This window comes from Callorhinchus milii, unplaced genomic scaffold (assembly GCF_018977255.1).
Source record: "Callorhinchus milii isolate IMCB2004 unplaced genomic scaffold, IMCB_Cmil_1.0 Scaffold2, whole genome shotgun sequence".
In the NCBI taxonomy this organism is placed as follows: Eukaryota; Metazoa; Chordata; class Chondrichthyes; order Chimaeriformes; family Callorhinchidae; genus Callorhinchus; species Callorhinchus milii.
The window spans coordinates 34,351,352-34,423,440 of NW_024704743.1; the positions used below are offsets into that span (position 1 = coordinate 34,351,352).

At 42.5% G+C, this 72,089-nt stretch overlaps 2 protein-coding genes across 4 annotated transcripts; one reads left to right on the forward strand and one right to left on the reverse strand.

Annotated features, from left to right (window-relative positions):
* Nucleotides 1-17,952: 17,952 nt before the first annotated feature.
* On the reverse strand, nt 17,953-40,290 carry cunh18orf21 (chromosome unknown C18orf21 homolog). Of its 3 annotated transcripts, none has more exons than XM_007902616.2 (6): nt 40,178-40,290; nt 35,992-36,081; nt 34,411-34,433; nt 34,133-34,332; nt 20,943-21,157; nt 17,953-19,072 (listed from the first exon to the last, which is right to left on the reverse strand). In XM_007902616.2, exons 2-6 carry the CDS (start codon nt 36,078-36,080, stop codon nt 18,916-18,918), a joined length of 684 nt encoding a protein of 227 aa, XP_007900807.1. In that variant the 5' UTR covers nt 36,081; nt 40,178-40,290; the 3' UTR covers nt 17,953-18,915. The 3 variants fall into 3 exon arrangements, with proteins under 3 accessions (XP_007900807.1, XP_007900808.1, XP_007900809.1); XM_007902617.2 differs by lacking the exon at nt 40,178-40,290 and adding an exon at nt 38,112-38,132; XM_007902618.2 differs by lacking the exons at nt 34,133-34,332; nt 34,411-34,433; nt 35,992-36,081; nt 40,178-40,290 and adding an exon at nt 23,959-24,211.
* A 27,927-nt stretch (nt 40,291-68,217) lies between these two features.
* LOC103184575 (E3 ubiquitin-protein ligase RNF182) lies at nt 68,218-69,098 on the forward strand. Its single transcript, XM_007902669.1, has one exon. It carries the CDS (start codon nt 68,218-68,220, stop codon nt 68,956-68,958), a length of 741 nt encoding a protein of 246 aa, XP_007900860.1. The 3' UTR covers nt 68,959-69,098.
* The last annotated feature ends 2,991 nt before the right edge of the window (nt 69,099-72,089 follow it).

The window sequence follows — 72,089 nt, forward strand, 5'->3', positions numbered from 1 at the left end:
CTGGGTCCCGAAGCCTTGGCCCTTATTAACTTAAGCCAAATGTGAATTAGATAAGCAGGGTGCATCCTTTCCCTGGAACATTCCTTCCAAACACAGATAAATCTCCATGTGTAGGTAGTATATACATATGTAGAACTCTTACACATGGTGTTGGGTTTCCACATATGCCAGCTTCATTTGGTTGTCAATTCAAAATTAAACATTCCATCAGAAAAGACATGCTGAAAGTTTTTGTTTCAGCAAAGTAATTTTTTTTTGTCAGCTGGGTGTCTGACACATGCAGAAACTCATCACCATGCTGAAGAGTATCTAAACCAAGCTTTAATTTCCATGCATCCCACCTACACATAGAAATTCCAGAGATAGATTGATGGAATGTGTACTCTCTTTGCAAATCCTGCTTATCTAATTCCAGAAAGTATTAGGCACAAGTTGGCAAGAGCCAAGGCTCGAGGACCCCAGAGTGTTTGTTAGGGGACTGCTGGAATCTAACCAGCTAAAACGACATAGCTTGCCATTGGTATCACTGTTAGGCAAGCGTTCCTGCTGCTTGTCCAGCAAGGACCACCTTATCTGTTGGTGCTTCGGCTTGTAGAGTTAACAGGAGCTGAGTGGGATGATTCCCTGCCCCTAGTGATAGATCCTTCTAAGGCCTGCCAATGAGCCAGGTTGGCTGTGCTGTGCTGTCATCAGCAGTGCCCTGAAATACTGCGGACCTGTCTGGCGGCTCGATTCCGACATTCCGTCACTTTAAAGCCATTCAACTCCAAGGTGATCCCACTTACCTCCCCCCCACCATGGAGAAGAGTCAGAGTAAAATATAATAATAATCCCTGACATCCTACCTATTCCATGAATTTCCATTTATATATAAAGTAATTTACTCCATTTTACATCCATTTTGCGGGACAAAAGAAGCTGTGGTCATTTACTCAGTATGCTGTTCTTCACTCAACTCTCTAGCATTGTAACTAATGGGAGAGAAAATTGTCGTTTCACTCTACGATTAGATAATAGACATGTAACCTTGATGCATAACATTGTCAAAGTGGTTTGTTTATGGCTCACGTAATGTATCTGTGCTCAGATTACAGCACATTCCCAGCAGCAAACAAATTGCCAAAGCACCACAGATGATATCAAGATATACAGAAATAGCTTTTAGCTCTGCTCCCCCTTACAGTAGCATGCTCAGTTATAGAAATCTCAAATGCGAATAGTATACAGTACACAACAACTCTATGAGATCTTCAAGGTATCAGCCCTATTCATTATTTATTTATTCAAAGTGAGAAGCAGTCTGCCTCTCTCATAAATGTATAAGATTCCATTATTATCACTGATCATACACTTCCCTTTTTGCACCATCTCCCCCTCGTTTAAACAGCGTAAACGCCACATGGCACATCATTTTAAGGCTCAATGGGTCAATGCATCATTTACTGTAGTATTTTGCTGCATTACTAGATGTTTTGAGATTAAAAAGGTGCTAAGGATTTTAATTCTCAATGTATGATTTAGCCATGTAGCTCAACCTATACACAGTATTTACAAATATAGTTCTGGGTGAGCTGTATGAGAATGGAATATCCCAAAAAGGACATTTTACCAGTACTAATACTGTAGAAGCTACTACAAAAATCAAAATAAGTATCATATGATGGGGAGGAGCACTGTACTGTGAAATAGCACTTCATATATTTTTTATTCAGACACTTTCAGCATTCACTTGGGATTTACAATCTAATCCAGTAAAGTTCTTTGGGCCATCCTCCAAAAGTGAAAGGCCCAATATAAATGTACATTTGTATTGTATTGTGTTGTGTTGTACTTGTAGTTTTGTATTTCCCCACCATAGTCTGCTGTATAGTTTGCTTTAGATCACTCTGAAACAGTGTTGCGCATCACAAATGCAGCAATGGTGTACTGTATGATCAGTGCAGTACAATTGGTGCAGTCTTATATTTCCCTCACTGCAGAATCAACCACTAATACTATGAAATGTTGTAATGATGACTTGCTCAGCATGGTAGAAATAAGTCATGTATTATTAATGTATAAAAACAAATAAAATCAGACTTGAATTCAGTCTCTTTGAATCCAGGTTAAAAATATAAATTGTGATTTAAAGTCACCCTTTCCATCAGATAAAACAACAGCCCCTCTGCATATGTGTGGCACCCTTTGAATGTTCCACTAATTTTTGCACATGTAAATGTGCCAACTCCACATACACACACACACACACACATCTGAGTTGGGTAGCACACAGATTACCCTAACTTTCTGGCCAACAACAAAATAATAATAATAATAATCTTTGCATTTGATATAGCGCCTTATCACGTCTTTGAGACGTCTCAAAGCGCTTCACAGAGTATACTGTATATTTTGTGGGCGAAATGACTAACCGATTGACTAACGACCAGGTTCCTATTTACTGCTAGGTGAACAGAGACAGCTGCAGACCACCATTAATCTTCTGAAATGTACCTGCTGTCCATTATAAAACATTGTAGCAAAACAAGTTTTATTTTGTAGCCTTTAGTCATTCATTTTAAGGCTTCCAACTATAAATGATGTCTCACTCGTTTGTTATTTTGTTATCTGCAGCCATTGGGAATAATTTAGTGAATCTTTTCTTCACATCTTTTATTGGAGCCATTCATTTCCAAACTTTTCTCCCATTTAGCTTGGACTTGTCAGAAGTAACTGCTGGTTCACAGACACTTTATACGACAATTTCTGAGAATCGTTACCTTTGAAATGTGATAAATGTTTAACTGAACAAAAATGACAACAGTATATGTTTTACAAAGCATTTCCATCAGCTGTATAGGATATTGTTTTGCTAAAGCTCAAGACTTTGGAGATTGATCATCTCAGACTCTTGAAAAAAGTCTGAAATATAAAAAAAACTTGGGTGAAAAATGTGAGATTTGTGGTAAGTATCATGAGTGATAATTAGGTCAGTCTGACTCAGTGTTGTCTATGAGTCAGAAGGTTTGAGGTTCAAAACCCATGTTATTTATTAAGACATTGAATGCCCATTTTTCACCCCAGTACATATTTTCAGAGCCTTGGCAAAGATAATTGCATTAACCGGGGATATGTAATAAAGTGACTCTGAGGTCCTGTAGCCGAATGAACAATAAAAATTGTTGCGTTTGATGTAGTGCCAAATCATGTTGTCGAAATGTCTCAAAGTGCTTTGCAGGATTTACTGTGAAGTGTCGTGACTGTGTATTTATGGACGCTGTGAAAGCCCCAGCCAATTTGCATTTAACCTGGGAAATGATTGGCCAGGATACCTGGCCGAAAAACAGAATTTTTGATAGGTCGACAAACATTACTATGCAGGAAACACCACGCTCACTGTTGCCATCAATTTTCTCTGTCCAGTGCACAATCTTGGTATTTTCTTTGACTCTCAGCTCTGTTAAGTTTTTAACTCCTGACCTTGCTCAAGTTTACCACCTCTGCAATATCACCTGCCTCATCTCTACCTCACCCTCAGTGATGCCTAAACCATTATTCACGCCTTTATTACCTCCAAACTGGATTTATCCAATACTCTCCTCACCAATCTTCCTAGCTCACAACCTTCTAGAAGATCCATCTTATCCAAACTGCCATAGCCGATATCTTTTCCTATACCAGGCTCTGAAAACCCATCCATTCTCACTAGGCTCCCTATTCCTCAGCAGATTGATTTCTAGACCCATGTTCTTACTTTCAAATGTTTCAGAGGATTTAGGAGGAGCTACTTCACACAGAGGGTGGTGAGATAGTGGAGCTTCCTGCCTGAAACAGTTAGTATAGATTCATTCAAGCGGAAGCTAGACCTTGACGCGAGGGAGAGGGGAATAGAAGGGTATGGGAGGGGGTAAAGAACAAGCGAAGATTCATGCAGAGTATAAACACCGGGACAGACTGATTGGCTGGATGGCCTGTTTCTATGCTGTTCATTCTTTGCAAATCATTGTTTCCATGCAATTCCACTTCCCTGCCCACTTCCTCCACTCAGCTAGCTCAGGCTTACTGCACATTCCCTTTCCACTTCCACCTCTACCCCACCACTGACAGATAGTCTTTCAGTGATTATGCCCTCACTCTCTGGATCTATTTCTCCAAATCCCTCTGTCTCTCTCTCTACTTTCAAAACCTTTCTAAAAAAAACATTTTGCTTTGACTGCACCTTCATTCATCTCCCTCCTTAATCCCCCTGGCTCCTACCTTCTCAGTCTCCCACTTGACCCCTGTAAAGCACCCTGAGATATTACCCTATGTGGAAGACAAGTAATTGTATTAAACGATATTATGTACATACTACAAGTAGGGTCAGAATTATAAATTGAAAGATCCTACCTCAAGCATTTAGTTTCAAGGTGCTCTATTTTGTGGTGAGGCAAAGTGAGGTTTGTATTAATGCTATTAGTGTAGTGATTCACTCGAATGAATAAGGGCCAACGTCATGAGGAAGTTGCCATGGTTGCAGCTCGCATTCGCTGAAAGTGAGTAAATGTGTAACTTTTGGATTTTTTTTCTTTAACTGCTGGTACATTGCCGGATCCATGAATTGTAGAATCATAGCCACTAGAGCACAAAAGGAGGCCATTCAGCCCACTGTGCATGTGCGTTCGTAACTCTGCATTCGAGCTGTGTACTCTAATCCCACTAGGTTTGACCAGATTGTTACCTGAAGTACATGGATTAAATTTCATATTGAATGTATGTGAGTAGGAAGTATGAGTCATATACGATTCAAACCCACATATATTTTGCAATGATAATTATTGTAAGTCATTTGAAATGAGCCAGCATTGTATTCTTATCTATTTTTGTAGTTACCATGGTTATGTCAAATGATTTGGGAGAAAATATCTTTGCAGGTAACAGTACTTCCCTTCCTGTTGTACTTCACCCTAGCAATCAGAATGGTAGCACACGGACTCCCATGTGGAAACTGCCAGACAATGAACCACTTAAAAGATTATTGAGAACTTGTATTTTCTCTCCTGAAGGTGCTGACTCTTAATGAAGGAACAATTTCACATCCCAACAACGCTTTGTGTAAACAAAAATCTCTTAAGCCATTTTCCTGTAGTTATTAAAAACGGCTCAGATATCATTTGGAACCAGCCTTTGGTTGTATTGCTATGTTGTAACTCCCCAGAAGAACTTGTTCGTACACGTGGTAATATTTGTAAGCTTCAAGTGTTACGCTGAAACTTTAATTGTAGCTGTGTATACAATAAAGCTGATCACATTTTTCAAAACAGGTAAGCAAATATAGTTTTATTCAATCTGATTTGTGCCTGCAACCCTGTACACACAAACTACAGTATTTAGAAACAATCAATTCCAAAATTGAAATGGGACAGGATCCGCTTTGATGTTAATCAGCAGCAACACAAATTCCAATGACAATCCTCCTTTGGGACAGCAGTGGAGGGTTTCCTTGGAGCTGAATTAGTTCCAAGGTGACGTATTTTGCAGGGGAATGTCAGAATCAAACCCACGATTCGAGTGGTGGTCTCAGTAGTCCAATTCCTGAGCCAACGCGGTCTGTAGTACTCCAGGACACTGCTGATGACAGACAGACCAGTCAGCAAGACTCGGAAGGGCAGACCAGTCACTTGGGGCAGGAATTCTTATCACTTGTCTCCTGTTAACCCTACAAGCCAAAGCCCTAAGTAGGTTGTTCCTAGCTGGACAAGCAGTGAGAAGCTTGCCAGACAGTGCTCTCAATGGCAGATTATGCAGTTTTAGCTACTTGAATCCCACCAGTGCCCGAACACATACAATGATGTCCCCAAGCCTTTCTCTCACCAACCTCCGCCTAATGCTCTCCAGAATTAGGCAAGCAGGGTGCATCCTTCAGGGAGAGAGTTCCATTCCAGCCACAGTGAATTGCAACATTGCAGTGTGTCAACCTGGGTCATATGGTAGTACTCTTGCCTCAAGGTTGGTGGCTTCAAGCCGCATGTTCGGGATTTTGAACTCATATAATAATCCTTCCAGTTGATATAGCCTTTTATCATAGAATCGTAGAATCATACAGCACAAAAAGAGGCCATTCGGGCCATCGAGTTTGTGCCGGCTCTTTGAATAGAGCAATTAATGTCAGTCCCACTCCGCATAACCCTATAACCCTGCAAACCCGTCCTCCTCAAATACCCGTCCACCGTGTTTTTAAAAGTAGTTATCAAATCGGCCTCGACCACCCTTTCAGGCAATGCGTTCCAGATTCGAACAACTCGCTGCTTGAAAAAAATTCTTCTCACCTCCCCTCTGCTTCTTTTAGAGACTATTTTGAATCTGTGACCTCGAGTCACCAACACACCCACCAGTGGAAACAGTTTTTCCCTTTCTAACCTATCAAATCCCCTCATGATTTTGAAGACCTCTATTAGGTCTCCTCATAACCTTCTCTGCTCCAATGAGAATAATCCCAGCCTCTCTAGCCTTTCCTCATAATCAAGGTCCCTCATTCCTGGTACCATCCTCGTAAATCTCCTCTGCACCCTTTCCAATGCCTTAACATCCTTCCTATAGTGTGGTGCCCAGAACTGGGCAGTATTCTAACTGAGGCCTAACCAGTATTTTATATAGGTTAATCATAACCTCCTGACTCTTGTACTCTATGCCCCTATTTATAAAGCCTAGTATCCCATATGCCCTTTTTACAGCTTTATCTACCTGTCCTACCACCTTCAAGGATTCATTTACCTGCACCCCAGGTCTCTCTGTTCTTTTACCCCCTTAAGATTGTATTACCAGCCTATATTGCCTCCTCTCATTCTTTCTACCAAAATGCATTACCTCGCATTTCTCCACATTGAAACTCATCTGCCATGTGTCTGCCCATTTTATCATTCTGTCTATGTCTTCCTGCAGTTGGCTACTATCCTTCTCACTGTTTACTACCCTACCTAACTTTGTGTCGTCCGCAAACTTGGAAATAGTACTTGCTATACCCAAGTCCAGATCATTTATGTATATTAAGAATTGCAGTGGTCCCAATACCGATCCCTGGGGGACGCCACTCCAGTCAGAAAAGCAGCTGTTCACCACAACTCTCTGCTTTCTGTCTCCCAGCCAGTTCTAGATCCACGCTGCCACTGTCCCTTTTTTACCATGGGCTTCTATCTTTCTTACAAGTCTTTCATGTGGCACTTTATCAAATACCTTTTGAAAGTCTATATAAACTACATCAACTGCACCACCTTTATCCACCCTCTCCGTTGCCTCATCGAAAAATTCTATTAGATTTGTTAGACAAGATTTGCCTTTAACAAATCCGTGCTACCCATATTCTTCTAAGTGAAGATTTGTTCTGTCCCGGATTATAGTCTCCAGGAGTTTCCCCACTACTGATGTTAGGCTGACTGGCCGTAGTTCCCAGGTTTGTCCTTCTGTCCCTTTTTGTACAGAGGAGTCACATTGGTCACTCTCCAGTCCTCTGTCACCACTCTTGTGTCCAACGAAGATTGAAAAATTGTAGCCAAAGCCTCCTCTATTTGTACCTGTGCTTCCCATAGTAATCTTGGTTGCATCCCGTCTGGACCGGGCAACTTATCTACCTTCAGCGCAGTCAACCTTTTCAGTACTTCCTCTCTGTTTATACTTATCTGTTTCCATTTCCTTTACCCTCTCCTCTGATAGTGCGGCATTTGGTGCATCCACTTCTTTTGTGAAGACAGATGTAAAGTACTCATTCAGCACATCAGCCATGCCCTCTGCCTCCACAATAAGATTTCCCCCTTGGTCCTTAATTGGCCCCACCCTACCTTTGACTAGCCTTTGTTTCTTGATATGTCATTGAGACGTCTCTAAGCACATCACAGGATAAATTGTAAAGTGGATTCACTGTGTATTTTCAAGGCAAAACTCATAGTCTTACATGGTCACTCCAGTGCAGGTGATGAGATGAGTCGGAAGAGATGATCCATCCATTAGATGAAACGTTAAACTAAGGTCTCATCTGCCTATTCACGTTACAGATCCTATGGCTCTAGAAAAAAAGAGAAGGGAATTTTTCCAAATGTCCTGGCCAACCTTCCCTATATAAAACTGATCATTCACTTCATTGCTATGGAGAAATGACCTACAAAACATACAATCACTGCATCTTACAGTATATCCCGTGAAGTGCTTTGAGAAGTCCTCCTGACGTGAAAGGCACTGTATCAAATGTAAATTTCCAGAAGTATATATCTGTGGGTAACATTTCAATTTGGATACTCTTAAGCCTATTGATGAGTTTCTGCATGTATCAGACACCCGGCTGACCCAAAAATCTAATGAATGTCTCACTTAGAATACTAATCCTGTGAAAAGGGAAGAAAATTAAAATCTTTACAGGAAAAAAAATAATTTTATATTGAAACAAAAAAAACAATTTAAATCCCTGATCTGGGTTGAGTTAACTGATCTTAAATGGGGAGGTGGTAGTCAATTGGCTACAATGTACCCAGGAAAAGGAGGGGAAAATACGGCCAGGCTTTCTGTTCATGATTTGCTGCAAGGTGCAGATGTTTGGATGCCAGGTAAGAATATGATGGAGCCTATAATCATTTCAAAAGCCTGCAAACAATTACTCACACATGGAGAATAGCTTCTTATGCCTGATGTGCAGTTGTCTATGGTGGCATTTTCGTGACTAACATTTATCTTTAATAATGTTTTTTTTCCAGTGGGACAATTCTCCTGGAATAGGTCAGGGTCTTCAGAGGAGGGAAGAAAATTTGAAAAATAATATTTATAACATATATTTAAAAAAAACAGATGTTAAATATTTTATTTTCCCAAATATTAAATGCCTTTGCCCTCTAGCCATCACTTGACACCCTCACTAACTAATCCTGGGGAAAATTCGCTTCCAAATTCAGACTGAATTCAAGAATTTACCAAAATGGAACAGAAAGAGAAATAAGTCAAAACCAAACCTAATAGTTTAACTATCTTTTGACACATCTTAACTATTTGTTAGCACACCTAAACCAAAATAGTTGTCGGGTTATGAGTCTGCATCATATACAAGTACTTTCAAAACAGGCTGGTCTTTTAGTATCACATTATGATTATTCAGAAAAAATATGAGTCATAGGAGCAATCCAGAAAACCCAACTACTATATTTCTAGCACTTCCACCTCACTGTAAACACTCTAAATGTGTGTAATTTACATTTTTTATTAACAGGATACTTTAATAATGAAACTCATACGAATTCCAGACAATTTATGGGACCTCTACTCTAGAAGCAGATCACATTGGAGTGGAGTTCCCATGCGGCAACACAAACACATCTGAAGAACTCCTATTCATAAGAAATATTGCAAATTACACCTCACTCTGCAACCAATGGAGGTGCACATCCCTGCTTATTGTGGAGATGTTTCATCCATTCATGATCATGATTTCAAAATGTTTTCTTTAATCTAACCTCTGCTGCAGCATGAGCCTACAAATGCCTTCAACTTTCATCTATAAATCTTTACTGTAAAATCATGCAAAGCACTTTGAGATGTTTTGATGATGTGGACAGGCTCTATATCAAATGGAAGGATTATTATTGTTGTTATTATTTCAATATTGATTGGTTTTGGCATCAAGAGGACTGCCTCAGGCCTTCAGAGAATTGTCCTAGATTTAGAATCTTGTTCAAGCAGAAACCAGGACTGGGCAAGGCTGTTCAGGCTGGAGTTTGGCTGATTTGTTTATTTCTCCTAAATGCTCAAGGGGCCGTTTAAAAACAACACAATTTGGGTGTGGAATAAAATGTAACCATGTACAGGCAATGCTTTAGTGAGTGCACAACTGCACTTCAGAAAACATTGTGAAATCTAAGTGCAATATTTCTTCACACAGTAAAAATCAATAGCTGGAATAGGAAATTAAATCAAATTCACCATAGAAGTTCAAATTATTTAGCCTTTCATGATATTTCTGTTTAGGGTGTTGCTAGAATAAATGAGTTGCCATGATTGAAGGACGTTGGTTTGTGTTGACCCGTGGGAACTCCACTTTAATGTAATAATAATAATTATTATTACTATTAGCTATCTATAGAGCAGAGGTCCGATAAGTTGTCTGAAATTTGTATGAGTTTCATTACTAAAGAATCCTGTTAATCTGCACAATGAAGCCTCATTATTACAATTGGGAACCACAAGATCCAAACTGTTTCATGCCTCGGAGGTCTTGACCTAGATGAACAGGGGTGATCCCCCGGCCCAGCCCCATTTGACTATTTACTGTGGTTGACACTGTTCATTTTTCGTCCGCTCAGAGCATAAATGCTCTAGCAGAGGTTTTGTTTGCTTACATTTGTCTTCTCCTCCTTCGACTCTCTTGAGTCCGCTGAGTCTGTCTTAGAAACTGTTGAATTTCATCTCTTTAAGTCTCTTGAATTTATCTTTCCATTGAATCTACTTAATATACTTGTTGGTTATTAGGAATTGGGGTCCTCCCTTTGTCGACAGAAATGGGCTGAGATGATTAGAGCGAAACTCCAATAAGATGCCATCTTCCTGATTTTCTTCTCAATCATTGTTTCCTTACTTCACACGCCTCAGTTAACCTAGCAGTAAGTAGGAACCCGATTGTTAGTCGATTGGTGGATCACTTTTTTGGGGGTAATAATTCCTCCGAAATAAATTTAAAAAATACCCAATCCACGACTGTTTGTGGGACACTGCTGTGAGCAATTGGCTGCTGCGGTTCGCCCACAAATGTACAGTCAATTCACTTTACAGTATATTCTGTGAAGCGCTTTGAGACGTCTAGAAGATGTGATAAAGCGCTATATCAAATGCAAGGATTATTATTATTATTATTGTGAGCCATCCATCCTTGGGATGGGTAACTCCTTTGACTAGGAATTTGGAGATCTGGCCTCCGATGTTTACTTTCCCAGCTCCAAGTATCTGTGTTAGAAAGTCCTCTTCACAAAGTCCTCTGTGTTAGAAAGTCTGCTTGCACCAAAAGAGGCAATAAATTACACTCGTTATGTAGTTTCAAGAATCCCTACCCCTCCAAGTCCTGTCGACAAGTCAAGCTGGCTGCTCTGTCATCTGTCATCAGCAGTGTTCTGGAGTATTGTGGACTCCCCCCAATTTTCTCTTCAACCGTGCCTTCAGCTCCCCTCTCGACTCTCTACCCCCTCCTTGCTCCCTCCCTTCCCACCCCTCCTCGCTCCCTCCTTCCCTCCCCTCACGCTGACCATCTCCCCCCTGCTCGGGTCCCGACCCAACTGTCCAGCGCCTTGGGACGTCCTCCCGACGTGAAAGGCGCTCTATAAATGCAATCTTGTTGTTGTTGTTGGTACTGTTTGTTAACGTAGACATCTTTTGACAGGTTTCTTGCCTCTTCATCAGGCACAGTGGGATTATGCTCCTTATGCCAGTACATTTAAAGCACATTAAAGGCACTTACTGATAATTGGATTTGCTTGTGGATCATCTACGCTAAGTGTAGATTTTAACTGATAAAACAATATTGAATGCAGTCAACTGTACCCATGGAAAAGGTGCACACCCACACCCACACATACAGAGTGGGTGCAAAGCGCTTGTGGGAAAGGGTTGGAATTTGAACCTTTGACGTGGCTGTGGCTTCTTTGTTGGCTGGAGAGCAATGGGTACTAATTGGGTGGGCTGTGGCCCTGGCCCATTCAGGCCCACTTGTGGCTACGCCCTGCCACATACAGTTATAACATACTTCACTTCGTGGCTGGTTGCAGGAGAATGCTATGCACAAATTGGTTCACCATGTTTTTGCCTGCACATTAAACTTCACTTTATATGAAATTCTGTGAAGTGCTTTCCTCCCAATATAAGTGATCCTATATCAAATATAAGGATTATTTCATTATTTATTATTACAGTACTAAAAACTAAGGCATCATTAGCGTAGAATGAAACCCACAAAAAGGAATTTAAATAAATAGAGAAAAACAGTGAGATCCAAATAGCAGAATACCTTCTCACCAGCCCAGAGGGCAGAGAGATAGTCAAAAAAACGATAATGTTTTTAATGTGCATCTCGGTGGCACATACCACATACCTGGGTGGATGATCAGACAACAGATACGCTTCATGCTGCAGGAGAGAAGTAGATGATGCACTGTGCAAGCGAACACCTGTTTGGCACAGTCCAGAAAAGAAATACTGTAATGAGCTTCACAGCCAACAAAACAAAACTGAAAGTTAAACTACATCAAAGCTCATGATTCTTTAAGGCCTTCATTGTTATATAAAAGGATACGTTACGGTGCAGTTGATGTTGCTAAAATTACTGGAGTATTCGTATTTTACAAAATGGATCTGAGTAATCCTGCGTAGAATTTTCAATGTGAAATGTTTTTCTAAGTGCAGTTCGAGAAAACGATTGAAAGAAATAATCCTAAATCACAGGGTTTTGCGCTTGTTTAGAAATCCTCGCATTAGGTGTCTGTCTCTTTTGTTTTGAACCTCACAGTTTTAGTCCGGTGCAGTCACCTTAGCTAACCTCCCAATGTTGGAAAAATATTTGATTTCAGTGTTATCAAAAACATTGTAAAGGCATTGATCAAACGCAGATTATTTAATTCCTTAACGTGTATTAATTCATCACTCATCTTTCTATGTCCTGGTGAAGTATTTGGAGACAAAAGGTGGGATGAGGAAAGGCCATCAGTTCCATCAACTCTGCTCCTTCTGTTGACCTCACAAAACCTACCCCATGGTGAACATTACACAGGGAGGCAAATACTTAGAGCGGTCCAGTGTATTTTGCGATGGGGTAGTAGAAAAAGGGTTCATACACACACACACAACTCATCCTAGTGAGTTTGCAATCTCATATCACCTCAGAGAAGGCGCTGAGCCAGACTAAATGCAAGTTGTGTGTTCACTCACTACATGGGACAGAGTTAAGTTCAATGGTCAGTTCTGCTGTCTGCTCTTTTGCACCCTCTCCTGGATCGTTTCAGAATTACAAGGGTAGAGACTTGACTGCTGGATGTTTCCCATCCCTCTAAATCTGCAAATGTTAAGGAAAATGAGTAAGGGTGGAGGTAGAAGATAGAACAAGAGGGGGAGTGGGTTTACAAAATGTATTGTGCTTTAAAAAAAGTTTCTGAGCATACAAATTCCCTCTCGCCTCTGTTTAGCTCGATTGTGCCACACATTAGCTGCAGTGCAGTAGCCAGGTGGATGCCAAGAAGCCTAAAGATAACTCTCCTTGTTTGGGAGGGTAACATTTGGGTTAAAACCTGCATAAAACCTTTGTTTGGTGCTTTCCCATAGCAGAGAGACCAGGAATTCAACAGCTTAGGGAATTTGTCTCCCCCCCACCACCCCCCAACCACCATCCATTGCCATGGCACAGCTCCAGCATGTCAACAAAAAATGAAAACATGGAACAAAACTAAAGATAAATCACAGGCTGCCTTGTGGAGTCAGAATTCAACTCGAGTTAAGTAAAGAGCTACCAACTAGGACCAGCTAATGATCGCTGGAGTGTGTATGTGGTGTGTGTGTAGAGGGCAGAAACAGATTCAGCTCTGATGCTCAAAACCGTCAATTGCCCCATCCACACTCACACATGAAGAATTATTTGTATGAAGCCTGTTGTTCCTCAGCATGAATCAATACCTCCAAGAGAGTGCAGAGAAATGGTGATGTGGTGAGCAGTAGAGTGTCCAGGATCACATTTTGCAGACTCTGTAGGGATGTTCTGTAAAGCAGACAGTTCCCGATCACTGAACAGATCAATTTCAAGATCCTCAAACCTTTCTTCAAATCCATTCATGCCCTAACAACTCCCTATCTCTCCAACCCACTTACTCCCCAACCCATCATGCGCTGTCTCTGCTCGGCTTGCTCTGGCCTATTGTTTGTTCCTCACGCCCTCCGTTCCACCATCGGTGGCCACATTTTCAGCCACTACACCCTGAAACTCTGGAACACTTTCCCCCAGTCCCTCTGCTTTGTCCCTTCCATCCCCATCTTCAGGTAGCACCTGAAGACCTTCCACATTGATCTTGCCTCCCCCCTGGCTCGGTAATGTGCTCCACCACGGTCAAGTGCTCTGGAACGCTATCCTGCATGAGGAGCACTATATAAATACAAGTTGTTGTTGACTGCAATTGGTGTCTCTTTATTGATGCAGTACAACCTGCAGGTAGGGCTGATGTTCAGTATGGAAATCCTGTGATAAACTGATCTGTTTAAAGTGTACAAAACCCACTCCAGTGCACAGAGGCCAATATGAACTTCATTTGTTCAATTTGCAGGCAAAAAACAGTTCCAATTTGCGAGTTGTGTAAAGCACATGCAAAAACATTCGTACAGAAAGAATTACATAAATAACAAATGTAAAGGATGACAGAATAAGATGGAATCATTTTCATCAGTTGTTAATTCCCACAATGCATGCTCTTACACACAGTTTACATAACTCGTGCGTCAGCCTAGCTCAGTGGTAGCACTGTTGCTTCTCAGTCAGAATAGTGTGACTCAGAGCCCTGTCGGGACTTGGAATCACATTATCTAAGGTTACATTCCAATGAAGTGCTGAGGGGTTGTTGCATTGTCGAAGATGCTGTCCTTCGGATGAGATGTTAGACTAAGGTCCCCTCTGCCTGTTCAAGATCCCATGGCACTATTCGAAAAGAGAAGGGTGTTTCTCCTGGTGGCCTGGCCAACATCCCCCAAATAAAATTGTTCACTCACTCCCACGGCTGTTTGTGGAACATTGATGTGCGCAACTGGCTGCCACGTTTCACCTACAAAATACAGTCAAACCACTTTGCAGTACATCCTGTGAAATGCTTTGAGACGTCTCAATGATGCGAAAAACAACAACAACATTACATTTGTAAAGCGCCTTTCATGTCGGTAGGACGTTCCAAGGCGCTGAGCAGTCAGGGATCGGGACCCGAGCGTGGGGGGCGGGGTTGGGATGAGGCAGGGCAGAGAGGCAGGAGGGCAGCTGAAGGCACGGTCAAAAAGGAGGGTCGTGCCTTGAAGGAGGCAAATACCAAATACCAATAAGGCGCTATACCAAATGCAACAACAACATGCATTTACATAGCACCCTTCACGCGGGGTATGCCTCCCGCAAGTATTGCAAAGATTATTATTGCTATTACTCACAAAACAACTGCAACTCCAATATGACTTTGCATTATTTTCAGGCTGAAAGTAAACATGGGGAAGAAAGTCTGGCTTGTAGACACAGAATGAAAGTCAAGTATAGAGCTGCCAGCTAGGAACAGCTAATGCTCACTGGAGTGTGTGTGTGCATGGTGTGGGCATACAGACATACGGTGAGGGCAACAGATTCAGCTCTGATGCTCGTAACCTTCAAATGGCCTGTTGGCACTCAGGGTCTAAACTCACACATGAAGAATTATTTGTGTGAAGGCAACTGTTCCCCAGCATGAATCAATGCCTTCAAGAGAGTGCAGAGAAGTGGTGATGTGGTTAGCAATAGGGAGTCCAGAATCACTGTTCCAAACAGTGTTCGGTGATTCCACAAGACAGCCTTACTTCTGCACATTTTACATTCATTTTTGTTTGATGTTTTCATTCACAGGTTGAAACTTCAAATATTCTACAGTGAAGCCAGTTGAGCTCCAAGGATATCTTGCTTACCTCCCCCCAGGAGGATAGTCACTAGTTGGTCACTTAACAGCTGACAAGCATGAGGTTTCTGCTCTAGCTAGGAATGTAGACCATTCAGCCCATCAAGCCTGTTCCTCCATTCTATTAGATCAGGGTGGTCCAACCTTTTGGCTGCTGAGGGCCAGATGCCCTGTGGTGTCCTATAGCTCAGTCGTTACAGCACTCACCTCGCAAGCGAGGGACCTGGGTTCGATTCCCAGGCAGGGCAAAAAGTTGGGCAAGTTTCCTTACTCTGTTAACCTATCAGTAAGTAGAAACCCAGTTGCTAGTGGATTAGCGGATCACTTCTCTGGGGGTAATAAATTCTTCAAAAAAAAAAATTGGTCACTCAATCCACGACTGTTTGTGGGACACTACTGTGTGACCTGCCCATTGGCTGCTACGTTTCGCCCACAAAGTAGTCAATTCACTTACAATATATTCTGTGAAGTGCTTTGAGGGGTCTCGAAGATAAGGCACTATGTCAAATGCAAGGATTATTATTATTATTTGAGAAACATCAACAGGCCACAAAAGCAATATTTTTCGGAAACATGACATAACATTGACGGGTTATGGAGGGAGCGGGTGGGCCAGATGAAACGGAGGTAGGTGAGGAGGATGAAATTGGCCTGCGGGGAGCCAGTTGAACCAACCTGTATTAAATCATTGCCATCTGTACCTCAATTGCAAATATCCGTTTTTGCTCCATTATTATCCCGCAGCATGAATCAATACCTTCAAGATATGGGTGGATCACTAGGTGCATGGTAGGTAACAGGAACTCCCTGTGAGCTTCCTTGTGGGCAACACAGCTCAGCATGAAATATGTGAGAGCATTGCCAGTATTTTTCTGTCTGCAGCTCAGACACACTTTCCCATTGAGTGACAGTTCTACTCAAACTAAATAAAGGGATTGTCTGATAATTCAGTTTCCCTGACGTCAAGTCTAAGAGTAAAATGTCTCCCAGACATCAGCTGAAAATGGTTATCACAGCCTGCAAGTGTTACATGGCTGCAAGTCAGGTATGTCAGTGAATAATTCCACTTGCCCCGTGACCTGTCCATTCTGTTGTGAGAGTATGGATTAAAAAATACTTATGTATGTAAAGTAGCAACTGCTGCTTTAGAGTCTGAGGCTAAAGTTTATCAAGATCACAGAAAAAAATAAACAAAGGTAACTTTCGCTCCGCAGTAACAGATCCTAGGATTGGTGCAACTTGGCTGTGACGTGCTGCCAGTTACTGAGCTGCAGGAGCTCCCACTATAGACTCTGAGTTACTATTCGTGAGTTAATTTATGATCTGCCGTTTTTCCAACTGTGTTCCTTTCCCCTCCTCACCTTGATGAGCACAACAAATTACATTTGTATAATGCCTTTTGCATCAGGAGGATGTCCCAAGGCGCTGGATTTGGACCTGACCAAGGGGCTGGGATTAGAAGGGGTGGAGGGCAGGGAGACTAGGGATAGAAGGGTGACCAAAAGTGTGGTTGAAAAGGGTCTTAAGACGTGCCTTGAAGGAGGCAAGGGACAATGCAAGGCGAAGGGACTACTGGATGGAGTTCCAAAGGGTGGGGGCAGAGAAGCTGAAGACCTGACTGCCAACAGTGGGATGGGCTGGGTGGGGGCTGGAGCCTGCTGAGCGGAGGGAGCGGCCAGGTCAATGTGGAGTTAGCAGATCACAGAGGTAGGGAGGAGCAAGACAGTGGTGGGCTTTGAAGGCGAGGACAAGGATTTTGAACTCTATTTGGGGGAAGAGAAGCCGGTGGAGCCGGGTGAGGGTGATAGGGTCACGGTGCCCAGTCCGAGAGAGGACACGAGCTGCAGAGTTCTGAATTTAGAACATATGATACCAAAGAAAAAAAAATCACAATAGAATCGTGCCCCCCAAGTATTTTAATATTTTCACAAATTACATTTTCAATCACAATCGTTACAGTACAAACAAATTACATTTTGAGTTTATAAAAAGTTGACTTATGAAATACAAAATCACCTTTTTAGTATAACATAAGAAATTTTCTCTGCTTCCCCCCTCTGTCTTTGCTTGTGCCCCTGTGTGCAATCACAGTTGGCTAAGAGGTCGGCTGACCAATTTGTTCCCAAACCAACACCAATTTGCCAATAGCAGGTGATGGATAACAGCCTGGCTGACTTCACATACACCTGTCAGATAGCTGCAACTTGCCACAGCAGAGATTGAGAACCCAGTATAAGGAAGATCACATGTACTAATCTAAACCTTTTATAACAATGTGGCATGCTACACTAAAGGCTCCAAACCTCCACCTCTTTTATTCTTTAAAAAAGTGAGGGGAGAGAGAGAGAGAAGAAAAACACAAGACACCTAGCCCCCTGAACATTTAGAATTATACACATGGCTGAAAGCACGAGCACTGCATTGCTGCCTGGTGTAAATTTATCCAGCTGCAACAGCAATTTGTTAGAGCAGCCTTGTAGCAACACATTACGTTTACTGCAGCCAAAGGGCACCTTACCACTCTGTGGCACACCATGCTGGTGCTCCGAAGCACTGTGCTGTTTTCAAAAAAAGGGTGAGGGGAAGACAGGGGATCAAAACACGACACAGTTTTAGCCCTCTTAACATTTAGAATTATAAACATGGCTGAAAGCTTTAGCATTGCATTGCTTTCCGATTTACATTTTAGCAGTAACACAAATGACTCGAGCAGCCTTTTTTTTTGGCAACACAGCAAACACGTTTACTACAGCCATGGCTTTGTGACCTGGCGGTGGATGATACTCCAGCCTAGCCACAGTACAAATTGTTCTGAGACTGCCAGAAAATGCACTCGTTCTTTGTCCCTCTCTTCTGGCTGCCAATGTGTACTGTATTCTCATCCTCAGGCAGAAAGCTGGCTGGCGGCAGCCTTATTTTTCCCATTGAAGAGAAAGACAGATGGGAAGCTACCCTAACACTTAGTAGGCAGTGCACATGCCTCCCATTAGCCCACAATACGGCAGATGCAAACGTAGAAGCCGCAAGACACTTCCTACTTGCGTTTCTCTTGCAAGAATCCCAGCAACACATTTCCAATTTGGCAGTAAATTAAAAGCTTGTTTCATGGCAACATCACAAAGCTCCATTCGCACAAAGCCATAAATATATAGTGCACGGTCCATCTTGCATCCAACTGACTGGCCATCTCATCTTCAATTTCAATTCACTGTCCCCATCCCCCCTGCCCACTCGTGCATACATCTAGTTAAAACATTACAAAATCTCAACAAACACCGTTTTACACTGAAGACAAAAAATCCTTAAGAGTTCCTTTCTTGCTCGGCTGTTTCTGCTCACAGTTCAAGAGCATCTTTAGCCGGGAACAGTGCAGTTTCTTTGCTTTAACTGACTTCAGCAAGGGGGCAGATGAGGTAGAAGGTGTAGAAGTGAATGTTCTGAAAATATAAATGCAATATGTATAAACAGACAAATAACTAAAGCTCAAGAATAAAATAGGGTTTGGCAGCATCTATGTTACCTCGTGGCAACTTAGCTCAATTCATTCTATTCTTGCCTCTAGGTCAGAAGGTTATGGATTCAAGCCGCTACGGAACTATAGCTCGTTGGAGCAGAATGACACTTCAGTGCAATACTGAGATAAGTGCAGCATTAAAGGGATGCCCTTGTGCTTCATATGAAACGTTAAACCACTTTACAGTACATCCTGTGAAATTAAACACTGTAAAGATGTCCTCCTGACGTGAAAGTCACTATGGCTAACGTAAAGAATATTATTATTCATTCATCGACAATGTAGCTGGGCCAACTCCAATGTCCTATATGTTTCAATAATCTATTTCAATTAAAAAAANTCATTTTTAAGTCCCATTGTATTTGCTGTTTGAGCCCATAACCTTCTGATTCAGAGATGAAAGTGCTGAGCCAGGCCGACACACAAAATAAGAGGATATGAAAAGAAGCTTACATTACATTAATCACAATAAAGAACACCAAAGTAGGCATACAACGGCAGCAATTGGCTCACCACTTGGCTTTACCTCATGTCAAAATGGTTACTGATACCTGCACGATGTGTAGCGATCAATATCACATTGTTCATGTTGAGGCAGATAATAATTCCATTTGATATAGCTCCTTATTTTGTCGAACTATCTCACAGGGAATTGCTATCCCCCACTTTATTGACTGTGTTTATTGACTCAGCAAACCCAGCATCCAACTTGCACAGAACAAGGTCCCACAAACAGTCACAGGGTGAAAGACCAATTTATCTGGAGAACTGTTTACTTAATATTTCATTCAATGGACAGCGCCTCCAACAATACACCATTCCTCCAGCACTGCAGTGGCAGAGCCGGCCGATGTTGTGGAGGTGGGGGAAGGCAGAGCGGGTCATGGCACGGATGTGGGATACAAAGGATAGTTGAGGGTCAAACAAGATGCCAAGGTTCCAGACTGACTCAGTGAGGTGGAGTGTGATCCAGAGGTAAAAATGCCAGCAACTGAGCTAAGTCGGCACTTGATGTGTTATTTTGTTTTGCATGCTATTTTGTGGCTGTTCATCTCAGCTGTTTTAACCTCTTCAACAACAATACTCTACAGTACATTTGTTGTAAATGCCTATTAAGGGCCATTAACCTACTTTTCCGTGTACATCCCTACTTTCTGAATTTTGTGCAGTCACGCTTCACACCAGTGCAACATTCTTTGAATGGAGTGCACATACAACAAATGAAACTCCATATGAGAGATGTCACAGAAATATAAATTGGATTATGTATCCAATACAGTACTGGGAGTACATTGCACTACATTGCCAGAGATGCATTCCGTCAAATGACACATTAACTTCTACTTACATCTACTTGCTCTGGTGGTTCAGGTAGATGTTAAAGATCCCTTAAGGCACTATTTTGAAGACTGACGGATAATTTCACTTCTGTTCTGGCCAATATTCTCCCTATATTGAATTAACTAAACACTAATCATGAAATCAATTTGTCATTCATCTTTTTGCTGTTTCTGGAACTATTGCTGATACATATTAGATATCATATTTGGTTGTGTAACAAGTCACTACACTTAATAAAGTGCCCCACTGATGAGTAATTTCAGTATAATTAAACCAAATGCACGTATTACTTTTATTACAAACAAGGTTGGGTAAAACAGATTTTTAGAAACAAACAATGCTTCTGCCTCATCACAACTGGGTTTGCTGAAAAGGTTGATACAAATTGCAGATGGACCTACATAGACATCTCTAAGAAACTAAGCGATAAAAAATAAACACATTACAATTACCTTGGAGCTGTAGTTGGATTCTTGCCTTTTGATCCTGGCTTGTTCAGATGCTGGGAATAACCCATCGCCAGGCCTGGGGTCTGTTGGTGTCTTTGGACTTCGGGTGCCTTTGCGCCCAGTTTTGACCTGGCTAATCTACCCGACGCTGCAATCAGGGCGGCTCTATTTGCTCCATAGCATCTTGAGGTTTCATTACATGTGTAGCAGGTAACCAGCTAGAACAGAAAAAAAGATAAGCTGATCTGTACAAGAATGCACTGTTTTAAAACGTGATTTATGTAAAAGAATCTTTGCCTACAAAATACACAAAAATTCTAAACTTTAGAGTTTAGTGAAGCACTTTCAGATGTCCTCCTGATGTGAAAGGCGCTATAACAAATGTAAGGATTATCATTACAATAATTATGGATTCAGTACCTCAGTGCAGATCACCAGGTTCATTGCATTAAAAATGGAAAAGATTAGTAATCCCCACTTCATAGTACATTACAATAATCACTTTGCATCACAAATACTTACATAATAGCTACAGAAGCAGAACATCCATAAATTACTGCAAAGTACTATGGAATGGTCATTATCCTGCGAAAGCAACCCAATGCTTTAAAATAATTGTGTACGCTGAACAATTGAGTCAATATTAGAAATGAAGTTGTTTTTTGAGTCTCATTCCTGCATTGTCGATAATTGACTTCACTACAATCTCTTCAGCTGCCTTGCGTTCTGCATATTCTTTGAACTAAGGTGAGTCTCCCACCTACGGCTCCAAGCACCCCAAAAATGACTCAATTCCCCCCACGGATAAGAACTGTATGCATACTGGGGAGAAGGGTGGGGGTGGGGGAAGAGATTTATATTAATTCCTATCTGATTGTCAACTCACTCAGAGTTGCACCAGAATTAACTGAGCACAAGACAAGGATTTCATGTGGTGAGAATCCATAGCGAGATAGCTTATGTTGCTATTAAATTCATATAGTCTATACTGACACTCCAATACAGCGCTGGGGGTGTGCTGGATTGTTCGAGGTACTGTCCTCCTGATGAGATGTTTAACCGAGGTCCCATCTGCCTGTTCAGGTGGATATTAACGATCCAATTCACTATTCAAAAAGAGAAGGAAGTTTCTCCGGTGTCTTGGCCAACAACTCCCCAAATAAAATTGGTCAATCACTCCATGGCTGTTTGTGGGATATTGCTGGGTGTAAATTGGCTGTTGTGTTAGCCTACAAAATACATTTACTACACTTTACAGTAAATCCTGTGAAGTGCTTTGTGAAATTTCAATGATAAAGCGCTCTGAGACGCTGCCCCGTGTGAAGGATGCTATATAAAATGCAAGTTGTTTTGTTGACATTATAAGGCACTACATCAAAATGCAAGGATTATCATTATTATATTTACATATTTTAATTCAGATCATTAAAACAACACAATTTAAAACAATCATATTTGTGTTGGTAAAAAGTTCAATGTAAATGGGGTTATTGAATGATCCCTCAACATTTAATAATAATAATAATCTTTATATGTGATATAGTGCCTTTCATCTCGGGAGGACGTCTCAAAAGTGTTTTGCAGAATTTACTGTAAAGATAGTGACTGTGTACTTTTTTGTATACACTTGAATGTTATGTTTAAATGAGGGCATCTGTGGATTGCAGAGAAAATGCGAGCTTATCGCTTTAATGTAAACATGATTTTTCTTTTGTGAATTCATTCTTCTTGAGCTAAGTTAATATTCACCCACAAAATATAGTCAATTCACTTTACAGTATTTTCTGTGAAGCGCTTTGAGATATCTCGAAGATGTGATAAGGCGCTATATTAAATTCAAGGATTATTATTCAACGCGCATGAAATGAGTTGCTTTCAAGCTTACAGTCCATTTCATGGTTAATAAACCCATGTGCAGTTCCAACCGTAGCCGATGCGATTTGTTATGTAACCAAATATAGCAATTACTCTACAATGAAGTAGGAGCGATGCAGCGAGCTAGGACAAAGCAAATTAAAGCAATTCTGTATAACATTGTTAGGAATTGTAACAGATGTGCAACTACAATACCTGCACAGCAGCAGTTACTAGTACTGTACTGTTATGCATCTCTTACATTTGCCCTACTTTCAGTTTATTTATAGTCTTAGCATTCTTCCATTCCCACCCGAAAAGGGAGTAAATCAGATACCTTGATGTTGAGAAATAATGACTACTGTATCAGCGTCAGGGCCATGCAGCATGCTTACTGAACAGTGGAAACGCACAATTGTCAAACTACGCAATAAATCAGATACCAGTTATCTACGTTTTTTGAAGAAAAAAACTCAAGGCAGATACAAAACTCCTTCGAGTCTGACAACACCACATTTGCTTATCTCAATAATTTTAATTAAAACTACAATATTCTCGGGATAATATAAATTAAAATTATAAGATCACAGGATTAAGTAAATTTAAATAAGATCCAAAGCATAATGCAAATGAAAACTATAAGCCAGTAACTGACATTGTACAGTCTGTTTTGGTAATTAAACACAAATCTGCAATAAAATAATCAACGTCCCTACATAACTGATACACAAGCTCTTACACATTTTTGTGGACAGATTCCTTGCGGCAAAATCTTTCTATAAAAAATGAAATATAGCACCCACCTAACTGCTGGTCAAGGTTTTATTTTTTTCTGCTCTTCTCCATGCCTAACACCCGTCTCAATTTTACAAAACTCAAAGGGTGTCTCAGAATTGCTTCGGATAAATGAGCAACATATTGCACACTTATATTTGAAGGTCATTGCAATTTAAAAAAAAATCATTTCAATAGTAGAATAGCAACACTTCAAGCAAAATTCTGTACTGACCTCTTTTATGGTGCATAAAAGAGATTTATCTATAAAGTATTGGTTTCAATTCGGCTTTCTGCGTGAGGAACTAGCTCATATAAATACCAAGCCTTGGCTGCACCTAACTAAAAAACTAAACACACTGCCCAGATAAAGATACAATTCTGCACTTACCGATATGAAAGTGGCCATGTTTAAGATTTGTAACCTGTACGGATGGAAAGCTGAACTGAATGGTGGCTCTAAGGAAAGCAGATGAACCCAAAGCGTCTGGATAGACAGGATTGCAGAGTGAGGCGGGGCTAAACGTAGCCACTGTTGGACATTGATGGAATTCTGAACCAATCCCCTACCGCAAGGCAAGGTCTTTAGTTCATTTAATTCTGCATTCATTTTAAGAACAAGATGTTGTGCATCCTAATTAGCCAGGAGATACGCAGAGTGATCTGCAGTACAGTACATCAGTTTGAAGCACATTGATGTATCTGACAAATTCATGCAGCCATGCTAATGATTCGGACAGATACCAATAAGAGCAAGTCCAATCAGGGCAAGTGCTTGTGTGCCAAAAGATTTAACTCAAATGTATTTGACGGAATTAAATCCGTGAGAGGCAAAAAAAAACACGTCATCCTCTACGTTTGGTTGAAGTCTTTCCTGCCAGATATCCTCTGCCTGGTTTCTATTGATTTTTATTCCTTATTTGAATAGCTCGAAGTCAGGAAGATGAATTTGTATTCTAGGTTATCAAATCAGTTACAACTGCATATAAAATGCCCCAAATTCATTGACAATTCTGAGACGCACATAGAAATATCATTATATACACACTTTCTGTTATTTCAATATGCCCCCCAGCTCTATGTCAAACATAGAATTTACAGTTATTAAATAGAGCTGCAGCATTTATTTTATAGTATTTAAAGGACTGCCTTCAGGAGAAAATATTTTTTTCAAAATGTTACAGCCTCAGTTCTGAACACAACAACAACAAAATTACATTTGTATAACGCAGGGCTAAAACACAGCTTGCAGATTGCAGCGTGAACAGCTGTACCTGCAGTGTTTTGGAAAAAAAACGGTTTCAGCACAGCTCTATTGCCATATTACTGGAATATGAAAGAATTGTGTATCTTAGTGCCTAATGGCATTTGTGTCACCAAGTTAAGTTTTAATCCTCTGTGTGAAAGTAGAGCAGTTTTCCCTTAATTCATGCCAAGTCTACAGGTAATTCAGTAATTTGTGACTTATTCATTCATTCTGGACGACCCGAGTTATTCACAGCGCAGGGAGGAACAGATGGATGGACGTCGGGTAACATACTTTAGTGGCCTTGGCTCCATTGCTCGTGACGTCACTACATAATCCAAGAACAAGATAAGTAAAAACATATGGACACGCAGTAACCTGAGACGTGCACAACAGATAGCTGTCCGACTGATCCCTGCGCACAAATCTGGTATGCTCGACAAGGAACATAGCAATACACATCCCTCCACAAACTGAAGAGGATCATGTGAGATTGAAAGTAAAGGCTCAACTCACTGAGTCAAAACAAAACCATAAGGTATATTTGTCCTGAATGAGATGAAAACGATCTTCTAAGAAAATTCGGAGGCAAAAAATGTTGCTAATATGTCACAGACATAGACCCTGGGTTGACAACAACGGCAACTCTCTCAAAACATGATACCTTGGGTGACAGTATAGTGGTTTTCCTTTTACTGTTATAGCAAGACACCTGCTCAGATGCAAGCTAACTCTTTACTATGATCCTGGTGTGTGGATCCCCGTACTATCAAAGACATCTCAAAGAGCTTCACAGAATATAGTGTAAAGTGAATTGACTGTATATTTTGTGAGGAAAATGCAGTTTGTGATTGAAATAGCAGTTGCCGGAAAAACAGCAACATAAACAGTGCCTCAAGATGTAAAGTGCATCCCCGATAGGGAACCCCACGAATGTCACACCAATGTGCAACAACTTGGCTTCTACCCCAGATCTTGAACATCACGGGGTTCTCCCATTCTGATGCATTTTTCCAGTGGCAAGGCACCATTCAGTGGAGTCTTGTAGCGTAGTCGGCCTTCCCAACTCCTCCCTCCACAGGCTGCAGGTAATCCAGAACTCTGCAGCCCGTGTCCTCTCCCGCACCAGACTCCGCGACCCCATCTCCCCCATTCTCGCTCGACTCCATTGGCTCCCTATCTTTCAGAGGATCCAGTTCAAGATCCTGGTCCTCACCTACAAAGCCCTCCATGGCCTCGCCCCACCCTATCTCTGCGACCTCCTAACCCCCTACCAACCCGCCCGCTCCCTCCGCTCAGCCGGCTCTGGCCTGCTCCACGTCCCCGACCCACCCGCCCCACCACTGGCGGGAGAGCCTTCAGTCACTCTGCCCCCAACCTCTGGAACTCCATCCCCCAATCACTCCAACTCGCCCCCTCCTTAGCCTCTTTCAAGTCCTGCCTCAAGATCCTCCTCTTCGACCATGCCATCGGCCACCCCCCTTCCCCTCCCTTCCCCCCCCCCAACCCCAGCTCGGGTCTGAAATGCTGTACACTGTCCAGCGCCTTGAGACGTCCTCCCGACGTGAAAGTGGCTATACAAATGTAATCTTGTTGTTGTTGTTGTAGTGGTTAGCGTGCTTGCCTTGCAAGCGAGAGGACCCGAGTTCGATTTAATGGTGGGGCGAAACCTTAGGCAAGTGTCCTTACTCCACACGCCTCTGTTAACCAGCAGTAAGTAGGAAGTAACAATCGGTTGTTAGTTGTTCGATGGATCGCTTTCTAGAGGTAAGAATCCCTCCCTCCCCAAAAAATGTGATCACTCAATCTACGACTGTTTGTGGGTCACGGCTATGTGCAATTGGCTGCAGAGTGTCGCCAACAAAATTCAGTCTACATACACAAATAAAATACCCCAAATAACACTTAAAATATATTCTGTGAAGTGCTTTGAGACGTCTCAATGACATGATAAGCCCCTACATCAAATGCAAGGAATTATTATTTTTTATGCTATCATTTTACCTACAAGCCCAATATTTTTATGCATAAAAAGCGACAAACTCAGCCCGAGAGGAGAACCTAGGTAGAGTGTGAACCACTGCGTACTTCCATTCAGTTCAAGGTCCAAGGAGGCTAAGCAGCTTGAAAAATATATTAAAGATAACCTTCCTGAAAACACAAGCTTTCCTCCAGGCACAGCTGTTACTGAATGCTTAGGACTGGAAACAACAGGAGAAAGCAGAATAGCCCAATAATTAGGATTCATTAATATTGATTTTGAGCGGATAAATTGCTGTGCAACATGCTAGTTACAAGCTGTAGCCAATGTTTGTGTGACAATGTCTTAACTGTAAACTACTGTGCATAAAGACAACAAACTGAAATCTTTCTCAGCCAATACATTTCAGAAGTTGATATTGTGTCTGTTATTTGGTGGAGCCAAAGCTGACCCTTTCTCTCCTCCCCATTCGAGAAGGGAATTTCTCCCAGTGTCCTGGCTAACAATCCCGCAAATAGAATCGGTCCATCGTTTGTTTCATGGCTGTTTGTGGGACACTGCTGTGTGCAATAGGCCAATAGGCTGCCACATTCGCTCACAAATATACAGTCACTACACTTCACAGTAAAAAAATACAATAATTATTTTTTCATTTACCACCCAAAAAGGATACAGTTCAAGATCATAGGAGATGTAGTGCCTTATATGAATTTTGCGTGCCTCCATAAAAGAAAAGTTCATGAAAATCTTTTGATTTATAACAAATAGGTTACATGGGTGGAAGAACAACAACAACAACAACAACAAGATTCCATTTATAGAGCGCCTTTCACGTCAGGAGGACGTCCCAAGGCGCTGCACAGTTGGGTCATGACCCGAGCAGGGGGAATTGGTAGTGGAATTAGTAAGGAATGAGCAATAATCTTGCATCGACTATTGTCAACATGAAGTCAGAAGCATTATTGCCTCTTACATCTCATTTCGCCCATTAGAATTAAATATTTGATTACAGTCCCAGATGCAAACACCTACGATGTTAAAGGTAACAGTTCACTCTTGACTGGCATTTATGACTCATCAAGGTCAATGTCTGTGCGTAGGCAATAACTTGTGTTCCCTCTGTAGCAGAGAAGCTGAAATCAGAGCAGGGGAAGCTGTGGTGGTGATGGAGGAGTCAGTGTTTGATCACCTTAATGCTAAGAACCAAATAATAATAATAATAATAATCACGTCACACTCAGATACAGATCTTAAACCATACCATGTTGTTGGCTCTGGAAGCAATTATCATAATTTCCCAAGATTGGTCTCTTTTCATTTGGTAGACTGTAGAAAGCTGGGGTTACGCAGTGATTGTGACCTACAGAGCAACACAATGCCACTTTTTAACAGAGGTTTTGCCTCAATAATAACCTTCACTAAACATATGTGGATTTTCTCCAACACGTTCCTAAATGTAATACACATTTCAAAAATATTACTTCGGGCAGCTTTTTGAAACCTAAATATTACTTAAGAACTTTTAATCTGAATACAAATGTAAAGGGCTAAGTAGAATGTACACTGCGAACCACTGACTATTTACTGTATCACAAAGTTATAAACCTGCCAACATGTCACAAAGATTATGATCTTTCATTCAGTAAAACTGACCCTTTTGAAAATAGTTCCTATCCTCGGACCATGGAAAAACACAAAGCCCGCTACTTGAGGAGAAGATATTTAAAATGAACTGTTAAGAAGCCTCGGAACAAATTTCAACTGGAGAATAGTATTTTGTGCATGAGGTTCACAAGGTCTCAATTATGCAATGGGCTGTGCCTCAAGGTTTCATGTCCTTAGAAACAAACTGTCCTGATGCAAGATGTACAGTTAATTTGCAGCAAATGTGTGGCAGCTCAAGTTCTAATGGCATCGCCTGCATCAAAACAAATTGATCTCTGCAATGTGATTTGCACTGACCATTGAAAAATAAATCGACACACACAGATGATCCACTGGTTTAATGAATCAGTGTGTCCATGTCCTTGAATGCCCTCTTTCAAAAATGTAATTGAAAGCCATTGATTTACACTACTTTAGTTTCTCACATTAAAATAAAGCAAAGAACTTCAGATCAACTATTTAATTTATACACCCATAAGTTAAGGATTTGCTGACATATTAACTTAAGGGAAGAGTTCAGACTTGAACACCAATCTCTGAATGCAAGATTATATATATTTAGCAATGCCCTAAAGGAAAATGTCATAGTTGTTCATTTGCATCAATTAAACATTTCTGATTTATTTCTGCATTGTATAAATAATGATAATGCTCTTCATTACAACTCTGTTTTGCCTACAAGTTGTGTGTCCTATGGATCTACTGCCAACTTTCTGCATTGTGCGTTAGGCGTTCTAATGTCCTTGCGATAGGAGGTTTGGTTGTGGCAAACCACGATCTAATCTGTTCGCAGTAATAGGTTTGGTAGTGCAAACTGTGATGATATCAATACAATACAAATTTACATTTATATACTGCCTTTCACACTGGGAGGACGCCTCAAGGTGCTTGACAGTCCTGTATAGGTATTGATCACTCGATTGGTGATGTCATGACGCTGAAGTGCTGGCCAGCAACTGTGCCTCATTGTAGTGCTGGTTTAGCTTTTATACATCCCAATTTCCATGTTATAACAGTGCTGCCCTGTATTGTGACAGCTGCCTCAATCAACACCTCCTTGGCGCTGTGATGTTTTGCTGAGATATCCCAAGTCGGTGGTTATAGAACAAAGATTGAAAAATACTGTGGTAGTTCTTAATTTATTTACAGCTCCAATTCACAATACGAAAGGGTAGTGGGAAAGAGCAGGGAATTGGAATCAGGGTATGTAACTCCAGTGGCCAAACTAACAGCAGCAGAGGCTTGGTGAGCTGAATGGCTCCTTCTGTTCTGCAACTTTTATCTACCCTCAGTAAAATATTTTTTGCACAATGGTGTAATGCTGTTGAATGCACTGATCCAGAATCACAAAGGAATGGTGAGCCGTCTGCAAAAATACCACGAACAACAAGCAGCTTCAGCAAACAAGGTCACATAGATGGGAGAAACAATGAATTCCAATATCAGTCGCAAGGAACCTTTCCATACTTTGCTATTCACTACACACACACACACAGGACCTTGACGGCACATGGTTTCACTGTGGTTATGTCAAAACTCCTGCTTGTGAATAAGGCACAATGTTGGATGATAGAATATGAAACGTAGAAGGCATACAGATATTGGCAGGTTAACAACAACAACTGGAGTGCTTGAAGATTAATGGAACGTATAGGGCATGTCACTACCCTTAAGTATATGGATGAAAAATAACCACTATTTTTTAAACACATATCTGTAAGTTTTAAAATCTCATCACACGTAGGCATCAAAGTTAAACAGAAATGAATGACTGTTACTTGTTTTAGTTAAGTTACGTGTGCTTATGCTTGTTAGCTAGTCTTACCTGTAGAACTACAATCCTAATTAAATGAAGTTGAGTTGCAGAATCTCTAACTAACCGTGACAGATGTTACGGGCAATTGGTATATCTCTAGATAAAATGTTATGGGAAAATGCCAGTATCCCATGTGCTAGACAAAATGTTCTGTTAATTGTTGATGTACTAGTCCTGTATTGTCAGCCTAGGGCTCCAGTCCAGCCTGATTAAACTATTATCAGGTGGGTGAAGACTTGCGGATCTGCACATATTAGTCTAATGTAAAAAAGGGAACCTTTATAAAAAAGTATAGCTGAGCCACTTCAGTTCAGTCTTTGGTTCAGTCCAAGTTAGCGAGAGCCACTAGATTTTTTGCTCCTCCAAGAAGGCAGAACTTCTACCCAAGGTTTAGTGACTCGAGCCATTCATCTATCGAAGACTGGGAGTCACCAGCAATGTTTAATTCCACTGCTGCTTGACTCCCAGGCTTCAACGGAGTGGTTTGGCCCACTGCTGGCCACACCTTCGACCCCAACAAAGGACCAAATTCCTCATGATTTTATTCTTAAAACTTCTTACTTAAAATATAAGATCGTACAGAATTTTGGAAAGCAGTCCGACCCAGTCTTAATATGGAAGCTGGATTTTTCACAGGACTGATCTATACTTTATGGAAACCATCGCTTTCAGGACAAGAGGGGATAAAGGTTGAAGGCCACCATTGCTACAGAATTTCCTATGGTTGGTGCATAAGCTCCTCTACCTTTCTCTCTTCAGCACAAATGAGGGAAGGACTCTGAAAAGAAGCAGGACAAGTGCAGTACATTTTGATGACAAACATTGAAAGTCATCAGAACATAGCAACCTTTATTGGGGTTTAAAACTAAATATTGGCATGAATCTTTCCCATATCAGCAAGGTCAAGTGAGCACCAACTCAAAAACTGGCATTTAGCACCACTCCTTCAGATAGCTGATACCTTTTATACTACGCTTTTAGAGATGGTTCATTGCCATTTCCATGGTAATGTTGATTCAGTTTCCATGGTAATATTCTGGTTGGGTCGATTTGATTTCAAGCCCCGATTCTGAACCTGCATCCAATGGCTGGTTTCAGTAGTGCACTCATGTTGTCATTCATTGCATTAATCAGGCAAAACTTGCAACTGGTTTCAAAGGTTTAAGTTTAAAAGTTCCTGGATAATTCTTAAAAAGAACAATTTCCAGGTTCAGACTTAATTAAAGATTTTTTCCAAAGTTCAGCACAGTTTCCAATGGTCATTCACCTATAAACTACAATAACAACTTGCATTTATATAACCCTCTTCATGCAGGGTAAGCATCTCTGATGCTTAATCAGTCACAACAACAACAGCTCACATTTATTTAGTGTCTTGAGTGGAAGATAACTGTTAGCTGACACCTCCCCCTACAGTGCACAGCACAAATCTTCACATTCAGCACAGGAAACAGATGGGGGGATGGGGGTAGGATAATGTGCCAGGGACTTCTCTAGTGACCAGGGTACGTACTCTGCAGCAATCTGGAAATATGTATGTACTGTTATCTCCAGAATTGTGACTTTATTTTTCTCGTCACCGCCTTTGGTGTTGTGCGGGAAAGTCTACAGAGCACAACAATGCAAAATCAGAAAAGAACAGTGGTCACCATCACTGGAATCAGTGGGAGACGTGTACACCTTGCTCTCTCCGGCACAATGCTTTCAGAGGAGGGGAGGGAAAATCATCTCAAGTCTCTCTGGATAAAGAGCTGCCACATTCCCATTCCAATGTTACTGTCATTTACAACAGTGACTGTCCTCCAGGGGTGGGGGAGAGGTAAGCGGGGTCAAGGTGACATTTTTGGCAACAGAATTTCGGAATCCAGTCAGCCTGGTTCATTGACAGGATATGGGACATGGAAGGGCAGACCAGTTACTGGGGGCAGAGAATCACCCCCTTTAGCTCCTGTTAACCCTGCAAGGCAAAGCCCTAACAAATAGGTGGTCCTAACTGGACAAGCAGTGGGAAAGCTTACCAGATAGTGCTTTCAATGGCAAGCTTGGTGGTTTTAGCTGGTTAGACTCCAGCAGTACCGCAATACACACTCTGGGGTCCCCAAGCCTTGGCACTGGCCAACCTGCACCTAATACTTTCTGGAATTGGGTAAGCAGGATGCGTTCCTCAGGGAGAGAGTGCGCATTCCATTCCAACGATCTATCTCTGGGATTTCCATGTGAAGGTGGGATGTGTGGAAATTTTAGCTTTGTTTGGATACTCATAAACATGGTGATGGGTTTCAGCATATAGTCATACGGCTAACCAAAAACAATTGACAAGAGTGCTGTAATATAAGCTCGCCATGAAAGCAGAAGTGTCTGTGAGCGGACTGGTGTGTCTGTCGCACGTTTCTAACTCCACTATCCACCAATGTGTATGCCCTCTCTCTGCACTTCATAACTCAAGCTCCCGTCATACCTTCAGGGCACGACAAGTTTGCAGGGCTATGGGGAGACAGCGGAGGAGTGGGATTGAATTGGATAGCTCTTTTCAAAGAGACGGCACAGACACGACGGGCCGAATGGCCTCCTTTTGAGCTGTACAATTCTATGATTCTATGGATGTTAAAGATTCTGTGACACTGTTCAAACAGAGAAAGTGTCCAGTGTTCTCACTGACCATTTCCCATATTAATTATTCATGCACTTCATGGCTGCTTGTGGCACATTGCTGCCTGCAAAATTGCTGCTGCCTTTGCCTACTTGACAGCAATTACCCGGGGGATAATTTAAAATTTTTTGAATTTCTAGCTGCTATATTAATTGCAAGACTATGACTATGTATTACCATACATATCAAATTACAGTATTTTCATATCACCAAATGCTGATATCTGTACTGAACATGTATCCTCACAATTTACCCTAGGGATTATCCGGTCACAGCATACATATCCAGGTAATCTCTCGGGTAAATTGTTAAAGGCAAATCCAAATAAATATAACAGAAAGATGTGGAAGTTTTGATGAGGTACTTTCTGCTCTCTATCCTTGAGGCAAAAGCATGGATCTCAGTAGGTTTGGATGAAGGCCACCGTAGCATTTTTAATCTCAAATCAGAATTCCTACCCTATCGTGTGTCAGCCTGGCTCAGAGTTAGCATTCTCGCCTCCGAGTCCATAGGTTATGGATTCAAGCCCCATGTCGGGACTTGGAATCGCATAGTCTAAGATGCAGTGCTGGGGGAGTGTTGCATTGTTGCAAGTGCAGTCATTCAGATGAGACGTTTAAAAAAAAATGAGATACCGTCTGGCTGCTCAGTGGATGTTAAAGATCTCATGGTACTATTTGAAAAGAGAAGGGGGTTTCTCCCGGTGTCCTGGCTAACAGATTCCCCAAATAACTCAGTCTGTTTCGATGTTTGTGGGACACTGCTGTGCGCAAAACTGACCGCTTGGTTCTGCCCACAAATCAGTCAATCCACTTTACAGTATATTCTGTGAAAAGCTTTGAGACATCTCGACGACGTAATCAAATACAAGGATTTTTATTATTATTATTACCGTCTACTCATTGCAATATCAAGCTCTCTCTTAGACGAGTCCAGGAACTTGGCTAATACCACCTTTCCTAGTGATACTTTCAGCTGTTAATTTCTCTCTGCGTAAAGAAATATTTTCTAGTAAATATTTTCTAAAGTTGCCCTCCCCAACTCAGGACCTGCATCTTCTTGTCGGGCTGCTTTATCAGGCATGTCTGGAATGGTTATTTTCAATTTACTTTCTCCATCTCATTCCGCATCTTTAGCAGAATCCAGAATGAAATAGAACATTACAAAAATTCTTTAGAAATGCAACCAGGACTCGCTCATTTCTTACCAATGTGCTCCTCGCGCTTCTGTATTTCTTCAGTTGTCGGACATGCTTCAGCCTAAGTTTCCCGTTGGAGACTTCGTAACGGAGCAGCCTTTTTATCCGTTGAGTCATCTTCACTTTGGCTTTTATTCGTACTCTGTGGTTTCCAGGACGAAAGTACTGGTAACACTGACTGCATACACCTTCTGTTTTAACTTTTGAATCTGTAAGGAAACGTCTATAAATTAATCTGGCAGACTGCAATGTTGATTAAAATCAATAAAGGAGAATTTTATACTGACCTGCTGCAGAATAGTATTTCCATCTGAAAAGATAAAAATAAGATTACAATTCAAAAGTCAATTAATGTGTTTTTGGACAGAATTACTTGCATGGAGTGGCGTTTCCAGAATTTCATAAAATATTACAAAAAACATACTGTAGATCCAGATTTATTTTGATGCCCAATTCATTACACAAAAGGTTCACTGCCTTAAATGTTCATACAACTGCTAGGGATTGTACTCATCTATTGCATAATATTAAACATAGGTTTTATTTACTGCAAACCTTCTAAGCAAGACTGTAGCAAAAATACCAGTCATAAGGACATAAGAGACTCATGTATAATAATAATGTAATATGATGCTTAATGGGAGAGAAAGTAAACCAGCACAACACGTTAGACTTGCCAAGGCTGCAGGACAAGCACAGGTTCAAGAATGTGAAGGGGAATTTTAGGACCAACCAGACAGAATATCTTAACACATAAGGTAGCTAGCTAACAACCAGGACTGGTAAAACCAAGCCTTCAGCAGGAGAAGATTGCAGATTCAATACACATTCTGTGATGAGTCAGCTGATCTCAGCTGGGGCAGCAGTGAGGATGGGAGAGTAGTCAAAGCAACAATAAAATCAGTCAGCGTTCTCATTCCCTGCTGTTATCTGCTGCAAAGTGTTAGTGTTGGGCATCAGGTGCGGACTGTGATTTGGCTATATTGACAGGCTGCCTTGACCACCTCTTCCAGCCCACAGCTGAACAGTCTCTGGTGATCGAGGTGTACTCCAACAAAGGGAGTCACTCACAGCCTTCAAGAGGAAATTGGCAAAGAAAGAAAATTGCTGCAAGAAGCAAATCTTCCAGCTATTTCTATAACAGCCTTAGCTTTAAAACATTGCTCCCCAAAAGGAATATATTATGTGCAGGTACATATAGCAGAACAACAACAAATTGCATTTATATAGCGCCTCTTACAAAGGGTAGCATCCCAGAAAACCCCATTATAACATTGGTCGACTTATAAGGAGGTGAATCTCGGCTTTATAAAATGGGTCAGTGACAACAACAACAGGATTACATTTGTATAGCGCTGGACAGTGTACAGCATTTCAGACCCGAGCTGGAGTCAGGGGGAGAAGGGAGGGGAAGGGGGGTGACCAATGGCATTGTCGAAGAGGAGGGTTTAGAGGCGGGACTTGAAGGAGGCTAAGGAGGGGGCGAGGCGGAGTGATTGGGGGATGGAGTTCCAGAGGTTGGGGGCAAAGTGGCTAAAGGCTCTCCCGTCAACGGTGGGTTGGGGGACGTGGAGCAGGCAGAGCCGGCTGAGCGGAAGGAACGGGCGGGTTGGTAGGGGGTTAGGAGGTCGCAGAGGTAGGGTGGGGCGAGGCCATGGAGGGATTTGTATGTGAGGACCAGGATCTTGAACTGGATCCTCTGAAGGATAGGGAGCTAATGGAGCCGGGGAGAATGGGGGAGATTGGGTCACAGAGTTTGGTGTGGGAGAGGACATGCAGAGTTCTGGATTATCTGTAGCCTGTGGAGGGAGGAGTAATGTGTTGAGGTAGGAGGAATAGTCTGGAGTTGGCTAAAACTGTGCACTTACAAGAGGTAGCGAGCTTCTGCCGGGCACGTATCTTGCAGCTGAAGAGCTGAATTCAGAAGAAATTGCTGCTTTTTCTTTTCATCATTCATGCTGCAATATCAATCAATAGCAAGAGATTTAAAAAAAAGAAAAAAGATATTAATAAGCATCCAATCATTGGATGCCAGGGTATCAGAAGATTATTCACACAATAAGGATTGAGTATTAACATTAAAATGGAAACTTGGCCTGTGTGGTCCTGGTGTTGGCTTGTCATGAGGAGATGAGGGGAGTTCAAATTCCAGGCTTAGACTTGGAATTCTTCCAACTAAGTAGTGTTCTGCCAGATCCACCCGCACTGTGCGAAAAGGTGAACGACCACTCCCAAGCTGAATCCTGTTTATACGAATAGCTGGAATATTCACTTTTGACAGACCATATAACAACAAGTTGCATTTATATAGCGCCTTTCAAGTCGGGAGGACATGCCAAGATGATGGACAGTCGAAGGTTTGCAGCTGAGCTAGGGGTTGGATTCGGGATCGGTGGAAGCGAAGAGGAGGTGAGGGAAAGGGGCGAGGTGAAGAGACTCTGGAATGGAGTTCAAGAGAGTGGGGCAGATAGGCTGAAGGCCCAATACAAGGAGCGCATTGGAATCTGGAGGCTGAACTGTTTCATTCAGCTAATCAAGTCTGGAGGTGAAGCTAGAAATAAGCTTGGAAGCATGAACAAAAGACAAAAATGCACAAACATTTGAAAAAAATTATATTAAATCATATCCATAAAACAACAATAAAATTACATTTGTATAGTACCTTTCACATCGGGACGATGTCCCAAGGTGCTGGACAATCAGTGATTCAGAACCGAGACGGGGATCCGGGTTGGGGAGGGTGGAGGGCGGGGAGGGGGAGCTCGCTCCCTCCACTCAGCCGGCTCCGGCCTGCTCCACGTCCCCCGCCCCACCATTGGCGGAAAAGCCTTCAGCCACTCTGCCCCCAATCTCTGGCATTCCATCCCCCAATCACTCCGTCTCGCTCCCTCCTTAGCCTCCTTCAAGTCCCGCCTCAAGACCCTCCTCTTCGACCATGCCATTGGCCACCCCCCTTCCCCTCCCCCCCCTTGTCGGCCCTGACCCCAGCTTGTGTCTGAAATGCTGTGCACTGTCCAGCGCCTTGGGACGTCCTCCCGACGTGAAAGGCGCTATACAAATGTAATCTTGTTTTTGTTATTTCAGATTTTCAGTATCTGCACTTTTTCTTTTTAGGTTGTATGTCAGCCTGGCACAGTAGGTAGCATTCTCGCCTCTGAGTGAGAAGGTTGTGGGTTCAAGCTTCACATCAGGGCTTTTGAGTTCCTGACACTTCAATGTAATGATGTCAGAGGTACCATCCTTCAGATGAGGCATTAAACCAATGTCCCATCTCATCTGCCTGTTCAGGTAAGATCCAACAGTACTATTCGAAAACTGAAGGGAGTTTCACCCAATTGCCTAGCTAACAACCCACCTGATAAAATTGGTCATTCATTTCATTTTGGGGGGTCAGCTAGGTGTGAGACACATGCAGAAACCCATCACCACGCTTTAAGAGTATCCAAACCAAACTGAGAGTTCTAATGTAACCCACCTACACTTGGAAATTCCCAAGATATTTATTAGAATGGAACGTGTTCTCTCCCTGGAGGGACGTATCTTGCTTACCTAATTCCGAAAAGTATTGATAACAACAAAATTACACTTGTACAGAGCCTTTCACGTCGGGAGGGCGTCCCAAGGAGGTGCAGGTTGGCAAGAGCCAAGACTTGTGGACCCCCAGAGTTACGTTGAGGTACTGCTGGAGTCTAACCAGCTAGAACTACCCAGCTTGCCATTCAAAGCACCATCTGGCAAGCTTTCCTCTTTCCTGCTGCTTATCCAGCTAGGACCACCCTATCCATTAGGATTTTTTCTTGAACGAGTAAACAGGAACAACCCCTGCCCCTAGTGATCGGTCTGCCGATCCAAGTCTTGCCTATGAGCCAGAAGAGCGGACTACTGCAGACCTACCTCGCTCAGAATCTGGACTACTAAGACCACCACAGAGGGTTAGCCTGAATCTGACATTCTATTGGCAAACGTGTCACAACAACAACAAGATTACATTTGTATAGTGTCTTTCACATCCAGGAGGACATCCCAAGGCGCTGGACAGTCAAGGATTTGGACCCGAGCTGGTGGTTGGGATCAGAAGGATTGGAGGGGAGGGAGGGCAGGGCAAGGAAGATGACACAACAACAACAAAATTACATTTAATAAGAATAATCCTTGCATTTGATATAGCGCTTTTCACGTCGGGAGGACGTCCCAAAGCGCTTCACAAAACACACTGTAAAGTGAATTGACTGTATATTTGTGGGCGAACGCGGCAGCCAATTGCGCACAGCAATGTCCCACAAACAGTCGTAGATTGAAAATGACCAATTTATTATTGTTTTTGTTTTTTTGGAGGGATTATTATTAGGGCTGTGTGTGGAGTAAGGAAACTTGCCCAAGGTTTCGCACTGACCTGCCTGGAACTGAACTCGGGTCTCTCGCTTGCAAAGCGAGTGCTCTAACCACTGAGCTACAGGACTCCACTACATTATAGAGCGCCTTTCACGTCGGGAGGCACAGGAGGGAAGGGAGGGGGCGAGGCGAAGGGACTGTGGGATGGAGTTCCAAAGGCCAGGCCAGCGATGGTGGGTCGTGTGGGGGACACAGAGCAGCCCGGCTCCAAGTCTGTCCAGCTCTTAGACAATCCTGTTTACCTCCCACCAAGGAGCATAGTCACTTTATGACAGAGGGAGAGAGGGCAGGGGGAGGGGACAGCGAGTGGGGGGGGGGGGGGGGGGAGAGGGGGAGGGGACAGCGAGTAGGGGGGGGGGGGGGGGGGGAGAGGACAGTGAGTGGGGGGGGAGAGGGGGAGAGGACAGTGAGTGGGGGGGAGAGGGGCGGAGGGGGAGGTGGAGGGGACAGTGAGTGGGGGGGGAGGGGCGGAGGGAGAGGTGGAGGGACAGTGAGGGGAGGGGGAGAGGGCGGGGGAGGGGCAGTGAGTGGGGGGGAGAGAGGGAGGGGACAGTGAGTGGGGGGGAGAGGGGGAGGACAGTGAGTGGGGGGGAGAGGGGCGGAGGGGAGGTGGAGGGGACAGTGAGTGGGGGGGAGAGGGGCGGGGGAGGGGGAGGGGACAGTGAGTGGGGGGGAGAGGGGCGGGGAGAGGGGGAGGGGACAGTGAGTGGAGGGGAGAGGGGCGGGGAGAGGGGAGGGGACAGTGAGTGGGCAGGGGGAGAGGGGCGGGGGAGGGGCGGGGACAGTGAGTGGGGGGGAGAGGGGCGGAGGGGAGGTGGAGGGGACAGTGAGTGGGGGGAGAGGGGCGGAGGGGGAGGGGAGGGGACAGTGAGTGGGGGGGAGGAGGGGGGGGGGAGAGGGGGGGGACAGTGAGTGGGGGGGGAGAGAGGGAGGGGACAGTGAGTGGGGGGGGAAGAGGGGGACAGTGAGTGGGGGGGAGAGAGGGGGGACAGTGAGGGGGGAGAGAGGGGGGAAGGGGGACAGAGAGAGAGGGGGGACAGAGAGAGGGGACAGAGGGAGGGGGGGAGAGGGGGGACAGAGGGAGGGGGGAGAGGGGGACAGAGGAGGGGAGGGGGACAGAGGGAGGGAGAGGGGGACAGAGGGAGGGAGAGAGGGACAGAGGGAGGGGGGAGAGGGGGACAGAGGGAGGGGAGAGGGGGGGGACAGAGGGAGGGGGAGAGGGGACAGAGGGAGGGGAGAGGGGGACAGAGGGGGGGGAGAGGGGGGACAGAGGAGGGGGAGGGGGGACAGAGGGAGTGGGAGGGGGGACAGAGGAGGGGAGAGGGGAGGACAGAGGGAGGGGGAGGGGGGGACAGAGGGAGGGGAGAGGGGGACAGAGGAGGGGGGGAGGGGGACAGAGGGAGGGGGAGAGGGGGGACAGAGGGAGGGGGAGAGGGGGGGGACAGAGGGGGGAGAGAGGGGGGGACAGAGGGAGGGGGGAGAGGGGGGACAGAGGGAGGGGGGGACAGGGAGTGCGGAAGTGGCTGAAGGACCGGGGCCCCGCCCCCGCCCCGGGTGGCAGGAGGTGATGATGCGGCAGCACGTGGGCAGAGACTCAGCGCCGGGGCTGCGTGTGACACGCGCTCGGTCAGTTGGTCAGTTGGTGGTCGGTCGGTTGGTTACCTGCGGTGGGGGTGGAGATCGCTTTCCAGCCTCAGCCACGTGCGGGAGGTCACAGCGGGTGACACGGAGCTGCCCGTGTGCGCGCGCGCAGCTCCCGCCCCCGCTCTGTGTGTGCTGTAGGCCCCGCCTGCCCGGCCACACGGGGGCGCCCCCGAGCCGCCCCACCGACCGATGTGGTCGGATTGGGCGGGTTCACACGCCCAATTGGGCGGGTTGGTGTGGGGAAGAAAAAATAACAACTGATGTTGTCCCTCTGGTGCTGTGAGTGAAGCTCTGGTGCGAGAACATCAAGGTGGCTGTCACGCCACGAGTTGTCCCGCAAAGGTCCTCCCCTCCACGCTTGAGGCAGATGCTGGCCAGATAGCCGATGAGGAAGGCGCTACCTGGAGTCCGAGTTTGTGAACATGTACGGCCATCCGGTTGCCTGGAATAATAATAATAATAATAATAATAATAATCCTCGCATTTGATATAGCGCTTTGCACGTCGGGAGGACGTCCCAAAGCGCTTCACAGAACACACTGTAAAGTGAATTAACCGTATATTTGTGGGCGAACGCGGCAGCCAATCGCGCACAGCAGTGTCCCCACAAACAGTCGTGGACTGAAAATGACCAATTTATTATTGTTTTTGTTTTTTTGAAGGGATTACTATTAGGGCTGTGTGTGGAGTAAGGAAACTTGCCCAAGGTTTCGCCCTGACCTGCCCGGAATTGAACTCGGGTCTCTCGCTTGCAAAGCGAGTGCTCTAACCACTGAGCTACAGGACTCCACACTGAGCTCCAGGAATCCACCTTGTTTGGCTTGCAGAGAGGCAAGCAGCGGCTGCTGAAACTCCGCACCTCCAATTGGTGGAACCATCACTCAATAGGAAGGGACATTTCCCCGAGCTGCGGACAGGAAGGCGGTGGCAATGACCTCACACATTTCATGCTGAGATGCGTTGCCCACCGGGAAGCTCGCAGGGAGCCCCTTGTGCCCACCATCTGCCTAGTGGAGCCCTGTAGCTCAGTGGTTAGAGCACTCGCCTTGCAAGCGAGACACCTGGGTTCAGTTCCAGGCAGAGGGCGAAACCATGGGCAAGTTTCCTTACTCCACACGTCTAATAATAATCCCTCCAAAAAAAAAATAATAAATTGGTCATTTTCAATCTACGACTGTTTGTGGGACACTGCTGTGCAATTGGCTGCCGGGTTTCGCCCACAAATATATAGTCAATTCACTTTACAGTATATTCTGTAAAGTCTAAAAGACGTGAAAAGCGCTATGTCAAATGCAAGGATTATTATTATTATTATGTTCTGTGAAGTACTTTGAGACATCTCGAAGATGTGATAAGGAGCTATAATCAAAGGCAAGGATTATTATAAAATATTTAAAAATATTATTGAGTTTCCATCAGAAAAAAACAATTAGGACGTTTACATTGATTCATTCATTGAGCGCATTACATGTGTTAGACCTACTGTTTCAAAGTTGAAGATTGTGGCGGGAAGTTACAATGGTAAACAAGGGTAAGCGGTATTGGCTTACAGTGGTAAGAAGGGTAGTTATGTGTTATGTTCTCAACAAACGATGTGTAGAACACTCTTTTATTTCAGCTCACCAGTTACAAAATCAAACAGTCACACCAAAAGTCACACCAAAACCTTGAAGGCTTAGTTGAGGAAGGGCAGGAGGAGGCTCATGTGGAGCATAAACACCGGCATAGATCAGTTGGGCCAAATGGCCTGTTTCTGTGCTGTATATTCTAAGATATTCTTATGTAAAAACTCTCTCTCAGTGCTTCCTGCTTTCTGCTTTTTCTACCTCCTGATCCCCTTCTACTGGTCCTAGACAATTGGTCCTTATTTATTAGTTGCTATCCAACATCTTCTCCTTTTTGGTTTCTTATTATTTTTATTCTTTGCATCTCAGTCTTGTTCAATTAATCTCCTTGTTGGTTTTACTACTCTTCCTGACCTGGTGGTTCTCGATATTTCTGGCATTCTCAGATCTTCCTTCTGCTCTTCTTTTTCTTCCTCTGTCCTTCTTTGGCGTATTTCCCATGATGTCCTCCGATATATTTTTCCTTTATCACTTTTAAGCCAATATGATATTGGGTTTTTATCCTTTTTCCAAATTTCTCCTTTTGTCCAACCTTCTGTTTTTAGGTTTTTCTTCCTGAATCATATTCTCTCTCCTCTTGTAAAAGTTTTCACCTTTCCTGGCTCACTTTGTGGTTTCCCTTCATTTCTATTGTGTTGTACCTGTGGTCTCAATTTTTTATCTTCCAAGGTTAAAAAATCTCTTAACCATCTTGACATCAGTATTTGTGCTGGTGAATGTCCCTCATTGTCTTTCAGCATGTTTCTATAGGCCAGAATTGCCATGTGCTTATCTGCCTTTACGTTGTCTGTCTGCTTCCACATTTTCTTTATTGTCTGTATTTCTCGTTCCACCAGACCATTGCTTTGGTGAAGTTATTTTGTGGTTTATTTCCCACTGCTTGTGAATGTCTTGTACTCCTTGCTTGAAAATTGGGGCCCATTGTCACAAATTATCTCCTTTGGTATGCCTTGCCCGGCAAAGACTTCCTTGGTTTTTTTCCACTATAGTTTCTGATGTTGTTTCATTCAACTCTGTATACTTACTATATTTCAACGTATCGTCTATTATCATTAAGTTATTTTTGCTATTATATTAAAACAAATCAGTTCCTATTTTGGTCCAGACTTTACTTGGTTTCTCATGTCATATCATTGGTTTGTGTCTGCTGGTTTTGATATCTCGCACATTTTTCACATTTTCCAATATAGTCCTCTATCTGCTTAGTTCTGCCCATCCAAAACACTACTTCTCTCACTCTTCTTTTCATTTTTCTATTCCCCAATGTCCTTTGTGTATGTTTTTCAATACTTTATTCTTGAATTCTTTTGGTATACTTATTCTATCTCCTTGATATATGATGGCGTTTGCTGGTATATTTCATTTCTGTATTCCCAGTATGGCCGAACCTCGTCTGGTGCCTGTCTTCTGTTTTTAGACCATCCTCTTTTCAGCATTGTCTGAATTGTTTTACTGATCATATCTCTTTTGTTTGCTTCTCTAATCTCTTTCTCCTGTCTTGTTGCCTTTGCTATTTCCCATACCTGGAATTCCATTTCTTTTTCTCATCCTCTTCATTAACCTTTTGACTGGTAGCTCGACTTAGTGTTCCTGCCACATATAGTGTTTTCCCAGGTTTGTACTGAAATTCAATGCTATATCTCTGTAGCTGTATTCTCATTCTTTGTAGTCTTGGCGGTGTTTTATTAAGCCCTTTTCTCAGAACTCGATCCTCTGGGGGATGGAGAGCAAGTGGAGTCGGGCGAGGGTGGGAGTAATGGGGTCACGGAGCCTGGTGTGTGAGAGTACATGAGCTGCAGAGTTTTGGATGATCTGCAGCTTGTGAAGGGAAGAGTTGGGAAGGCCGATGAGGAGGGAGTTCCCGTAATCGAGCCTTGAGGTGATGAATGTGTGGGTGAGGGTTTTGGCAGCCTGAGGGGTGAGGCAGTGGCGGAGTCTGGCAACGTTGCGGAGGTGGTGGTAGGCAGTGCCGGTCATTGTGCAGATGTGGGGGAGAAAGGACAGTTCAGGGTCAAACAAGACACCCAGGTTCCTGACTGGCTTAGTGAGGTTGAGTGTGTAGCCGTGGAGGCTGATGCTGCCAGCGCCCGAGGTGCGGAGGTGCTGGTGCGAGCCAATCAGGAGCGCCTCGGTCTTGCTGATGTTGAGTTGGAGAAAGTTGGCCCTCATCCAGGACTTGATGTCAGACAGGCAGTCGGTCGGGACGCCAGTAGTCCTGGAGTTGAGGGTGGAGGCAGAGAGATAGAGTTGGGTGTCATCCACATACATGTAGAAATTTACCCCATGTCTGCGGATGATGTCACCAAGGGGGAGCATGTAGAGGGTGAAGAGGAAGAGACCGAGGACAGAGCCCTGAGGAATACTGCACAAGAAAGACGGTGCAGGGGCTGGAGGAGAAGTCGTTTGCTGCGACGAAGTGGAGGCGGTGTGAAAGGTAGCACCTGAGCCAGTCAAGGACAGAACCTTGAAGGTTGAGGTGGGAGGAGAGGTGGTGGAGGAGGACTGAGTGGTCCACGGTGTTAAAGGTGGCAGAGAGGTCGAGGAGGATGAGGAGGCAGAGGGAGCCCTGGTCACACATGGTCAGGATTTCGTGGGGTGTGGTGGGGAAGATAAAAGATAAGCAGGCTTTTCTGATGTTAAATTGATTCTGTGGTAACATGCTTGGCAAAGCCAGGCAGGTTCACAATTATACAAGACAAATTAGAGGTGATTAGGTGTATCTCCAACTCTCTCTAAAAAAAATCAATCTTTGACGAGTAAAAGAACCAGATTCGGAAAGATCTCTTCTTGTTTTGTACATTCAGTGCTCCTGCTCTCTGTTGAACTTAAATATTACTACAGCAATACCTTCTTCTTCCTCTCCACTTTAATTCTAGGTCTTTCCACAGTTCGTGAACGAAGCCAGAACTACAGATATTTAAAATAAAACAAAATAAAATAAAACAATCGTGTACATGAAAGTTGGATAAATGATTCTGTAAAGCGCTTTGAGACGTCTCGAAGACGTGAAAAGCACTATATCAAATGCAATGATTATTATAATATTATTATTACTCATGAGCAGGAGGTAGACAACTCACAGCAAATATTATCTCAGGCAATGGGTATGCCACCATAAACTCCTGAGGTAAGTGAGATACTGCTAAAGTAAGCATCAACCACCAGCACCAGACCGGCCACTGCACAAGCTCCTCATTGCACACTTGATCCAGTGAGTCTGCAATTTTCATACGTATTTAACAATCCCCCATTAATTCAATAATAACAATCTTATATGATACAATGTATCAATTTTCATATGCATCCAACAATCCCCCCACCAATTCACTTACTTCATGGCTGTTTGTAGGACATCGCTGTGCAAAAAACTGGCTGTTGTGTTTGCCTACAAATCCAGTCACTAGTAAAATCCTGTGAAGTGCTTTGAGACATTTCGACAATGTGATAAGATGCTATTAGCAAATGCAAGGATTATTATTATATCTCCAATTCTTGGAACTGCTACCGTTTAGTCTTTACAGCATACTGTAATTAACTTTATTTTAGACACAGATAACAATGACTGCAAGGTCAACATGTACATCAGTTCATTAAGTTGTGCAGCTGGGTCATTCACTTCATGGCCATTTGTGGGAGATTGCCATCTTCAAATTGCCTGCAGTGATTGTCCTACAAAATATACAGTCACTACGCTTTATGATGAAATCCTGTGACGTGCTTTGTGTTGGCACAGAAATGCCACTGAGGAAATGTCAATTAGAGGCACCGTCCTATTCCATGCTTAACATTACTGCAGGCTTCTCCTTAAGGTGCCACCTGATCTGTGTGAGGATAGAACAGTGAAGCATGTTCGTGGTTTGGGAATTCTTTGGTCATAGTTTTCCTTAATCGTTTTCCAAGACAATTAAATCTGGGGCCACAAGTGAATCTTGAAAGTTTTGATCCTCAACTCTACCACTGAGCAGTGGGAACATTCATAAGAGATACTCCACTCTGGCTGGCATCTAAAACAAGATATTCATAATGAGATTTTCACTTCATGGCTCCCAGTCATAAATAGCAACTGCTACTTCTGACCTCTGTCATGCTGACACCCCTCTCAGATAATGATAGAAGTACATTGTGTAACACACTTTGCAAAACATAGCACTATTTGAGACTCTGAATTACTATTTGAATCGCTGAGTTTGAGACTATCATGTTCAATGTCTTGTGTAAGTAGGTCTCCTGCAGATAACACTGGCAGTGTCATTTCCTCAATGATAGATCGCAGTGCAGATAATTTGTGCTCCAGCACATTACTCAACTGGGAGAGAGTTCAGCTAGTGGCGAATGTGTTTAAAGTGGTTTGCTTCTGCTGTCTCCCCTTGTGTGTTATGAACATATCCATACTGCGCAAGAGCATCTTCCAATGTCATCTGAGTGAAGGCATGATCTTTGCAAAATGTGGAGTGGGAAGGCCTTGGGCAAGGAAAACTAGCTAATTGAGTTTTGTGAGATTGGATAGCTTTATATTAGCTAACGTTTGAAAGACAAAAACATTTCAGGGTTTCCTAAGCGCTCTGATCTCTGCCTCCATCTTTCTAATTCATCACAAAAAGCCAGAGCACAGTTTCTCTTACAATTACAGACCATTTAAGTTCAGATTTTTAAATAATTACTGAATTATTGTAAGAAGATTGGGTTTTCTTTTTCTGACCTTTATTAAAATTCACACATCCGATATTATCAGATTATCAGATATTAGCTTGGCTCAGGTGGAGGCACTCTTGTCTCTGCATCACAAGGTTGTGAGTTCAAAGCCCGCGTTGAATTCATAGTTTTGGTTGACACTGCAATGCAACGCTGGGTGGCCATTGCAATGTGGGAGTTACTGTCCTTCAAATGAGATGTTAAAACAAGGGCCTGTCTGACTGTTTAGCTGGTCTTAAAAATCCCATGGCACTGTTCATGTAGCTCAGTGCTTAGAGCACTTGTCTCGCAGGCGAGAGTCCTGGGTTCCAATCCCGGCAGGGCGAAACGTTGGGCAAGTTTCCTTACTCTACACGCCTCTGTTTACCTAGCAGTAAGTAGGAACCCGGCTGTTATTCGAACAGTGATCGCTTTTCCGGGGGTAATTTAATTCCTTCCAAAATTTAAAAAAAGTATAATAATAAATTGGTGACCAATCCACGAATGTTTGTGGGACACTACTTGCGCAATTGGCTGCCGTGTTTCACCTGCAAAATCTACAGTCAATTCACTTTACGTTATATTCTATTGAAGCACTTTGAGAAGTTTCTAAGACGCAATAAGGCACTGTATCAAATGCAAGGATTATTATTATTATTAAATTCATCCCAGTTGACACATTTTTGGTCAAAAATTCCCCAGATAAAATCAGTCACTCAATCATGGACATTTGTGGGACATTGCTGAATGCAAATTGGCTGTCACAATCACCTACAAGCGACAGAGTTACCACCAACAACAACAACAACTTGCATCAAATGCAAGGATTATTATTGTTATTAAAATAGTTAATGACACAACATTGAATTGTTTTCAGCAGAATACACAGTATTTATAAATATAGTGATTTCCTACAGTGTTTTAAGGTTGATTTGGTGGGCGGAGTGGGGGGGGTGGTTACGTTCCTGCATTGCTGCATTAGTATTTGTTGGAATACTAATTGGGAATGAATGGAGACTGTATGTATTTTATTTTATCCCCTCTATGGTGAATAACATGCTTGCTGATAATTTCTTATATTGTTCCATATTTAAAGCTGTGTTAGGAACATAAAGACAGGGTTTTGCCCATTCAACCATTCGAGCCCGCTCTAGCACTAAATTCATGGTAACTCTATAATTCCATTTCCCCACCTTTTCTCCATATCCCTTAATAAGAATAATCCTTGCATTTGATATAGCACCTTATTATGTCTTCTAGACATCTCAAAGCATCTAGTAGCTTACTGAGCATCTATCTCTCTGGGGCATATTGAACTGGGTGTCAGCCTGACTCAGTTGGTAAGCACTCTTGCCTCTGAGTCAGAAGGTTGTGGACTCAAGTTGCACTTCAGGACTTGGAACTCATAGAGGATAAGAGGACACTCCAAAGCAGTGCTGGAGTGGGGCGGGGGTGGTGGTGGGGGGTTGCTACAATGCTAGAGGTGCTATCCTTTGGATGAGACATTAAACCAATGTCTGCCTGTTTAGGTGGATGTTAAAGATCTCATACTATTTGAAAAGAGAAGGGACTTTCTTCTGGTGCCCTGCCTAACAACGCCTCAAATAAAATTGGGCATTCATTTGTTACTGTTTATGTCACATTGCTATGTGCAAATTGGCTGTCGCATTCACCCACAAAACACAGTCACTGAACTTTATAGTATATCCTATGAAGTGCTTTGGGATGTCCTTCTTTATTGAAAGGTACTATAACAAATGTAAGGATTATCGTTATTATTATTTATTATATTCTCGCAGCCATTTGTGTTAAATGATTTTTCTGGACTGCCCTCTTATTAGAGGGGTTTGAGGGCTTAGAGTGCGCAAGGTCTGCTGGCACTGATGTAACTGCAGTAACCCAAAGCAACTTTGATGGTTGACCAACTTTTCTCAGAACTGGGGGAGATTCATATTAGACTCTATGAGTTCCAAGTGCTGATATGCGGCTTGAACACACAATCTTCTGACTCAGAGGGAAGAGTGCTACTAACTGAGCCAGGCTGACACCCAGTTCAATACGAACAGACTGCCCCAGAAACCAGATACCAATATAAAGTAAAACCTTGAAAGATGAAGCCTGGAATGATGCTAGCTGGACGGGTACTGTGGTTTGCAGTTAGCATATTTATAGCCCTCCCACTGGACATATGCATAACTCGACCTGTCTGGAACTGGCAGCCAAGAAATTATTCTGACTAATTGGATTTCAGGGTCATTTTCTAAATGCACTGGGGTTATTTTAGATTTAAATGTTCTGAACACATCACATATGAAGCAATGATTGAATATTTTTAATACATATGTATGTATAACTTGCCGCATTACTGCTCTTCTGATCCAACATAGAGTATTACACAGGGAATGTTGCTCACTGCTTACATTGGATATGTTTCATTTCTTGATTTTGAGTAGGTTTAGCCATAGGTTTTGGATTGTGGTGCGATTATATGTTTGCTTTTAATCATTCTCGGGTATCATGAGTAAATTTACATTTCACATACAATAACTGCTGCAAATCTGTAATAAACCCCAAAAGTTTGGGAAATGCGGATTAGTGAAAGGGAGACAGGATAGGTTTTAGGTGAGACATTTCATCAAAACTGAAATGATGGTCTAGAGGTGGAATGAAGAGGGACCAGACAAATGATCACTTGGTAATCTGTCCTATTTCAGGAAGTGAAATATTACAAATATATAAATTCACTGCATGAACAGTCACTATGAACATAAAGCATACAATCCAGTAAATGTAAGATCTGATCCATAAATACAGCAAATATATTAATATAGAAAATATATAAATTCAGTGAATGTATAAAATCCTTTAAATTGAAAAATTCAACATAAAATTAAGTATATTTAAATTTGAGTGAATTTATATATCACATAATTTTTTTACATTCAGTGCCATTATAAAATGCAACAATAACAACTTGCATTTAAATAGTCCCCTTCACATGGCACAGTGTCTTGGAGTGCAAAGTGAATATTTTGCAATGTCTTTCCTCCTTTTAAAGTTTGCATGCAATTCATTATAAGAAAGTTGCGGGTTCAAGTTCTACATCAGAACTCTGAGCTCACACTCTAAGCTGATTATGTGCAGCGCTGGGAGTGTGTGCATTGTCTTTCAGATGAGATGTTAAGCCAAGGTACTGTTCATGGATGGATGGTAAAGATCTCATGGTATAGTTGAAAAGAGAAGAGAGTATCTCCCGCGGTGTCCTGGCCAACAATTCCCCAGATAAAAATTTGGTCATTCACTTCATTAATTAATTAATGGGACATTACTGCACGCAAATTGGCTGTGGCGTTCGCCTAGAAATACACAGTCACTAAACTTTAAAGTAATTCCTGTGAAGCGATTTGAGACATCTAGACCAAGTGCTATATCAATTGCATGGATTTTTATTATCATGTAAGTAGACTTTTGTCTCTCGTGAACCAGACCTTTTTTCTCGTGAAAGCACACTTGCTGTTTTCAGTAATGTTGCCTTTCAAAATCAATAGCTGGCTCTCTATATGGTGGGAAGTGCAAAATTTTCAAACAATTCCATTAGAAAGCCCAAGATAAAAGGTAACTCTGCTTCAGCAATACATCATATTGGAGTTCCTACTAGTTGATGTCCCATTACAATTTTTTCATTTCGACCCCTATATTTAATTTATTCCGTAATCTAACATTCTAAACTTCCAGTTTTGTTTGGAACACATACTGACACAGGCATTTACCAATTATATCAATATAAATTTACTTACAGGATAGAGCAATTAGATAATGATAGACAGGAATATATAGAGTCAAAATGCCATCAATAGTAATCCTTATATTCGATACAGGGTTTTTCACAATAAGAGTAAGTCTCAAAGGATATGCTGTAAAGTGGAGGGATGGTGTGGTTTGTGTGTGGTTACCGCAGCCAACTTGCACGCAGAAATGTCCAATAAACAACCATGAAGTAAATGGCCAAAAGGATCAAAGGGGATAAAAATCAGAGAAAGTTAAATGAGGGAATATACAGTCCAAAAATATTCCACAAATCTATAAATTCTGAATATGTAAAACAGCCATGTAGGGTTGTGGACTGTTGATTAAATGTTTATTATTGACTAGCATCAAATAATTTATGCATAGGAAATTAAACTAATTTCATATTTCACAATACCCAAAATAGTTCAGCTGATGATTTCAAAATAAAACATTCAGATCATTTGTCTCATTTCCAGCTGGAATTTCTACCACTGAGGCCCACTGGTACTGCAAATAAAATGACACTTTAAAACTGTCAGCTTGTGCAAGAAATATCAATGAGAGTGTCTCTGTTACTCATAGAAAGAAGAACTTGCAGTTATTCTAGCATCTTATTGCATCAAAATGCTTTACAGATAATTGCTGTCAAGTGTAGTGACTGTTTTGTAAGCAAACACGATGCACATCAAGGTCACACACAATTGCCATGAGGTTAGTGTTTAATTTATCTGATGGACTATTGGTCAAGACACCAGAAGAAGCTCCCCTCTCTTTCCAAGGGCTGTCACTCAGGCGTTCATATTTATCTGAAAACAGGGAGACAAGACCTCAATTTAGCATCTTATCCAAAATATGACATCTCTGATAATACAACCCTCCCAAAACGAATTAACAAGCTCAAGTTTCAACATTGATATTGAACCTACAACCTTCTGATCCAGAGGTAAGAGTGTTACCAAGTGACCAAAGATAAGTGATGAATAATAGCACAACCATACTGATGTTGTTATAATTTTCAAAGTACAACGTAACTGGAATAACTAAGAACAATAATAATTTGGGGGCTGGATCTGCCCACAATTTAAAAAATACAACTCCTAATGCTCCCCATTCTGCACCTAGAGTTCATATTACAGGATCCTCCCCACTCCCCGTCCATCCAGCATTCTACACTGAGCGCTCACATTACTTGTTCAGCAGCTGCTCACCGACATCAAGCAGGAAGATAATTAACTGCTTGCCTTCATGCTTACGTTAGCTTGAATAAATGGAAAGTTTTTTCTTTTGCTTAAATAATTTGTGAAATTCTCAATTTCTATCATTTGATAACGAGTTAACTTCAGGACAGATACCAGGAGGCATTATTTTTTACAGAGGGTAATTAATACCTGGAACAGGATACCAGGAAGAGTGGTGGAAGCCTGGTCACTGGACTCCTTTAAGAAACAGTCTGATGTTGCTATGTGAAGTGGATAGTATGGAGATGTGATCAAGTGGGCTGAAGGATATTTACATTCAAATTTGAATAAGATGTTAAACTAAAGTTCCGTCTGGCTGTTCAGGTGGATGTTAAAAATCCCATGGCGTTACTCGAAAAGAGAAGGGAATTTCACTGTGTTTTGCCAAAAATCCCTCCAATAAAATTCATGACTGTTTATGGGACATTGCTGTGCACAAATTGCCTGTTGCGTTCTTCCATAAAATACACACCACTTCATAATATATTCTGTGAAGCGCTTTGAGACGTCACAACAAAGTGTTAAGGAGCTATGTCAAATGCAAGGATTATTATTATTTATTTCTCTCTCATATTTCCTACTTTTCATGTAACCTTCAGGTAAATCTTTCTAAAGCAGCCTTTGTTTAGTGTGACTCACACCGTTTAATATTAATCTGCAATGGGAGGAAGAAGAAATTGCTAATTAATGAAGGCACGCTTCACTGACTGTGTAACCGTTCATATTTCTTTGGACAGAATGAGGCGGATTTCCTTTGATTTTAAAATATATGCAAGCATCAGGTGTCAATTTGTACAAATATTCAAAGGTTTCTAAAGTAGATTAAATTAAATTGCATCAACAGGTGGGTGACAGATTGTGGCAAAGTGCCCAAAATTTGCAGAGTGTGTGTCCTTGTGTCACTGGAGTCTGAAGATTGCTATCTCCCTGCGATAGCTTGCAGGCAGATTTAGGTTATGGTTAATAGTAGAAGGTCCAAACTACAACTGAGACTGCCCTGAGTTCTACTTATGCTCAATTATAAATTAATATGACAACATTTAAAAGGTTTAGTTCTGGAGGTAACTGAAAACCATAAAATCCCCAAATTAGATCAAAATGATTAGATTTCATATTTTTCAGGGTAAATATAACAAAACACAATGATCCCCTGTCCTGAACCAGCTGAGTTAGCTACATGGCACAGTGGGAAAGTCATTTAAAATAGACGTTATAAGGTGCTATATCAAATGCAAGGATTATTTATCATTATGATTATTATATAGCGTCTTATCACGTCGTTGAGCTGTCTCAAACAGCTCGAAAAGTGGATTGACTATATTTTGCGGGCGAAAATAAGTAAAGTGATAGTTCACTACCCCTTTTGGTTATGCAGTTGTACAATTTAATATTGCAAGTGCGATGACATTGTCTTTTGAAAACGTGTATATTTATGTAAAATCTTTGATTAGATTTTTTTAAAAAAATTGTACCAATCTATCAAAGGATCTTATTGCCTACCGTAGTGCTTTGTAGACTGGCACAGGGCAGTCTAACACAGATACAGACACTTGTCTTGGTGTGTCTTGGGGTGTGTGTGTGTGGGTGTGTTATAAATAGCATAATTTCGCTGAAAGCTGCTGCCGCAGTCTCTGTCGGTGCTGCACTTGAGAGGTGAGATGTACACATACTCTCCTTTGCCCTGAGCCTTGTGAGGGAGTCACAGTGCTCTGGTATGTGGGTGGGAGCCACTCTCCTTCCCTTGACTTGCTGTGAGCCAACTCCCAACTCAAGAGTTGCTGCGGCTGACAGTCAGACAGTCAGTCAGACAGACACTGAGCTGCTTCACAGTCACATCCTTCTTCATTCTGCACGGCCACTTTATGACCCTCCCGGGAGACTTCGGTTTTTGTTTTTTAATTTTTTTTATAAAAAAAATGACTTCCGAGAGAGAAGAGCACCAAGTCACGGACAGACCCCCTGAGCTTCGTTCCTTGTTTTTGTGGCATTCCCCCCAGTTTTCAGGGGGACGGGATGATCAGCCGCTCGGCGAGGCAACCAGGGCACATGCCCCAGGTCTGACGGTGGTGGAGAGGTGCAGCGCTCAGTCAGGTAATCACACACACAGTCGTCTTAGATCTGAACGCACAGTCAACCCCCACCATTCACTGACACACACACACACACACACACACACACCACCACCACCACACACACCACCACCACCTTCACCCGAACACATAGGTCACACTGAGCAGCATCAAGAAAATCGTTGCCTCAGGTCAGTGATAAGGTAAAGGCGGGGGGGAGAGGTCTCGAAAATAGAAGGGCAAGGAGTTGATTTTGTGCAGATCAGATGTTCTACCTACATGGATGCAACCTATTTTAGCCCAGTGATCTTAATGGTGGTCCCATGTCTTTCTGTCATCGTGGCATCGACATACAGTTCCTGGCAAGAGCCCAGTTTCCAAATGTTAGTGTGACATTTGAATAATAATAATAATAATCCTTACATTTGATATAGCGCTTTTCACGTCTTCTAGACGTCCCAAAGCGCTTCACAGAATATACTGTAAAGTGAATTGACTATATTTGTGGGCGAACGCGGCAACCAATTGCGCACAGCAGTGTCCCACAAAAACAGTCATGGATTGAAACTGACCAATTTATTATTGTTTTGTTTTGGAGGGATTATTATTAGCGTGTGGAGTAAGGAAACTTGCCTAAGGTTTCGCCCTCTGCCTGGAATTGAACTCAGGTCTCTCACTTGCAAAGCGAGTGCTCTAACCACTGAGCTACAGGACTCCACTTCCACAGTATTTACTAAACACAGGAATGGAGAGTGCTGTAAGATCTTACATCTGCATTACTTTGCTTGTGTAAGATTCAATTAATTTGAACACTGGAGTTCTGTCTAGTGAGGTCTTTGGTTTTCAGTAATCTTGGCGTTTGAGCCATTATCTTAAGCACAATAAAGCTCATCAAACAGTAACAAGCTTCAAGGTCAGCTACTGTTTTCAAATTAACCTGCTTTTAACATGCTGGTTTCTGGCTATTAAGAATCCACAGGTGGGGGGAGGAAGAAGTCATGAATATACAGAACAATGCAAGTTGTTTATGCTTAACCCTCCCAAAGACTGCGGTATCCATTCTGAAACATCAAACCAAGAGTAAACCTGCCACATTGGCCTGTTGCAGTATATGTTGTCTTGATGAACTTATGTTCTGCAGTGTCGGAAATTTTCCGAAACACTAAATTTGCAGAACATAATATTTGCAGATGTTGTCCTGAACCGTGTGAATTTGGAAAGTTTGCATGGCATTCAAAGGGTTAAATAACTCAACACTTAAGGGTCTTTTCATCCACAGAACACCATTCATCCCCTTTGTTCAATGAAAGTTTCTTTATCATATTAGGACCATGTGTGAAAGCTTTCTAAGGTTTTGAATGAAAATTAGGATATCAAGACCTTGTCTGCTCAAGAGCTAAACTGCCAAGCATGAGTAAGAAGGAAGATACCAGACAGGCCAAACAAAAGACAAGACAGACATAAACAGTATGTCTATCACTTACTTGTCTCACAATAGAAATCTAGGATGAATAACTGTTCTGAAACATGGCGTCAAGCCTGATTTCTGCTCTCTGAAGCAGACTGCAGCCATCAATCACACAGCCTGTTCGTTTGCATTGTGCTTGGGCAAAGTGAAAAATTGAATGAGTATTAAAGCTGCAAAGAAAAAGTGTGTTTCCAATTCATGGGCTTATTTAGAAGATTGTTGTAACTTGAGATCATAGTCAACACTGATACTCCAGTAAAAAATACTTGGGATTGTTGTAGTGCTGGAGGTGCTATCCTTCAAATGAGACTGAGTTCCCATTTGACTGTTAAGGTAGACATTAATAATTAAGGATCATGGTACTATTCAAAAAGAGAAGAGAATTTTCCCAGTCCCAGTCCTGACTAAGAATCTTCTTGGCAATGAATTAGTGAATCTTCCGTGGTTGTTTGTGGTACATTAGCTGCCATGTTTGAATACAAAAGATTATACCTGACAGTAATTATCTGTGAGCTGTTTGGAGACATTTTGATGTTATAGTTGCTGGGTGATACGTGAGGATTATTATTAATATTATTTTTATTATTATTACCTGACCTGTGGTGATGCTGGAAGCTGATGCTCTGTGTACCTGAAATAAAAAAATATTTCCCAGCACTAACAACCCTTATCTTGACAATTGAACATTCACTGGAAAACAGTCCATCGATTGTGTAATTAGTAAGTTACTACAGAACTAAAATGTATATTTTTGAAATATCGCAAGCTGGTGCTGACAACTACTGATCAGCGTGATAAAGTACTATTTGCAAAAGCTGAATGAGACATTTTTTTACAAAAAAATTAGGTTCTTCTTTCTCGTTTCATTTACATGCCATTTGAATACGAAATTCAAGGGTATGTGAATGAATGAAATTAGTTGAGTTCAGATCACTAGCAGCCATATTCAAGCTCTGGTCAGGCACATAGAGAATACTGTGTATATAATAGCCCCTTAAACGTACCTGGCTCAAATCTGATCTAACAGTCCACCGGCAGATCTGGCTGGACTCCATCAAAACGTACTGCTCCGCCCTCGCTACCACCAAATCATCCTTCTATTCAAAGATAATCTTGGAGGTGAAGGACAACCCCAGGCTTCTATTCTGCACCACCACCATGGATGCTCCTCCATCCACCCTCTCACACCTCGCCCATTCTCTCCTCAAACTCTGACTGTGAGAAGATGCTAAATTTCCTCGAGTCCAAAATGGAGGAGATCCAATCAGCTGCCTACGCCCTCCCGCCCACCACTCCCTCCCCAATCTCGCCATCGACGCTCTGACCCCTACCCATCCCCTCTGCCACATCTTTGAAGCTGTCCCTCTCATCACCATCTCTCTCTCATCACCACCAGCATGAAACACACCACCTGCTCACTTGACCCCATCCCCACCCCTCTCCTTACCGCCCAGCTCCACCTCCTGCCCCTCTACTCTCCAACACCATCAATCTCTCCCTAACATCTGGCACCATTCCCAAACCCCTAAAAACAACTATGATCATCCCCACCCTGAAAAAATCTTCTCTGACCCATCCCTGCTTTCTAACTACCGGCTCATCTCCAATCTCCCTTTTCTTTAGAAGGTCCTTGAAAGAGTCTTTGCTTCCCAGCTTCGCTCCTTCCTCTCCTACCACTCCCTTTATGAGCCCCTCCAATTGGGTTTCCATGCTGCTCACAGCATGGAAACTGCTCTGGTCAAGGTGACAAACGACATCCTGTCCATCTGTGACCAGCGCTCCCACTGCCTCCTCATCCTCCTCGACCTCTCTGCTGCCTTCGATACCGTGGATCACTCCAGCCTCCTCCACCGCCTCTCCTCTCATCTGTCCTTGAATGGTTCAGGTCTTATCTCTCACATCGTCTCCAATCTGTCTCCGCCAACAGTTTTTCTTCCAGCCTCTGTACAGTCTCATGCGGTGTTCCTCAGGGATCTGTTATCAGTCCCCTCCTCTTCAACCTCTACATGCTCCCCCTTGGTGACATCATCCGCAGACATGGGATCAACTTACACATGTACGCGGATGACACTCAACTCTATTTCTCTGGCCCCACCCTCGATTCCAGGACAATTGACATTCTGACAGACTGTCTGTCAGACATAAAGTCCTGGATAAGAGCCAACTTTCTACAGCTGAATGTCAACAAGACTGAGGCCGTCCTGATTGGCTCCCTCCCTTCCCTCCCATCACCCTGACCATTTCCCCCCTGCTCGGGTCCTGACCCAACTGTCCAGCGCCTTGGGACGTCCTCCCGACATAAAAGGCGCTCTATAAGTGGAATCTTGTTGTTGTTGTTGTTGTCTGTGCCTCAGCACCTCAGGCACTAGCAGCATCACCATCCAGGAATGCACACTCCACTTCACCAGGCCAGTCAGGAACCTGGGCATCTTGTACTTCCCTCAACTGTCCTTACTCACCCATACCCATACCATGACCCGCTCTGCCTTCCCCCACCTATGCAACATTGCCAGACTCCACCACTGCCTCACCCCTCATACACGTATTACCTCAAGGCTCGACTATGTAAACACCCTCCTTGTCAGCCTCCCCAACTCTTCCTAACACAAGTTACAGATCATCCAGAACTCTGCAGCTCATGTCCTCTTCCACACCAGGCTGCGTGACCCCATCATCCCCACCCTTGCCCGGCTCCACTGGCTCCCCATCTCCCAGAGGACAGAATTCAAAATCCTTGTCCTCATTTTCAATGCCCTCCACAGCCTTGGCACCTCCTACCTCTCTGACCTGCTAACCCCTTATCAACCTGTTCGCTCCCACCATTCAGCAGGCTTTGGCCAGTTCCATATCTCCCGCCGAACTATCGGCGGCTGGGCTTTCATCCTCTCTGCCCCCACCCTTGTAACTCCATCCCACAATCCCTTCATCTTGCTCCCTGCCTTGCATCCTTCAAGGCATGACTGAAAGCCCCCCCTTTTCAAACTTGCTTCCAACTACCCACCTACCTCATCCCAACTCTGGCCCTCCACGATCAGGTCCGGATCCCTGACGGTTCAGCAGCTTGGGACGTCCTCCCGATGTGAAGGATGCTTTACCAATGTAATTTTGTTGTTATTGCTATGTTAGTCACCATAATATAAGGGTCTGTCAGGCTCCAGCGGCAGTGAAGAGGAGAGCAATGAGGATGATCCCCATTGTGAGAGGAATGAGCCAAGAGCAACAATTAAACAAGCTATGGCTTTTCACTTTTGATAAGAGACATCTCAGAAGAGGCCTTATAGAGGTACATACAATTTTAAATGCGATTGAAAAAATAAACCCAGAATACTTTTGGATGTGCCTTGACAGCAGCACAAAAAAGGGTACAGGTTTTGGATTGCAAAAGGCAGTTTCAGGTCAGATACGAGGAACTATTTCTGTACCGGATTGTATTTAACATTTGGTATGGGTTACCCGGAAGGGTCGTTGAGGACTTATTTAAAACAGCCCTAGTGGTACAATCGGAGGAATGTAGGGTGGGGATTCTGGATGGATGAGATCAAATGGGCCAAAGGGCTTTCTTCATGCAAACCTCTCTTGTGATCCTGTAATGTACTGGGGTTTATTCATAGCATTGTGAAGTGCTTATGTTTTGATTTACCGTTTTGGGCTCGGAAACAACACAAGAAAGTTCTGATCCAGATCACAGGTGTTAATGTATTTTTAATCTAAACTTTTTTTTCAATAAAAGACTCTGAACCTCTTTCACTTATCTTCGTTCACAAGCAAGGAATACAGGAGGAATATCCTTTTTAATCCTAAACAAAGGATTGTTACATTTCAAAATGGACCATGGACTATTTAGCCCTTTTGAAGCTAAAAGAACTAAGCATCTGATGCCATTTGGTTAACAATAACAATTTACATTTAAATGGTACCTTCCACATCCGGAGGATGTCTCAAAGCCCTTCACACCACTGACTGAAAGCCCAAACTGGGGGAGGAACTGAGGAGGGAAGACGAATAATGGCCAAAAGTACAGTCAAAAAGATGGGCTTTTAGATGGATTTTGAAGATGAAGAAAGCAAAGACAAGGACAAGATGGAGGGACTTCAGGATGGAGTTCCAGAGAACAATAGCAGAGTGACTGCAGTTCGCCCACTGATGGTTAGACAGAATGGGTTGGGGCCATAAAGCAGGGCAGTGTTTGCTGAAGAGAGGAAGTGCAGTACGGTTGTAGGAGGTCATAGAGGTAGGGTGGGGTGAGGCAATGGAGGCATTTGAAAGTGAGGATGAGAATGTTAATTCAATCTTCTGTGGATGGGGAACCAGTGGAACTGAATGAGAATGGAGTTGAGTGATGGGCTCACGAGACCACTGGCTGAAGAGGTCTGTATGGTTGGTAGCTGGTATTGAGAGGAGCTGGGGAGTCCAGCAAGCAAGGTATTCAAGAATTGACCATGAAGACGTGAATGAGGGTGTTGGCAGGTTATCAGGAGCAGTAGTAGTGGTGGAAACTGGCAGTATCATGGAAATGAGGGAAAGTAGAATGATTGAATTCTCATATTAAAAGTTTGATTGATATTTTGGGGTCAAACAAGACACTGAGGTTCCAAACCAGCACTGTGAAGTAGAGCGAGCATCTGTACAAATCAATGTGATCAGCGCCTAGGGTGAGAAGGTGCCGTGATAAGAGCCAAACAGGAAAAGATCAGTCTTGTCAATATTGAGCTGAAAAAAGTTAGATATCTGACAAGCAATTGGTCAGAACAGCAGTGATTCTGGAAACAAGGGTGGAAGCAGAGAGGTAAAGTTAGGTATCAACCATGAATGTGTGGAAGTGAACCCCAAGCCTATGCATGGTGCCACCAAGGGGATACATATAGATGGTGAAGAGGAGGGGACCCTGGATAGAGCCCTGATAATCACTTGGCTTTACAGTAGTGCTCCACAAGCTTTATAATTCTACAATAGATTGCACACTCATTACATAATGAAAACAAAGCTGACATTAATAATGAGGAGACTTCACACTGCTGCACAATACATTTAATCAGACATGTATTATTGAAAGTCTATGCTTGCCGAGGCTGACTCATGCTCTGATGTGAGTTACTATTGCATATGCATAAGTCCAAGCTGTACTCTTTAATTAGTACATTCTCTTGACGGGACATTATTACCCATTTATTCCTTATTACATATCACGTACCACAACTACAATATCCCAGGTTGACCAACTCATCATCAACTCCAGGTGGTAAGAGAATTCTCTGATCACCAGTAAATGTGCCAATGATGGTTTTAGCATCACTGGCAATGACTGTGCTTTCGATCACCCTCCTTCCTCCTCGCCCTCCACCCTCCCAAATCGCGTTCCCCAGCTCGGGTCTGAAACACTGACTGTCCAGTGCCTTGGGACGTCCTCCCCACGTGAAAGACGCTATACAAATGTAATTTTGTTGTTGTTAGCATGTAGGACAATTTTATCTTAAAATATATCTGTCAGAATCGTGGAAAATTCTTAAATTGGAAGCTTCTACTTTAAAGAAATGTTTATTATTAACTTCACACTTCCCCATGTTATACTCCATCTGCACCTTCTTGCCCACTCACCTAGGCTGTCTATTTCCCTTTGCATTCTTTGTGTGTCATCCTTACAGCTTACTCTCCCACCTATCTTCGTATTGTCTACGAATTTAGATATGTTAAGTTCTATTTCCTCATCTAAGTCATTTATAGAGACTGTAAGTAATTGAGGCCCAAACACTGATCCTTGTGGCACTCCGCTAGTCACATCCTGCCAATCTGAGAAGGAGCTGTTTATCCCTATTCTCTGTTTTCTTCCTGTTAGCCACTCTCCAATCCATGCTAATATATTACCTTTAACTCCATGGGCATTAATCTTGTGCAACGGCCTTTTATGTGGCACCTTGTCGAATGCCTTCCGGAAATCCAAATACACCACATCGACTGGTTCCCCCCTATCTAACCTGCTAGTTACATGATCAAGAAACTCTAAAAGATTTGTTAAACATGATTTCCCTTTTGTAAAGTCATGTTGACTCTGCTAATCATGTTATGATTTTCTAAGTGTTCAGCTGTCAATGTTGGTAACTTCTCTGATGATGGGAGACTAAGTCATCTCAAAGTGCTTCACAGGATATTCTGTAAAGTGATGTGACTGTATGTATTTTAGGGGCAAATGTGTTAAACAATTTGGCACAGCAATGATCCACAAATAGCCATGGAGTGAGTGATCAATTTTATTTGGGGGATTGATGGCCTGGACTTTTTGAACAACAACAACTTGCATTTATATAGTGCCCTTCACACGGGGTAGCAGCCAGGGGCATTTCACATTGGTGGAGTCTGACAACGAACCAGGGGGAGAGGGAGGGGGAGGTGACCATAAGCACGATCAAAAAGGAAGGTCCGCAGGTGGGATTTGTAGGTGGGGAGGGAGGGGGCAAGGCGGAGGGATTGAGGGAGAGAGTTCCAGAGTTTCGGGCATAGTGGCTGAAAGCGCAGCCACCAATGATGGAACGGAGGGCACAAAGGACAATTAGAAGGCCAGAGCCAACTGAGCGGAATCAGTGGGTGGTGGTGTGGGGTAAGCAGGTCGGATAGGTAGGGAGATATGAGGGCATTAAGTGACTTGAAAACGAGTGAGAGGATCTTGAAATCGATCCATTCAGTAATTGGAAACTGGTGTGATCAGGGTGGTGTGGGTGAGTATCTGGGCAGCTGAATTAATTGAATTTTGTATATGGTGGAGCTGGGGAAACCAGCGAGGAGGGCATTGGAATCGTCTTTGGCAAGTTTCCTTACTCCACACGCCTCTGTTTACCGAGCAGTAAGTAGAAACCCGGTTGTTAGTCGATTGCCAAATCGCTTTTCCGAGGGTAATAATCCCTTCAAATAATTAATATATAAATAATAATTCGGTGACTCAATCTACGACTGTTTTGGGACACTGTGACCGACAAAATATACAGTCATATTACAGATTACAGATAAATCAAATTTACAGCTTATTCTATGAAGTTCTTTGAGGTGTTTCAATGAAATGATACGTTGCTATATCAAATGCAAGGATTATTATTATTATTAATTACAGCAAGAGAAGGTTCAATGAATGAGGATACAGGGAGGAGTATGAGAGTGTGAGATACATTTAGGTTTTGGAATGTGCTGTAAAGTTAATACACTGGATATTTGGAGAATGTACAGCAGCAAACATCCATAGATGAATGACTAAATGACGAGGAGATTATGTATTTATTCAGAGCTGCAATACGTCACTTTTTGTGTGTCAGAGTTCACTGGAGTTTCATTATTTCAGCTCTCCAAGACAACAACAACAACAACTTTGATGTATATAGTGCTCTCCACGCCAGATGGCATCTCAGAGTGTTTTATAGTAACGGATCCCGGGGCTGAGCCAGGGGGAGGGGGGGAAGATGACCAAAGGCGCGGTCGAAGAGAAAGGTCTTCAGCCGAGACCTGAAAATAGGAAGAGAGGGAGCGAGGTGAAGGGAGTGAGGATGGTAGTTCCAGAGCCTCGGGGTATAGTGGCTGAAGGCACGGCCGCCGAGGTTGGGGCGGAGGACGTAGACTTTCACGTAGACAGTGTCCTACGTGAAAGGCGCTATATAAATGCATCATGTTCTATTTAGGAAATGTCTAAATCACAAGCAGCTTGCATCAGGATTACGCTGTCAGCAACAGCTCATAGTGATCTGTTGAAATCTGGAGTGTTAGAATGCTACTCTGGCCTGGGCTTCAATTTCAATGAGTGTGATGAGTGTACAAATGAATTGTAGTAGAACTAAGCATGCTGTGCTATAATCATGTCCTGTGCTTTCTGCATGAAAAGAAAAAAAAACTGTTTTAGTTACTTCATTTTCGAAAGAGGAAGCATTCCCCAACAATAGAGGCTGTGAGGCTGCAGCAATATTGAAGCCTTATAGTCGTCACAGTCTGGAATATTTTCTAGCAGTGCTGAATGATGCAAATATGAATGCTTCTGATTTCAGGGTTGTCTGTATTGCTCAAATAAGCTAAGAGCTTCCATGATATTTTTTCACAAAGTAATTCTTATGCTGATCGTTCTCAAGCTCAGCTGGTTGCTAACAAAATAACTTATAATAATAATAATAATCCTTGCATTTGATATAGCGCTTTTCACGTCGGGAGGACGTCCCAAAGCGCTTCACAGAACACACTGTAAAGTGAATTGACTGTATATTTGTGGGCGAATGCGGCAGCCAATTGCGCACAGCAATGTCCCACAAACAGTCGTAGATTGAAAATGACCAAATTATTATTGTTTTTGGTTTTGGAGGGATTATTATTAGGCGTGTGGAGTAAGGAAACTTGCCCAAGGTTTCGCCCTGCCTGGCATTGAACTCAGGTCTCTCACTTGCAAAGCGAGTGCTCTAACCACTGAGATTTTGTGAAATATTACTCTTACAGACTTCAGAATAATTGAAGGGAACATATTCCCATTAACTAGCTAATAAAGGATACAGTTGACACTTTCTCCCGAATATTTGAAATTTGATAGCTCTGGTGCATATGTGAAGTTCATGCTAACTTGAGAGTTTTCTTCAGTAGAGAAAAATCTTTTGACACTTGTTTTATTTGCCTATGCTGAAGTTCTGATGAACAAAAAGATGCCAGCTTGACTCAGTTGACAGCACTCTCACTGCTGGTTGTAAGTTGACAATCTTGGGTAACACTCTAATGCAGCACCGGGGGAATGTATCAGAGACATCGAAAGGATGGGATGTTAAACTGAGATCCGTCTATCTGTTCAAGTGGATGTTAAAGATCCCATGGTACTAAATAATTTGTACATTATATGAGGTCCTTCTCTCAAGACTAAAGAATCATAGCTTGTCTAGTCATTGCTCGTAGCTCATTCCTCTAACACTGGAGATCATCCTCATTGCTCTCCTCTGCACTGGTCTAGAGCCAGAGCAGCCTCTTGTCGGGGTGATCAGAACTATATGCAACAACAACAACAAGATTACATTTGTATAGCGCCTTTCACGTTGGGAGAGCATCCCAAGGTGCTGGACAGTGTACAGTATTTCAGACCCGAGCTTGGTACAGGAGGGGAGAAGGGAGGGGAGGGGAAGGGGGGTGGCCGATGGCATGGTCGAAGAGGAAGGTTTTGAGGCGAGACTTGAAGGAGGCTAAGGAGGGAGCGAGGTGGAGTGATTGGGGGATGGAATTCCAGAGGTTGGGGGCAGAGTGGCTGAAGGCTCTCCCCCCAATGGTGGGGCCGATGAGATGTGGAGCAGGCCCAACTCGGCTGAGTATTCAAGGTGTGGTTTGAACCAGAGCAACATTTCAGCAGCAACATTTTTGCTGTTAATTTATTGGGATTTAAAATGCAGAATTAGATTTACAAATAATACAACCTGAGAATGATGTCTGGGAATCTAAACTCAATTGATTTAGTAATATAGCAGCATCCTGTTTGCTTTGTTTATTGCTACCTCACACTGTTTTCATAGTAAGCAACGAATCAGCTGACATCCTTAGATCTCTTTCAGCTTTTACCCTGGCAATGTGCCTCTTTATCCAGAGGACAATCCACTGGAAAATCCTGGGAGGGATGTACATTATGGCACATATTCTCTGAAAATTATGTTCATAAACAATGGAGTTGAAGATGCAGCATTTGCTACACAGATTCATAAATAGCCGCTTTGTTCCTGGAAAATCATATCACAGATTCATAGAAGGTACAGCTCAGAAATACGTTATTCATCCCATTGTGTTCAGCTCGCTCCAGCCCATATCCCGCCTTTTTCCTCATATCCCTCAACTTTATTCTCTTTTAACTATATGTTGAATGTGCACATTGTTGTCGCCCCACTAACTGTCTATGACAGAGAATTCCATGCTCCTACCATTCTCCGTGTGAAAGTATTTTTCTTTATTTCCATTCTGGATCTCCCAGTTCTGATTCTAAAACCATGTCCTCTTGTTCTGCAACAGAATTTCTGCAGATTGGCACAATGCACTTCGAGTTATTTGGTTATCTGTGATTCCATGTTGCTATTTGTAAGTCTAATTCTGCATTTTATACTCCGATAAATAAATAGCAAAAATGATGCTGCTCAAATGTATTAAATCTTTCAAAGAACACTATTCCAGTTAAAATAGCTGTTTGAAAGTGTCATGGCTATACTTTTAGCGTACACACTCCTAATTTGCCTTGTATTATTGTGGACATGCCTGGCTTTGCCAGCATGTTTCCACAGAGCCGATTTTGCACTAGAGGAGCTTGCTTTTTTTTATCTCTCTCCCTCTACTCCTAGATATTTTTACACTGAGATATTAGACTTGAAATGATCCTGCATTGAAGTGCTCTGGTAAGCTGGAATAATTGTGGAATAATTGGCAAAATCAATGTTCGGATAAAACAAATGATTCTTTGGCATCAATTGTCTTATGTTTTGTTGTTTTTCCTTTGCCACTACCGCCCTATTTCTAACCTGCCCTTCCTTGCAAAAGTCCTAGAACGTGTTGTTGCCAATCAACTTCACTGCTCCCTTTGTGTGTTATACATTGTGCTGCTCATGTTATATATGCTCTTTTGGTTGAATAGTTATACAGACATTTGAAAAGTCTTGTCTTTTTATACTGTGTTTTTGTTGAGATTTAATCAAGTATATTTATTGTTTTAAACTCCTCAACAGGTGAAAGTATCCCCATGATTAATTTTCCTTAAGCCTAATCCTGATTAGGATTAGCAGAAGTTCTCCGAGCACATCTCAGGGTTACAACATCAACTGTAGAAAGACCCAGAATTAAAATGGACAAGAAGAAGAAACAGGTATTGCTGTAATAATATTTAATATCAACAGAGAGCTTTGTTATATTCAGAGAATTAAAGTATGGCTCATCAGGCACCTGGTCAGAAGGCTGTGGACTTCAATCCCCATGTCAGGATTTGAGCTCATAGTCTAGGCTGCCAATCCAGGGCAATCCTAATGGAGCGCTGCCCTGTTGAGATGTAAACTGAGGTCCCATCAATCTGTTCTTCAGGTAGATACAGTACAACACAAATTTATATTTATATAGCTCTTTTCAGCTAAAGCACTTAAGAATCCTAGTTTGGTACCCAAGGTGAAGGTGGGAGCCGAGTGGAGTGGGGATGCGAAGGATAACTGAAAGTGCAATCAAAGAGGCAAATCTTCAGATGAAGCTTGAAAGAGATGAGGGAGTCAGAGTGATTTTGGAATGGAATTCAAGAGAGTGGGGGCAGATTGGCTGAAAGCTTGACCACTGATGGTGCAACATGTAGGGTGGGGGTCATGAAAAGGGCTATTGCCCACTGAATATTTGGTATGGTTTGAGGAGGTCATAGTGGTAAAGTGGGGTGAGACTGTGGGGGGATTTAACGTAAGATCCCATAACACTTTTAACAGAAAAGGGTATTCCAGCCTGCATTCACTATGGTCCCACCTTTTGTTACGCCATGCTGGTACTTCTCTGTCTTGCCGCCTCTCTATGTCTTCAAAAGCAACCTAAAAACCTGCAGGGTCATATGATGGCTTAGTATGGATTAAATTCAAACTTGAGATCCACAAGTGAAAGGACAGAGTCGAATGCACAGCTCTACCTGGTATCCCACCAAATGGGTTTAAAGGTGAACTGTGAAATTTATCCTGTAACAGCTTGAAATGCAATACAAATTTATATTTATATAGCGCCTTTCATGTCGGGAGGGTGTCCTAAGGTACTGGACAGTCTAAGTTTTGCATTCAAGCTGGGGGTGGGAGCTGAGTGGGTGGTGGCGAAGAGGGGAAATATGGCCGAAAGAGTGCTCAAAGAGTAAGGTCTGAAGATGGACCTTGAAAGAGGGAAGGGAAGGGCTGAGGTGATGGGACTCCAGGATGGAAGTCTGAAAGTTCAACCACAGATGGTGGGGCGAGGGACGTGAATTGGTTGGTGCCCACTGAGCAGAGGGAGAAACACGGTTTGTAGGGTTGGAGGAGGTCACAGAGATATGGTGCGGAAGACAATGAAGGGATTTAAAGGTTAGGGTGAGGATCTTGAACGTGATCTGCTGGGGAATGGGAAACCGGTTGAGCCGAGTGAGGATGGGGAAGATAAGTTTATGGAGCCTAGTGTGGGAGAGGACACAAGCTGCAGAGTTCTGGATGGTCTGCAACTTGTGGAGGAAAGAGGTAGGTAGTCCAGAGAGCAGATAGTTGGCTTAATCTAGGTTAGATGCCATGAACCCATGGATTAGGTGGCCTGTGGGGAGAAGTAGGCAGGCATATTGCAGAGGTAGGGAAATCTGAGTGGATCAGAGCACAAATGTGGATTTTAAAGGACAATTAAGACTCAGAACAGCATACGGAGGTCCTGCACAGGCTCGCGAGATTGAGTCTTCATCCATATAGATTATTACTGTCAGCACCCGTGGTCAGAAAGCACTGAAGGGAGCCAATCAGGAAAGCCTCTGTATTACTGATGTTCAACTGAAGAAAGTTAGCTCTCATTCTGGAATTGAGGTCCAACAGGTAGTCAATCAGGACAGCAGTGGTCCTGAAATCGAGGTGGGCGCAGAGAGATTGAGTGTCATCAGTATACATGTGAAAGTTAGCCTCATGCCTGCAGATTGTATCATCGAGTGGGAGCATGAAATGTCAGCAACCCTAAACTCTGAGGGTTTATTACAGGGCATAGGGATACAGCAACATTGTACAATATGTTACGTCTTGAAGAGTAAATCCATTCTGTAAGTCAAATGGGTGAATATATTGTACCAGACAAATAACAGTGAAACAAGTCACGTCAGTTTCAAGCTACTGTGCCTGAAAATGCATATACAAAGTGTTAGTTGCCCATTGAATACAATCACACTGAGCGTCCAAACATGCAGTCGAGAAAAATCTAGGCACTGAATAAAAAACAAAAGCTTTGCTTTTCTGAACAGGGTTTAAAGCTTTGATGCAACCCACATTGTGTGACTTGTGTCTCTCTCCACAGAAAGAATGACAACTCACTTTCGGTACTGCTATTGTGTGAATCGATCTGCCTGCTCACACAGGTACAGTAGGAGAATGTACGTCTGCAATGTTCCTTCCTGACTGGATAAAGTCCTTCGTGTGACAGGCAAGGAGAAGTCCCAGAAAGTCTTTTGAAACATCACAGTGAAAGCAAGTTGCTGAAATTAAGTGGAGTCACAATGGATTGCCAGACAACAGAGGATTCCACGGAAAAACAGATAGTTAATTCAGATGAGCTGGAATGCAAGATCTGCTACAGCCCTTACAATCTGAGAAACAGAAGACCGAAAGTTTTGGAATGCCTTCACAGAGTGTGTGGCAAGTGTCTGTATAAGATTGTGGACCTCGGAGACTCCTCGTCAAGTATCATTTGCTGTCCTTTCTGCAGGTACGAGACAAGCATCCCAGACGATGAAGTTAGTGGACTTCCAGATGACAGTAACATCCTTGCTGCTCTAACTTGCAAGGAAAAGAGTAGAGAATTCCCATTGGACAACACATCTGAGCTTCTTCTGACTCCTAAAAGACTGGCCTCCTTTGTGAGTCCTTCTCATAACTCCTCAAACTGTCTCGTTATCACCATAATGGAAGTTCAAAGAGATTCTCCACAGTCTCAGAGCTCATCTTCAGTCGTGGAATTTTACAACTCGAGTTTTGATTCTATGCCCTCAATGTCTCGAGAGTGGGCAGTGTGGAATTGCACTTCCCTGCTCTGCCATACAATGAGCAGAATCTTGGTCTGGCTACTAGGACTCCTGTATTTCAGCTCCTTGCCTCTTGGAGTTTATCTGCTTATGGTTCAAAAGGTCACACTGGGCATCATATTTGTCAGTCTGGTTCCTTCCAGTCTTGTTATATTTATGGTCTATGGTTTTTGTCAATGTTTATGTCATGAGTTTTTGAATTGTATGAATTCATGAAAACACAATCTAAAATTAAGTACATTCAATAACAGATGTGTGCAGGTTTTATGTGATGTTACCTACTGTATAAGGTGTGAAATACTGTTTCTGCGTATGTCTGGAAAAATATGCTTAGTTTTTTTTAGTATAGTTGTGTACTGTGGAGTGCAATATATATTTTTTTATCGAAAGTTAATTTCTGTCATTTTTTATTTGTAAAATGGATAAATCCACCACTTAAAAGGCACTGGGGAAGATAAATCTCACAGATTGCCAATACATTTTTAAAGGCTTGAAAGGAAATGTTATTAAGATAACCAGAATTTACTAACTTATTAATAGGTAAACATCATTTCAAAAGGTTACTTCAGGGTCCTTTTAAAGTTTGTGGCATCCCTGATCCAACCGTTACTATATATTATAGAAATCTTGATCATTAGATTAACATGTAGCACACAATGCTTTGGTGAATGTGTTGCGCATTTACCAAGATATAGCTATATAAAGGTAGAGCACGGGATATAGTTCTGTGAATCCACCAATCTGATACCAGTAGATTTGCTTTGTATAGTTGTGGGTGCAAGCAGTCATTAATAGTATTAGGGCTGCATAAGGATCTGATGAAAATGTAAGAGGTAACATCCTCTGGACTTAGAACCTTTGTGAAGGTGGTAAAGATGTGAGAGTAGCAATACAGATCCACAATTAGTTCTGGCCAAGCCCTTATATCTGAAAAAAGATTGTGGACGACTATTAGAATCAAGGACAAAAAATATTAGCCTTCCTATCCAACAGTTAACAGTCGTGGCTGTAAAGGGTGTTTATTTTTAGGATTCTTAGACTTGTGTGTGGGTAGAACACTTGTCAGTACAATAATGATTGGACTGTAACTATGATTGTTGTTAGCACAGTACATACAGTTGGACAGAATATTCAAAATGGAAAGGTAGGTATTAGACCATAAATGATTTAATTACCATGTGGTGTGATTTGGGGTAATTAGTTTATAATTTGAAGTGTTTCAAATTTTTCCTGCACAATAACACTGAATTGCCATCCAAAAAAAACAGAGTGTGATGTGAGTGAGCTGTGCAGTGCACCTCCAGGCCCTTTACATTTGTGCATCTTTGTGGAGGAAACTGGGTGGCTGTATCTTTGAGGGACGTTGGGCAGATGTGTTCATGGAAATTGAATGGATACATTTTGAGGGAGATAGGATGAATGAGTCTGAGAGAGAGAGAGAGAAAGATTGGATAGAGATATTTTGAGCTGGTGACATATTGAGGGAGATTAATGTTTGTCAAAACATTGGACTTTGAAGGTTACTGGATGAATATATCCTAGAAAGAAGTTGAGCAGCAGTGAAGTGGAAATTGGGATTTATGTATTTTGAGGGAACTAAGATGGGTTTTAGGGAGTTCAGTAGCTGGACATTTGATGGTGGCTGAGTCTGAAGATAAAATGGTTCCATTTTGATACAGATAGGAATAGATCGATAGTCACACGGACATAGAGAGAGAGAGGTAGAAGGCACTACACACACAAATTCATAGATTAACAATTCAGTCTTATGGACCGAAGTTTAATCAACAGAAGTTGAGATTTATTCCCAACTCTCCATTCTTCAGCTTTATAAAACATGGCAAAAGAACTGTATTACATAAATTGCTCCGAGTCTTATTTGTATGTGGTGGTGTGAGCCTTAGGGACATGTACAGGTTAATATGTCAGTTAAGACCATTAGTTCTTTCAGAAGCAATGTACCTAACTATAATAAAGGAACAATATTTGTAGCTATACCCTTGATACCATTCATAACATAGTTTTGCTAGTTGTAACTAGGTTAACAGACCAAGTGCAAGCCAATGTTTGATTTGAGATTTTTCTTTTTAAATGGATTTATCTGAGAGACTATCCAGATCATTGCCTTATGCGTTTTAACATATCATGTACTCTTATTTCAAATTAAAGACAGTCTGAGAAAATATTTTTTCTTACATTGTATTGGACAAAAATAATATTTCTTGCACTGAATTTATCACTCAAATCCTGGTGTGCTAAGTGTGTAGATATTTAACTACCTTGTGAAGGAAAAAGTTACTTCAGATATTGTATGTTCACACTAATCTGTGGTATGATATCATAGAATCTTACAGCACAGAAGGAAGCCATTCAGCCTATTGGATATGTGATTGAAATTGTATTTAATGGAGCAGCCAGTGTATAAGAGTCAATATAAACAATACTTGTTCACTCTGTGTTTATTCCTTATGCAATTTAAGGATTGTGGTCAGCTAGGTTTCAGAATCAGAATTTGTGATCTTGACAAAGAAAGGGGTTGGTTCTGATCAATGGCATAGCAATCTAGTGAACAAATAGGGAATTGGAGTCTGGGACATTATGTGGTGCACTTTTATATTTGTTACTGGTCTGTCTTTGCACCCTTGCTGTTTTCAATTACAGTAATCTGTCTCCAGTGTGCTTACTCTAAAGAACCTTTTTGGTGTGAATAGGGCTGAGTTATCACTCAATTGTTGTGGTAACATTGAAACTCTACAAACAGTCTCAGTGGTTTGAGCAGAATCTAAGAAGATATTGGAATTAATCTGCCCAGATCTCAAAAGAGATCTTATTCAGAAATTGTTGTCTAGTTTCACTACATGTATAAGGAATAATCCAACTCCCTGTACCACACAGCATAAGAATGCAGGTTCATGGGCGGTCACCTCTCTCTTTCTCTCTCTCCCAGCATGTGAAGCTCCAGATTGTTGCACTGCCCCAACAATAGGCCAGCAGAGGAGGCTCAGCATCTCCACCCGGGAAAGAGAGCCTCCTCCCTCTGCTTTCATACACTTCCTAGGCCAAAAGTGGCTCAAACAAAGGTTTTGGCTCAACAAAACCCTGAGAACAGTTTGTCTTCTAGACCTGTTGGTCATTGAATGGCACATGGGCTAGAAAATAATAATGTATATAAAGAATGAAGGTAACAGATACAAAAATAAAAAACTACCAAAATATGCAAAATTCATAGGCCTAGTATTTGTGCTGCTGATACCCAACCTGTCATTCAAAGGAATAGAAAGTATCTCAAGTTTGTTGTCATAAACAATACACCAACTAATCACGGTGCTGATATTCTTGTCTGTTAA

What these genes read in the sequence shown, in the direction of transcription:
- cunh18orf21 (XM_007902616.2), bottom strand. Translation starts at nt 36,080, where the DNA reads ATGAATGATGAAAAGAAAAAGCAGCAATTTCTTCTGAATTCAGCTCTT. An exon ending in GCAGAAGCTCGCTACCTCTT is followed by an intron (nt 34,434 to 35,991) that starts GTAAGTGCACAG and finishes TTATCTTTTCAG; the next exon opens with ATGGAAATACTATTCTGCAG. An exon ending in GAAATACTATTCTGCAGCAG is followed by an intron (nt 34,333 to 34,410) that starts GTCAGTATAAAA and finishes GTTTCCTTACAG; the next exon opens with ATTCAAAAGTTAAAACAGAA.
- LOC103184575 (XM_007902669.1), top strand. Translation starts at nt 68,218, where the DNA reads ATGGATTGCCAGACAACAGAGGATTCCACGGAAAAACAGATAGTTAAT.